The following is a 72,089-nucleotide window of genomic DNA, read 5'->3' on the forward strand; positions in this document are numbered from 1 at the left end:
AGCACTTTTTTGATCTAACATTTCTAACTTTAATAATTTTTTGTTTTGCGTATTCTACTGTGGACGCTCTAAGATATTGATCATACAAATATCCCCACAAAGAGAATATATAATAATTTTATTGAAACATTATCATACATTTATTGTTGGGAAAAATATAGTATGATCGGATAATTCCGTATACAACTCCCATTACATATGATAAACTGATTACATATTAAAAAAAGAACTGAAACAAATGATGGTGAAAACCAAACTAAGTCTTGTAAATAGTATCCTTAAAATAGATTAATCGTCTCACTGAAGGATGTTGGAGGTTGACTGGTGTTGTCTTCCAGAATTGAATAACTAAACCACAATAGTCACAAAACCACCGAAAGCCGTGGCGAATTGAATTTTGTCTGCCCCCACTCTCTCTCACAAGAATAATATCAGAAAATAGCTTGGAGAACTCGTGAACCGGTGAAAAAATAGAAAACGAGATGCCCAATTTATACACATCAGGTAACCTTTGAGCTACACACCAGGATTGAATACAAAAAAAACTGCTGATAATGAATTTCAGCCATAAAACCTCTTTCATGGGGTACTAAACATGGGTAATAAGTAGACACACTTCGTTCAGCTTAGGTTCTTATTTTCTACTATTTTACAAATTTATCATTCTTTCATAATACATCATGTTTAATTCAAAAAATAAATACTATTTTAATTAATAGAACACACCCAGATTATAGGTCCAGATTTGTTGGAGTGTTGTACCAACATTGAGACTTATCGGTTGTTGAGGAGACCCCCTCCGCATGCCTTGATTTCATTCACCAAATTGTGAAAAGTTTCCAACATTTATTAGGTATAATTAGAATATTGGTGGATATTAATATAATTTTAAAATCACGTGGGGCCCGCAGATGTCTGTGAATGCACAAGACCTGGAGAGTATCCACTTGAATGAATCGATGTATTTGGACAGAAGACGTTATGTATTATTTTCCGTTTGAAAAAAAAAGAAAAAGAAAGAGAGAAGACGATATGTATTACTATGAGAGTCGGCCCTAAGCTAAGCCTAAATCAAGTGTTGCGGTCGTTTTAGACCTTAAAAAAATTTCAATTGTAAGGGTCTGATGCAGACTTGATTGCATGTGCATACATGGATCAACATGAGAGACAAAGGGCAAAGTAGTAATAAGATTTCAATGGATTTTTCTAGAATTGGAATATTCTTGAAATCCTCTAAATCTTCATATATTGTCCATGATAAGAAGAATCTGATTTGCTAGTATCTTTTATTTCCATGATAAGAAGGATTTGATTTGCTAGTATCTTTTAATTATGAAGTTTCTTCTTTCTAGTAATTGTTTTGTTTGGCTAGGAAGTATTACCTTTTTCTTAATTTCCTAATATGTTTAGGTTTTAGTAGCCTATAAATAAACACTGTAAGCCTTAGGGCAAATCAGTTGATTAATACAAATTTGAGCTTTGCTTGAGAAGAGAGAGTATCTCTTGTTCTTTAGGTTGTTCTTTATTGTGTGAGTTTATTCTTCGCTTTTACACTGCGTCAGTTGGTATCAGAGCATAGGCTCGCTTCCTGATCCATCACCAATGCCGCCAAAAGGAGGAGGTCGAGGTGCTGGTGGTCGACATGGCGCTGCCGACGAGGCGTATGAGCCAATTATGCCGCGCTTGAAGCTCAACTAGAGGCCCGCTTAGCACAACTCTTTGACGACAAGTTCAACGCCTTGACAGAGCAACTTGTCGCTTTGACTGTTGTTAGAGGAGCACCTCAACACCAAAATCCCCATTCACGTCGAGTGAATGCGGAGAGTGGTGACGATGTCGAGTGTGAAGATGGTGACAACCCGTTTGTTGTGCTCCGGCCACAAAGGAAAGAGCTTGCTGTGGTTCCAGATACATACAAGCGTTGAGAGTCGGGCTTCAAGCTTGACATACCAGAATTCATGGGTTGCTCACAGCTCGATGAGTTTTTGGATTGGGTTGCGGCTGTGGAGGAAATTTTGGAGTTCAAAGAGGTACCTTTGGACAAACGAGTTTCTTTGGTTGCAACAAAGTTTCAAGGGCGTGCCGCTGCATGGTGGCAACAGCTTAAACAAACCCATGAGCGACAGGGAAAAGAGAAGATTCGTTCATGGGAAAAGTTGCTGAAACATATGCGGGCATCTTTCTTGCCCCATAACTACACAAGATCGTTGTACCAGCAATTGCAGAACTTGCGGCAGGGCTCAAAGTCAGTGGATGATTTATACCCAGGAGTTTTACCAACTCTTGGCTTGCAATGACCTATCAGAATCGCAAGATCAGTTGGTTTCACGGTATATTGGGGGCATGAGAGAACAATTTCAGGATGCTTTGAACTTTTACGACCCCGTTTTTGTTTCAGAAGCACATCAAAAGGCCTTGACATTGGAGAAGCAAGCTGGCCGGAAGAGCGGATTCCAGTTTGGCAACATTACCGGTAGCCGTCCCATCCCTCTAGTGAACAATCAAACCACTATTGGGAAGCCTCTTGCGACTGGCCAAGCAAACCGTGCACCAATAAACAGCAACACAGCACGCTGTTTTAAGTGCGGTGAACCGAGTCATAGGATGGCAGATTGCAAAAGAAACGAACGGTTCGGAAAGGGACTGTTTGTGGATGCCGGAGATAATGAGAGCAAGCAGCACAGTACGATGAGGATGGGGTCGAAGAAGAGTTTGTGCAAGGAGATTATGGGCCTTTACTGGTAATTCAAAGGGCATGTTTCACCCCTCGAAAGGCCAGTGAGGATGATTGGCTTCGAAATAACATCTTCCAATCAACTTGTACAATTGGCAGTAAGGTATGTTGCCTTGTCATCGATTTTGGAAGTTGTGAGAATGTGGTTTCAGAAGAGGCTGTTCGCAAATTAGGGCTAGCAACGGAGAAGCATCCAAGCCCTTATAAGTTGTCATGGCTTATGAAAGGGAATGAGGTAACTGTTTCTAAGCGTTGTTTAGTTTCATTTTCAATTGGCTCCAAGTACAAGGATAATGCATGGTGTGATGTTATTGCAATGGATGCTTGTCACCTTTTATTGGGAAGGCCCTGGCAGTATGACAGGAATGCTTTACACGAGGGAAAGAAGAACACATACAGCTTCATGTTTGGTAGTACAAAAATAGTCCTTGTTCCAAGTAAAGAAGTTGATCTTAAACCTACTAAAGGGGAGGGTTCCAACCTTTTGGCGAGGAAGTTTATGGAAGATGCAGCAGATTCAAGACTTGTCTATGTTCTGATTTGCAAGGAGTGTGCAACAAATAGCCCGATTCCAAAATCAGTTAGACCGTTGGTTGAGGAGTTTTGGGATGTGTTTCCCGATGATTTGCCTGAAGAGTTGCCACCTCTGCGTGATGTACAACATCAGATTGACTTGGTTTCAGGTTCGAATTTACCTAATCGGCCACATTATCGAATGAGTCCGAAGGAGCATAAGGAGCTTCGACGACAAGTCGAAGCATTGTTATTAAAGGGCCATATCAGGGAGAGTCTCAGCCCGTGTGCAGTGCCTGCATTGCTCACGCCGAAGAAGGATGGTACATGGCGTATGTGCGTGGACAACCGTGCAATCAATAAGATAACGGTGCGGTACCGGTTTCCAATACCCCGACTCGATGATCTGTTGGATCAGCTTAGCAGGGCAAAGGTGTTTAGTAAGCTGGACCTCAAAAGCGGGTATCATCAGATTCGAATTCGTCCAGGCGACGAGTGGAAGACAGCTTTCAAGACTCATGAGGGCTTATATGAGTGGCTGGTCATGCCATTTGGATTGTCCAACGCGCCGAGCACTTTCATGAGGGTTATGAACCAGATTTTCAGGCCTTTGATTGGTCAGTTTGTTGTGGTCTATTTCGATGATATCCTTGTCTATAGCGCTAACATAGAAAAGCACCTACATCATTTGCGAGAGGTCTTTACAATATTGCGCCGAGATATGTTCTTTGCTGCCATGCCTAAATGCTCTTTCATGATTGATAGTGTCTTATTTTTGGGGTATGTGGTGTCAAAAGATGGGTTGTCCGTGGATAGGTCCAAAGTAGAAGTTGTCAAGAATTGGCCCATCCCAACTAGTGTTCATGAAGTTCGGAGTTTTCATGGACTTGTATACTTTTACCACCGTTTTATTCCAAATTTCAGTACTATTATGGCACCAATAACTGATTGCATGAAATTGGGAGGGTTTGAATGGACGGATGCAGCAACACTAGCCTTCGAAAGGATTAAGCAGAAATTGATTACAGCCCCGGTGCTTACCTTACCGGATTTCTCCCAGCCATTTGAGTTGCATTGTGATGCATCTAAAGTGGGGATAGGAGCTGTTTTGAGCCAACATGGTAAACCGGTAGCTTACTTCTGTAACGCCCCCAGCAGACCACTGCCCCAGAACCCTGATTTCGATCCACAAGCCACACCACATGGCCCAAAAGCTTAAGCACAAGGTACTAGTAGTTGCCCACAAGGCTTGTTATATGCCCAAGATCATCCATGTAGACTTCCAATGTGGGACGGGGTGTTACAATCTCCCCAACTTTATAGCCTCGCGCCCTCACGAGGGGTTGAGCACTATAATCACCATTATAAATCAAACCAACAACCAAATCAAACCAAACTCCATGGGCCCACACGGTCGTGTACATGAATGGCTCTGATACCACCTGTAACGCCCCCAGCAGACCACTGCCCCAGAACCCTTATTTCGATCCACAAGTCATACCACATGGCCCAAAAGCTTAAGCACAAGGTATTAGTAGTTGCCCACAAGGTTTGTTATATGCCCAAGATCATCCATGTAGACTTCCAATGTGGGACGGGGTGTTACAACTTCAGCGAGAAGTTGGGTGACTCAAAGTTAAATTACAGCACGTATGATATTGAGTTCTTTGCCATTGTTCGAGCTCTTAAGCATTGGAGTTCATACTTGGCATACAATGAGTTCATCCTGTATTCTGACCATGATGCTTTGAAGCATATTAATAGTCAGGAGAAGCTCTCTTCAAGGCATGCTGCATGGGCCGCATATATTCAGCAATTCACCTTTGTTATAAAGCATAAGTCTGGTGCTTTAAACAAGGTAACCGATGCTCTAAGTCGGCGAACACATCTCTTGGTCACCATGCGAGCTAAGGTATTGGATTTTGATTTGTTTCGTGAATTATTGCCTAGTGATCCTTATTTTGGGCCGATTATGAAAGATGTAGAGGCTGGAAATCGAGCAGATTATCAGATGCATGATGGATTTCTATTCAAAGGCAATCAGTTGTGTGTGCCGGCAAGTAGTTTACGCCTCAAAATCATAAAGGAGTTGCATGAGGAGGGACACGTTGGGAGAGACAAGACGGTTCAGCTTGTAGGAGACTCTTACTATTGGCCTACAATGCGCAAAGAGATTACAAGGTTTGTTGAGGGTTGCCAGGTTTGTCAAGTTTCCAAAGGAACGGCGACCAATGTAGGCTTATACATGTCACTGCCTGTACCGAATCAGCCATGGGCCAACATTAGTATGGATTTTATCCTAGGATTGCCAAGAACGCAGAAAAGAAATGATTCTATCTTTGTTGTGGTGGATCGGTTCTAAAAAATGGCACACTTTATTGCCTGAAAGAAGACTACAGATGCTGTTAATGTCGCCCAACTCTATTTCCGTGAGGTTTATCGTTTGCATGGGCTGCCCAAATCTATTGTCTCCGATAGGGACACACGATTCCTTAGTCACTTTTGGCGCTGTCTGTGGAAGTTGGCCAACACAAAACTTGATTTCAGCACTGCGTATCATCCGCAAACTGACGGTCAGACCGAGGTGGTTAATCGCTCTGTGGGTAATCTGCTTTGTAGCCTTGTGGGTGATCATCTAAAGTCTTGGGACCAACGGTTGTATCAAGCTGAGTTCGCCTACAATCGCTCAGTCAATCGCAGCTTTGGGTTTAGTCCCTTCTTTGTTACATATGGGTTTAATCCTCGAGCGCCCCTTGACTTGGCTCCTGTTCCGGATTTGAAGCGTCCCAATGGTAAAGCGGAGGATCTGATTTCAGGTTTGTAAGCGGTTCACAAGATGATTGTGCAACACTTCGAAGAATCTTCTGCAAAGTATAAGCAAGCTGCCGACAAAAAGTGTAACACCCATCTCGGGATATTTAGAGTTTCAATTTAATTTTGAGGTTTGGGGTTTAATTTGTATTTGTTGGATTCTATGAGGGGCCTTGGTGTGATTTACATGGAGAATTGTTATTGGTTTGGAGTATAAGTTGAGAGGAGAGGTGACCACATAGGATTTCTTCCTAAGTGACTAAATAGCCATCAGATTCTTCCCAATTCTGCCGACTCCCAATTCTGCCGACATAGCGAGAGAGAGAGGGGGAGAGAAAGGGAGGAGGAGGTCACGGCTAAGGGGAGGGAGGAAGGAGAGGTCCGGTTTCGACGATCCAACTCGGTGACAAGTAAGTTCTTGTACTCTAGAAGTGTAATCCATGTTTAATTTCATGTTTGTGTGGCTAGATTCTCCATGGATTGAGTTTTGAAAGGAAATCGACAAAGTTCATGTTTTGGGTCAAATTCGTGGGTTTTGGTAATCTGTCTTTTGGGGGCCCTTTTGCTAGGAATCAATTTTTGGTGTCTTCATAACTGTCAAAGTACGTTTCAATACGAAGATTTCGGTACCAAGATCATGCAAAACCGATAATCACACAATTAGTTATGAATCTTTGAATACTGGCTGTTTGCTGGATGTGCGATTCTGTGCGTGGCTGTCTTCTTTTAACTTTCTGGGCATGATGAACATTTTGGGTGGCTTTGGGTCTTTTATAGGAGCTGCATATTTAAGTTAAGAAGAGATTGGCGTTGGAATCAAGTAATTTGGTTTAGTATACAATTTTTGGTGAATTTCTAAAGCAGGGTTGGTTGACTGGGGCGAAAATGGTTGCAAATCGGTTTTTCTTTTGATTGTTGGGTTAACCTCCTCTCGTTTCTGAACCTGGGATTTTAACTGAGTGCAGGGCTTGTAGTGGTGCAACTTTTGGTGTTGGTTTCAATACTTTTGGGTTTAAGATGAAAGAGTTATGATTTTTCAATCAATTTTACTTATTCCCGCGTAGAATCTGACAGCACCGACGGACTTTGGTATAATGGCCATAACTCCTAGCTCGGGACTCGAAATGACACACCGTTTGTTTTGTTAGAAACTAGACACATAGAGCTTTCCAACGATACGTCCCATGCATCATGGGTATGTCCGAGCGATAACAGATTTGCATTTAAAGTTGACCTAAATTCTGCCTTTGCACCAGTTTTTACTGTTATGTTGAAGCTATAATCGTAAGGCCGTAGTTAGGTTACCCGAACTCTGTTTTTGATGTATGACCTATGGATTCAAAGAAGAAGAAGTCTACTTTTCAATGGTTTAAGTGTCGCCCTGGAATTCATGTTGTTTAATTAGATATGGCCAAAATAAGACAGGCTGGTTGTGGTTGTCGTTCCTGTTTTGGGAGTTTTGTTGCGTTGGTCTGTTTGGTTGAGATTGTACAGTTGTGGGTCTTTATATTTGATATTTTTGGGTGTGTTGGAGTACCTTGGAGTATGGAAAAGATGTGTGAGGTCTCCCGGGTACGTGGGTACTCCCGGACACCTCTAGAGATTTTGGTGACTTTGTGTAATGTTTGCCCCATTAGCTAGTGTAGAAGGCATGTTATGATTTGTTAGTCTAGCTTTTGGTTTAACATTCCTAGATGTTCATATGCTAATATGGGTTAACTTGTGGCTAGGTAACGAGCCGGTCTTTTAGGAGGTGCCGAAACCGTAAGTTTGGCATACTCCAGTCGAATGAAAGGTGAGTGTGTCTGATATGGTTCTTCTCAATAAGATATTGCTATGGTGGTATGTATATATCTTGCTAATGGTATTTTAGCTTTCAATATGATTATCGATATGTAAATAATGCGGTGGAGGTGATTATATATCAATGATATCATGCTAATCGAGGTTTAGCTATTGATATGGATATATGTGGTCGAAATTGTATATCATGCTATATATTGTTTAGCTAATGGTATGCATGCTTGTTGTATGTTGATTGTACCCGCGAAAGGATTGTGGAGTGAGTCACACCATATCGTGGGCCATGTCGTCTAATTAACGGTGAATGGGAGTGTGGTGTGCGGGACACAATTCCTTGGGTACATGGGATGTGGCAGACGTGCCACTGTATGTTGGTGTTTATACATGTGGTTATACGATTGAGTACCTATGTTGAGTTTTGTGTGATTTACATTCATGCCGTTATTGTTATGTGGTTGTTTATTGAATAATATTGCTATGTTTGGAGAATGTGGTGGTTATGATTATTGATATTCTTTTGGGTATCGTGACATTTTATTGAGCATTTCTATATCTCACACACTCTGGTTTTCCTTTTTGGACTGCCAGGTAGCAGGTGGCTTAGAGTGGGTCCACTACTGGTCAACGCTTTGGAGAGTGCTAGACTAGCGTCGGGTGATGTCTTTGGTTAGATTGTTGCGTAGCTGATTCGTCTAGAAGCTAACCTAAAAGTTATGTAATTAATTGGAGAGAGGGATATTTATTATAACTTGAGAGTTGAGGTTTTGGGCGTTGACTTGGTTGTATTTTAAGTGAGAAGTCTTCCGCTAATTTGTATTCTGATTGGTTGTAGAGTGTGGTGTGGTCTATTGTGTGGAATGCCACGTGGCCGCGCTGACTCGGGCCCACTCTGGGTGCCGTTTGCGGGGCGGGGCGTGACAGCTTGGTATCAGAGCTAGTACTTTCTAGACTCTGTGTTGAGAGTTGGTTGGGGGTTGGTAGTGGACCATAGGAGTTGAGTTTGTCGAGTAGCGGTTAGGGATTTAACTAACGTGTGAGTTATATCCATAACCATTGTGTTTGATGTTGATTGTTGAAACAGGTTTTTTCTGATAAACGGATTTGAATCATACGGTATGTGTTGAGGATGTTATATTTGGTGACGGTGTGGGATGAACAACGGATGTAGTTGACAATGTGTTGTAGTTGTGGCACAATTCACATGAATGCAGGGTTTTGATATGGCTCGATTCATGGGGTAGCAGATGGTTGTGGTTCATTGGCAGTTTGCACAGGGTTCAGGTACGTGTTTGCTTGAAAGGTTTAAAGTGATTTTCCTTGTACGGTTTGAGTGGGGTTAGTATCCCTTTCATTGCAGGAGGATGTGTGAGATTTGTGGTACTAGAACTAAATGTTTTGAGCATAGTGTCGGCGGTATCGTAGGTGGTGGTGTCGGGGGGGTTTTGACAAGAGTTGTATCTGTTGGGGTTGTTTGATGATTATGGGGTGATCATGTTTGTGGAAATTTTTGTGTTAAGGTTTATTTAGGGTAGTGATGTGCTTGTGGCATATGATTTGGGTTGAGGGGAGAATGATTTAAGGTTGTGTGGTGTGTGAGTCCTATGACAGTGCGAGTAGTTGATGAGGTGAATACGTGGATGTTATAAGTTTTGGAGAGCTTAGTTTTAGTGGATTTTAAGTTGTTGAGCTTGTATGAGAGAATAACATAATAGTTTGGAGTTTTGTGGGAATGGTTTTGTTCATTCCGTGAACTGGAATATGGTTATGATAGTCTATGAGGGGATAGTTGTGGGTGAGTGTTTCTATGTTGTGGTTATCAGTGTGGATGAGTTAAGAGGGAAATAGATTAAATGTGTTGTTAAGGTTATAGTCTGGTGGGAGGTAAGGTTTGGGAAGCAGAGCGTGAGCTAGTAAGCGGTTGGTAAGTGGTTGTGTAACATTGACACGTTAGTGTTTAAATTATGGATTAAAAGATTATTCTGTTGGTGAGTGTCCTATTGGAACTTTGGATTTTGTGGAAAGTTTATCATTTCAATGTGAACTAGTGGTTTTACTTAGGTTGTAGTGGGTTAGTTAACGAGGTCAACACATCTTTTACCAGTTGAGGTTACTTATACTACGGATAAGTGTGCAAAATTGTATATTGATGGTATTGTTTGGTGCACAGGGTGCATGTGTACTGCGGAGTTGAGTATAACAACGGTTACTAGGGTTGGAGGTTGGTGAGAGGCAGAGAGATGGTGAGGGTGATGGTGATGGCAGTGAAGGTGATAGTGGTAATGACGAGGATGATTGTGAGGATAGTGAGAATGGTAGTGATAGTGCTGAGGAGAGTAAGGAGCAAAGGTTTCAAGTTTAGTGAGAGTTAGAGTTTTGAGAAATCCAAAGAGGGTTCAGAGGAGACGAGATAGGAGTACAGGCAGTGGTTAGTGGCGGTGAATGTCGATACGTTCGTTGTGGTCGATGGAGCAATTGGTCAGAGAGGGTTCGGGGTGTTGAAAAGTATACAGGGTTACTGTGTGGCGAGTTTGGGCACAAAGCGGCACAGTGTTCAAGGGTGCAGGAGCCGGCGATGGATTCGTTCGAATAGGTGCCAGGTATTTTTAAGTTTTGTTAATGAGTTGTGGGTAGAGTAATTTTTGAGGATTCTTGTGTGTGGGGTTGGGATAACTTATGGGTGAGTTGGGTGTGCATTTTCGTTTAAGATACTGTGCTTGTGTGAGGAGTTGTTGAGAATTTTCGTGCCCTTGTGTAAAGGTAAAGTGTGAGGGAATGGAGAGAATATAAATGTATCTTGATGATAGGATACCATGCTAGAGTGTGAGTGAGTGTTTTGTGTATATCTATGTGGATAATATATATATCTTGTTGAGTAGAGGATGTATATGTATGCGTAGTGTGTGTGTGTGTCCTTAAGTGTTACGCCAAGATTTTTGGACTTGTTTGAAATCCAGTTGGAACCGCGTCTGCGCAACGTAGTTTCCGGCGGGAGGTCTAACATTGTCTCTAGATTGGGTGGTGGCTCTTTGGGACGGTGTTGTGTGTAGGTGGGGTATTTATGTTTTAATTTTATGGGTACCGTGTTGTGTGCTAGTTGTTGTCGAGAGAAGTGATTGATAGGGCTGGTGCGAATTATGAATTGTCCTTGCTAAGGAAGTTACTGGTGTTGGGATATGTTGAGCTTTAACGAGAGTTGGAGATTTGTTTTTGGTGGTGTTATTGAGTTTGAGGTTGGGTGTTGTGTGGTTACTGAGTAATTTTGAGTGTATGCATGTTTGAGGTTATTTTCTTTGAGGTAAGATTTGGGTAGAGGTTGGATTTATTCTTTTTGAAGTTTGGTTTTTGTCTACAGGTGGATGAGTTGTGTAAGTTGGTGAAGGTGTTTGTTTTGAGGATGGTGTTGGTAACATTGTGAGGTTGGTTGTTGTTGATTTTGTGGCGAGTGCTATTTCGGGGACGAAATATTCCAAGTGGGGGAGAGTTGTAACACCCATCTCGGGATATTTAGAGTTTCAATTTAATTTTGAGGTTTGGGGTTTAATTTGTATTTGTTGGATTCTATGAGGGGCCTTGGTGTGATTTACATGGAGAATTGTTATTGGTTTGGAGTATAAGTTGAGAGGAGAGGTGACCACATAGGATTTCTTCCTAAGTGACTAAATAGCCATCAGATTCTTCCCAATTCTGCCGACTCCCAATTCTGCCGACATAGCGAGAGAGAGAGGGGGAGAGAAAGGGAGGAGGAGGTCACGGCTAAGGGGAGGGAGGAAGGAGAGGTCCGGTTTCGACGATCCAACTCGGTGACAAGTAAGTTCTTGTACTCTAGAAGTGTAATCCATGTTTAATTTCATGTTTGTGTGGCTAGATTCTCCATGGATTGAGTTTTGAAAGGAAATCGACAAAGTTCATGTTTTGGGTCAAATTCGTGGGTTTTGGTAATCTGTCTTTTGGGGGCCCTTTTGCTAGGAATCAATTTTTGGTGTCTTCATAACTGTCAAAGTACGTTTCAATACGAAGATTTCGGTACCAAGATCATGCAAAACCGATAATCACACAATTAGTTATGAATCTTTGAATACTGGCTGTTTGCTGGATGTGCGATTCTGTGCGTGGCTGTCTTCTTTTAACTTTCTGGGCATGATGAACATTTTGGGTGGCTTTGGGTCTTTTATAGGAGCTGCATATTTAAGTTAAGAAGAGATTGGCGTTGGAATCAAGTAATTTGGTTTAGTATACAATTTTTGGTGAATTTCTAAAGCAGGGTTGGTTGACTGGGGCGAAAATGGTTGCAAATCGGTTTTTCTTTTGATTGTTGGGTTAACCTCCTCTCGTTTCTGAACCTGGGATTTTAACTGAGTGCAGGGCTTGTAGTGGTGCAACTTTTGGTGTTGGTTTCAATACTTTTGGGTTTAAGATGAAAGAGTTATGATTTTTCAATCAATTTTACTTATTCCCGCGTAGAATCTGACAGCACCGACGGACTTTGGTATAATGGCCATAACTCCTAGCTCGGGACTCGAAATGACACACCGTTTGTTTTGTTAGAAACTAGACACATAGAGCTTTCCAACGATACGTCCCATGCATCATGGGTATGTCCGAGCGATAACAGATTTGCATTTAAAGTTGACCTAAATTCTGCCTTTGCACCAGTTTTTACTGTTATGTTGAAGCTATAATCGTAAGGCCGTAGTTAGGTTACCCGAACTCTGTTTTTGATGTATGACCTATGGATTCAAAGAAGAAGAAGTCTACTTTTCAATGGTTTAAGTGTCGCCCTGGAATTCATGTTGTTTAATTAGATATGGCCAAAATAAGACAGGCTGGTTGTGGTTGTCGTTCCTGTTTTGGGAGTTTTGTTGCGTTGGTCTGTTTGGTTGAGATTGTACAGTTGTGGGTCTTTATATTTGATATTTTTGGGTGTGTTGGAGTACCTTGGAGTATGGAAAAGATGTGTGAGGTCTCCCGGGTACGTGGGTACTCCCGGACACCTCTAGAGATTTTGGTGACTTTGTGTAATGTTTGCCCCATTAGCTAGTGTAGAAGGCATGTTATGATTTGTTAGTCTAGCTTTTGGTTTAACATTCCTAGATGTTCATATGCTAATATGGGTTAACTTGTGGCTAGGTAACGAGCCGGTCTTTTAGGAGGTGCCGAAACCGTAAGTTTGGCATACTCCAGTCGAATGAAAGGTGAGTGTGTCTGATATGGTTCTTCTCAATAAGATATTGCTATGGTGGTATGTATATATCTTGCTAATGGTATTTTAGCTTTCAATATGATTATCGATATGTAAATAATGCGGTGGAGGTGATTATATATCAATGATATCATGCTAATCGAGGTTTAGCTATTGATATGGATATATGTGGTCGAAATTGTATATCATGCTATATATTGTTTAGCTAATGGTATGCATGCTTGTTGTATGTTGATTGTACCCGCGAAAGGATTGTGGAGTGAGTCACACCATATCGTGGGCCATGTCGTCTAATTAACGGTGAATGGGAGTGTGGTGTGCGGGACACAATTCCTTGGGTACATGGGATGTGGCAGACGTGCCACTGTATGTTGGTGTTTATACATGTGGTTATACGATTGAGTACCTATGTTGAGTTTTGTGTGATTTACATTCATGCCGTTATTGTTATGTGGTTGTTTATTGAATAATATTGCTATGTTTGGAGAATGTGGTGGTTATGATTATTGATATTCTTTTGGGTATCGTGACATTTTATTGAGCATTTCTATATCTCACACACTCTGGTTTTCCTTTTTGGACTGCCAGGTAGCAGGTGGCTTAGAGTGGGTCCACTACTGGTCAACGCTTTGGAGAGTGCTAGACTAGCGTCGGGTGATGTCTTTGGTTAGATTGTTGCGTAGCTGATTCGTCTAGAAGCTAACCTAAAAGTTATGTAATTAATTGGAGAGAGGGATATTTATTATAACTTGAGAGTTGAGGTTTTGGGCGTTGACTTGGTTGTATTTTAAGTGAGAAGTCTTCCGCTAATTTGTATTCTGATTGGTTGTAGAGTGTGGTGTGGTCTATTGTGTGGAATGCCACGTGGCCGCGCTGACTCGGGCCCACTCTGGGTGCCGTTTGCGGGGCGGGGCGTGACAAAAAGCGTCGTGTCGTGGAATTTGAAGTGGGTGACTTTGTGTGGGCTGTTTTGACAAAGGATCGCTTCCCAGCGGGTGAGTACAACAAGCTTGTAGCTCGGAAGATTGGACCATTGGAGATCCTTGAGAAAATTAACCCCAATGCATACAAGTTGAAGCTTCCAAGTCAGATCCGCACTTCTGCTACGTTCAATGTCAAACATCTCATTCCATACCGAGGTGATAGTTTCGATGAGGAGTCTGCGAATTCGAGGGCAAATTCTCTACAACTTGGAGAGGATGATGCAGACTTGATTGCATGTGCATACATGGATCAGCATGAGAGACAAAGGGCAAAGTAGTAATAAGATCTCAGTGGATTTTTCTAAAATTGGAATATTCTTGAAATCCTCTGAATCTTCATATATTGTCCATGATAAGAAGGATCTGATTTGCTAGTATCTTTTATTTCCATGATAGGAAGGATTTGATTTGGTAGTATCTTTTAATTAGGAAGTTTCTTCTTTCTAGTAATTGTTTTGTTTGGCTAGGAAGTATTACCTTTTTTTTAATTTCCTAATATGTTTAGGTTCTAGTAGCCTATAAATAAACACTGTAAGCCTTAGGGCAAATCAGTTGATTAATAAAAATTTGAGCTTTGCTTGAGAAGAGAGAGTATCTCTAGTTTTTTAGGTTGTTCTTTATTGTGTGAGTTTATTCTTCGCTTTTACGCTGCGTCAGGGTCCCTCTTATTTTTTTTATCTTTTAATATAGTCCAACAAAAGATGTCATATTTTTAATTTTCGCTTTAAGCCCCAAAAAGTAAGGGCCGACTCTGATTACCATATATAATTAGTAGGACACGCAAATTTATTCTTAATATTGATCATTGGGACAGTTCCGGAAACACCTATAAAAACATCTAAAAAAATATTTCAAATCTCAATCTCATAGTTTCCGATTAAGTTTTTATAATCCGAATCGTTCAATGTGTGCAGATTGTGATTTTAAGGTTGCCCGCAAGAAATTAGCAAAAAATATGACCAGAAAGTGTTTGTTTTGAGCAGTTTTTAATTGAATCGTTCATCAAATCTGAGCTAAAAACTGCTCAGATTAAGCACTTTCCAGTCCTTTTTTTTTTGCTGATTTTTCGCGGATCCCTTTAAATCACGTTCTAATCACATTGAACTGCTCAAATCATCAAAATTTGATTGAAAACTATGAGATATTTTTATAGGTATCCCCGGAACCACCTGATCATCCTACTTCGTTAATTTTTTTTAGAGTAATATTTGTCAGTGCCTACCCATATGCCACTAGAACATGGCATCAAGCTTTCATCAGTTTCTAAAAGAGTTGGGACCGTCTAATTTTGTCCAATTTCTAGTAGTTCTTTTTGGGCTAAGGTTTTACAATCAAAACTGTTGGGTTTGAGAGTTTATTGAGACCGTCAATCATGCCAAATTACAATGATCGACTTTCAATCAAGGCATAATTGCTACAGATTTATTTTAATATACATGAGTTTGATCCGGTGTGACCAAAATTACTTATAAGAGCATCAATACTCATAAATGTCATTTTGCTATTGTCACCTAAAAAGGTTAGCCCTAATAAATAGCATTCTGTCAATACATTTTGTCATATCGTGTGCCAAATTTTGATATTTACAAGAAATCTTATCATTTTACTCAAAGTGATGGTTACAATGTGGATACTCTAAATATGTGTAATCCATAATTTTCATCATATTTGTCTATACCGAATTAATAATAATTTTTTGTGTTAAAAAATAGTACTGTAGTATAGTTTTTAACACATTTATTGTCTCAACGAAATCTAAACTATGAACAAATTCTATAGTCAAAAATAGTAGTTCTATAAACTAAAGAAAATGATATTGGCATTCCAAAAATTGATGCAGGTACTCCAAAAATAAAAGAAAATGACTTTGAAATTACATTGATTTTAGAGTGTCTGCATTAATTTTTGAAGTGCCAATATCATTTCGCTAAACCAAAAGTAAATTTCATTTCACAAATAAACAAACTCAACGATTCCTCCCTTCGGATTCGTCTTTCCAACAGAACCAGACACCTCTCCTCTGCATCCCCACGCTCCTCTTGCTTGTACCGTACAAAGATCCTTTCTCACTTCGAGACAGTGCCACGTGGACTCCACCACTCCTGCATGTCTCATGACTCTCATCCGACGCGGCATACGCTCCCTCGGACTTTTGGAATGTTATGGTGCATCCTATGCTACAGCATGCTCCGATCCGGTCGTCTATTTTGAGCCCAGATTTTAATTTGAATAATGAACGATTTAAAATGTGTGCTAGCTCAAATAAAAGTTTGAGCCGTCCGTGCTAAAATGTACGACCTGATCGGCCACACTACACCTTGTAGTGCGGAGATACAGTATCCCCAAATTCCGCTCGCTCATGAACCACGCTCCAGAAAACAATTCATATCATTGTTGTGAGTTTGAAAAAGACCCACAAATGTTCCAAATTGAACCCGACTCAAAGGAGAGTAAAAATAAGCCTTTGTCCTTAATCAAAAAAAAATTCATATTTGTTAATTTTTTTTTCAATTTTTTTCAGAATTATTGCTTATTCATGAGGATTATTGTTTATTCATGAGGAAACAAATTTAAAAAATAAAAAATTAAGATTAAAATTCAATTTTTTTAATAAAGACGAAAATAAATCAATTTTTTCGTTTTCATCCAAAAAAAATTAGGTTTCAAATCGTAATTCTTTACTTTTTATATTCTTCTCATCATAAAGAATCATTAATTTGACAAAAAATTAACAAATACAAAAACAAAATTGAATAAAAATGAAAAAATAAGTCAAATAAACAACCCCTAAGACTGCACATTAGCTTGGTCCCTCGCTAACGCCCTTTTTATAAACGGTTTTGCTCTCCACCACTGCTCTCTCTCTCTCTCTCTCTCTCTCTCTCTCTCTCTCTCCGTACAATGGCAGATATCAGCAACAGAAAGCTAATCGTCGAAGTCTGCAACGCCAAAAACCTAATGCCGAAAGACGGCCAAGGAACGGCCAGCACATACGCGATAGTCGATTTCGACGGCCAAAGGCGACGGACCAAGACCATATTCCGAGACCTCAACCCTCGGTGGGACGAGAAGCTCGAGTTCTCGGTCCTCGACGCCGAGTCCTTGGCCGCCAAAACCCTCGAGCTCAATCTCTACAACGACAAGAAGACCACGGGTAAGCGGAGCACTTTTCTAGGCAAAGTCAAGATCAACGGAACCTCTTTTTCCACATCTGAAACAACTGATCTCGTTTACTATCCGCTTGAGAAGCGGAGCGTTTTCTCTCAGATCAAAGGCGAGATCGGTCTCAAGGTTTGGTTGGAGGAGGATAAGATTCCGCAGCCGCCGGAGGAGCAGAAATCGTCTGAAGCTGCTCCACCACCTCCGCCTGCCGCTGCGGAGGAAAAACAACCGGAGAAGGAAGAAAACAGAGCGAATGAGGAGAAGAAGGAAGTGGAGAAATCAGGAGAAGAAAACAAGCCGCCGGAGGATTCGAAAACGGAGGAGCCTCCGGCGCCGGCGGTGGTTCAAGCGGAGGAGGAAAAGGCGGTGGTGGCAAGAAAATGTCCTACTTTAGGCTCGAGCGAGTCGGAACCCCGGTACCATGGCGGTGGTGGCGGCGGCGATAGGAGGCGGAGGAGCGCGTACGATCTCGTCGACCGGATGTCGTTCCTCTTCGTGCGGGTGGTGAAGTTCAAGCAGTCGAAGCCGGAGCCCAATTCGCTGGCGCACGCGAAGCTGGTGATCGGTACACACAGTATCAAAACCAAGAGCAAGGCGGAGAACAAAGAGTGGGACCAAGTCTTCGCGTTTGAAAAGGAAGGGTTGAACTCTGCTTCGCTGGAAGTGTCCGTTTGGATCGACAAGAAAAAAGGCGCAACGGATGATAATTCTACGGAGAGTAGTAATATGGGGAACGTAACGTTTGATTTAACGGAGGTCCCGAAGCGGGTCCCACCGGACAGCCCTCTAGCACCGCAGTGGTACACTCTCGACGGCAAGGATTCGCAGGGAAATGACGTCATGCTCGCCGTTTGGATCGGGACGCAGGCGGACGAGGCGTTTCAGGAGGCGTGGCAATCGGATTCCGGCGGGTTTATACCGGAGACCCGAGCCAAGGTTTATCTCTCTCCGAAGCTGTGGTATTTGAGGCTAACGGTTATCCAGACCCAGGATCTGCAGTTAGGCTCGGGCGCTACCGAGCCTAAGTTTAAAAACCCCGAGCTTTACGTAAGAGCACAGCTGGGGGCGCAGCTTTTTAAGACCAGCCGAGCCATGGTCGACTCGTCGAGCTTTTCGTCCAATCCGACGTGGAATGAGGATCTAATATTTGTGGCAGCCGAGCCGTTTGAGCCGTTTTTGGTTGTGACGGTGGAGGATGTAACTAATGGACGCGCCTTGGGCCATGCCAAGATCCACGTGGCAAGTGTTGATAGGAGGACGGATGACACATCAGAGGTGAGGTCCAGGTGGTTCAATTTGGTTGGTGATGAGAATAAGCCGTACGGCGGGAGGATACACGTGAGAGTGTGCTTGGAGGGTGGGTATCACGTGCTTGACGAGGCTGCTCACGTGACAAGCGATATGAGGGCAACGGCAAAACAGTTAGCAAAAGCTCCAATTGGATTGCTAGAAGTGGGTATTCGTGGGGCCACCAATTTGCTTCCTGTGAAAACGAAAGACGGTACTCGTGGGACCACGGATGCTTACGTGGTGGCGAAGTATGGGCCCAAGTGGGTTCGCACCCGTACGATTCTCGATCGGTTTAATCCCCAATGGAATGAACAGTATGCATGGGATGTCTACGATCCCTGCACCGTGCTCACCATTGGGGTGTTTAATAATGTAAGGTACAAGCACGATGAGGCTGGGAAGCAAGAGAAGGATGCAAGGATTGGGAAATTACGTGTAAAGTTGTCAACGCTCGATGTGAATCGAGTGTACACGGATTCATATTCGCTTACGGTGTTGCTTCCCGGAGGGGCCAAGAAGATGGGAGAGATTGAGATTGCTTTGAGGTTCACATGCTCGTCGTGGCTTAGTCTTATCCAGGCATACGCTAGCCCGATGCTACCTAGAATGCACTACGTGTGCCCGTTGGGCCTCGCGCAACAAGATATCTTGCGTCATGCGGCAATGCGCATAGTGACAGCTCGATTGGCCCGGTCCGAACCGGCACTAGGTCATGAGGTGGTTCAGTTTATGCTAGACTCGGACACGCATGTGTGGAGCATGAGGCGGAGCAAGTCCAATTGGTTCAGAATCGTGAGTTGCTTGTCCAAGGCCGCCGCTTTCGCAAAGTGGCTCGATGAGATACGAGGCTGGGTGCACCCACCCATTACAGTTATGGTCCATGTGTTACTCGCGGCTATTGTGTTCTTCCCACACCTAGTATTGTCCACAATGTTCATGTACGCATTCTTGATCATAGGATTGAGATTTCGTCATCGTCAACGGGTTTCACTCCATATGGATTCGAGATTATCCTACATCGATGCCGTAGGATCCGACGAGCTCGATGAGGAGTTTGATGGGTTTCCGAGCACACGATCGCCCGACCAAGTTCGTATTAGGTACGATCGCTTGCGGGCCCTAGCTGGTAGGGCCCAAATGCTTTTGGGGGATGTGGCAGCACAAGGGGAAAGATTGGAGGCTTTGTTCAATTGGAAGGACCCTAGGGCAACTGGGATATTCGTGGTGGTGTGTCTATTGGCCTCACTGGTGTTCTACGTAGTGCCATTCAAGGCCTTTGTGTTGGGGTCCGGATTCTACTACCTCCGCCACCCAAGGTTTAGAGATGACATGCCGCCAGTGACCATAAACTTTTTTCGGCGACTTCCTTCGTCGTCACATCAAATTCTCTAAGACAATAAACTGGGCATTTGGTTACTCTTCAACTAAAGTTGTAATTAGTTGGGGCTTGTTTTCTTAAATTATTTCGTTAGCATTTGATTTAAAATAATGAGGTACTGATTAACGGTGGGATTGGAAAGTTGTTTTCATGTATTAAATTTGATTTGAACATAAAGTTCAATGCAACAAAGGGTAATGTGCTATGAAGTAACCGTTGGGTTAGGGCATTCATGTATTGAATTTGAACACAAAGCACAATGACACAAACTTGAGAAAAAAGAGTAATGTGCTATGAAGTGACCGTTGGATGTTGCTCACCAAAAAGCAACAGTCTCTCTCCACTGAGCAGATCCAGTTTTTAAATTCATGTTCAGCTGTGGTTTGTACATGAAAAATTTGTACTTAATGTGGAATCGAAGGATTAACAGAAAAAGAAGTAAAGAATCATTCTACTCTCTCATAATACCACTGCCCATGTTATGGTGGTTCTCCCGATTGTAGAGGCTGCGCCAACCGAAGAAAGGGGCTGAGTAGTAGGTGTTCATTCGGGAGCACATTGATTGTCCACACGCAGCGAAAGAGTATCTCCATTAGGGAAAAAAAAAAAAAAAACCCAGATATGGTGGGTCACTGTGAGATCACAATTTCAACTTATGGAAGAAGAGAAAAAGATAGCATATGTGGATAGTAGTTGGATGTTGACCAAGATTTCCTTGGAAGGTATCATGGAGCAAACAGCTTAATTTATTTGCATGACCAAAACAAAAGGTGTAAAATTCAATTTGCAGAGTCATACTTTCTCTATTTCCCAATATTACACTGGTGAGTAAAGGGGACAACACAACATTGAGAAGAAACACTAATCCATAACCCCAAAATGGCAACTGCCCCGTTCATCTCATGTCTTTCAAATGATTGATCAACTTTTCTGGAAGCTGAAATATAACCAGAGCGCTGAGGCACTCAGCAGCTTTCTATTGTAAAGTATCAACATTATTATAAATGATTGCTATTAATAAAGTTTATAGAACCATCGTCTTTCCAAATATCTATATTGGACCTACCATAATGTGTAATTAGTCACTTCCTGTTCCAAGAACAAGCTGGGAAATCCCCAGAAAGTGCAATGCAAAACAATCCAGCTCCTCAAAAGTCAATCGCAGCGCATATATGACCTAGAACAGAGAGATTGAAAAACAACTCGTCATGAGATGATCAAATAAATGGTTACGTTTCGGTTGTAGGTTTCTGAATCGGTTTCCAAATTTGTTTCACAGAATCCTTTAAAAAAGCTACTTAAAAAAAAAAAAAAAAAAACCCTCATGATTTGCAGTACAACCATTATTTAGCAGAAATATTTTCAAGAATCCGGAAAATGTTGTTTGGATGTTTTCACAAAAGATAGGTGTTCTTTCCCAAAACAAATCCAACAAACAAGTTTCTAAAACCCTCAACCACACAAGTTGTCATCTCTAAAGGCTGTATTTGATCAAGGATTGGTGACTAAGGATTGGCGACAAACAAGTTTGATCGTCGAGCTTTCCGATTATACTTGCGTTGTTTCCCTTACCCAAATCCTTGATCCAAATTTAAAACCTATTAGAAAAGATTGAACCATCTGAAAATTATAAAATGAAGGATATTCTACTTACTATTTGTGCTTTCCGTCGTGAAACTGAGCATTTTTTGATGACTTGAATGTTTCCAAAAACTGTATAGCCATTTGTACTTCTTGCTTCTGCCTTGACTTGTCCCATTTGTGTTCAACAGCCAGTATCTGGATTATGCGGGGCAATGCCCGGCCTGCTGCATCAGTGTCAAGGAAAGCAAGGCGAGATCTCCTCGCAATGAAATCTATGGCCGATTCACAGTACTCATGGCGAGCACAGTATGCAACCTCGGCTTCTAGAAAGGGGTATCCATGGGCAAGTCGCTTCCCCAAATTTTCATTCTACAAATACTCAGAAAAATTATATAGTCAATTGGGAGGAGATTCATAGTCCAAAGATATTGGATTCGTCAACTGAAATGAGCCAACTCAATGGATGCACATGGCATTTTCATTGGTCCAGTGGCATTTTGCAAATGCTAATCTAAATTCAGTTACAAGAGCTCACTTCTGTTATATGTTGGTGCTTAAGGAGACATCTCTCGTTGTACAATAAAGTTACATAATAGAAAATGATCCATTTTACTAGAACCCCAAACAGCCAGTATAATTGTCATTGCATAATGATAAGAAACATTGAAGCTAAATAGATTATATATGATTTTCTCAAAACAGTTCTAAGAAATTCACCTGAACTTAACAAAAATTCACATAAGCTTGAATTGGTATTCTTCAAATGCAAAACCAGAAAAGATAACGAGACAGAGCCAAGATGATGTTTGCTAATCCACAAAGACTTACACTTTGCTCGGTTGCACTTTTTGAACCTGACTTTTTTTAAATTTGGGCTGCAATTTTTTTGTTCCCAACTACTCATTAACTCTCCTTTCCTAACCCCAAAAGCTATCTCTACACTGACAATGGAATCTCTCTCACACCCACACCCACCCCGAGAGAGCTCTGTTGTCGACGTATTCAGGGCTTGGAAAAAGAGTAATCGACTAATCTCTGATGTCGATCAAGTAGTAGTTTAGGTTATAAAGGTTTAATTACATTATAACCCAAATATTTTGAGAAGCATATTAACCCCCAAAAATTAAAAACATTTCAGATTGACCCCCGGCTTGTCCCCCGCGTGTCCCTATCAAAAACTAATAAAAATTAAGGGACACGCCACGTGGCGTGTTCAATACGTATTTGGGCGTGTCCCTATGTCCGACACATGGATACGACCATTTGAAGTGTCGGTGCTTCATAGGTTATATCTGTCTTTGTTGATTTTGAATATGTGTAACTATACGGTAAATTAATTCGATCTGAATGTGTAACTGACCATAATCTTCTTTGATTTTTCTAATAATGTACTAAAAGTCACTAGGCTCTAGTCTGGAGGTCGGCCACCTTCGAGCTTCGAGGACTAGTAATTAGCGCATAGCAATTAGTAATCGGCACATAGCAATTAGTCGGATCTAGTCGGATAGGCCCTGCCAGCAATTAATCGCCGATTAATTCCGATTTTTAGAACACTACTTCCTATTTATTGAAGTTTGTTTGAGAAAAAAATAGACATGTAGAACCAACTCAAATGTGCAAACAAAAGTTTAACTTCAACTATTCATATCATGAATAAATTGCAGAAGAAAATACAGTCAACAACTACAAGACTTAACAGGGACGAAGAGAATGTTATAAATATGGAATGAAGTTCATAGCAATTGTGTCAAACCTGAGCAATGGCAGCTACTCGTTCAGCCAAAGTACCATACGCATGGGACAAATGCTTTGCTGTAGCAGTGTCCATTACTCCCGGAACAACTTTACCACCATATGTCTTCTTCATGCGGACATATTGTTGGGCAAGCACTGTAAAAGATGCAGGGTCCCATCCTTCCCCACCAACAAGACATAGATTGTATGTCAAACATTTGTTGCCAGGGCTCAGCTTTCCGGACTTTATAGCTGCATCAACTGCATCTTCTGCCATGCTTACTCATACAGAAAATAAAAAGCTTCGTGAGGATAGACTGACACGCCAAAGATGCCTCCATGCTAAGGTTGATTACACTTCTCTTCTTTTTGTATAACCAAACTGGATCTAAATCAGAAAATTCACGACTTCCTCCTTAATTTTGATTAACAACACAGTGACAAATTGGGCAAAGGGATTGGTTAAACTCACTAAGTCCCCATTTGTCAATCCAGATTAAAGCATTGGATTGGATTATTAGTCTAAGGGACCACATATCGTACATGCGGATACAAACTGTCTGCGGAGATGTGGTGGTTTACATTAATTCCCTCACTATTACTTACCTTATGGGGATTATACATCCCTTCAGTATTAATCAAGTTCAATAAACAGGGACTAACATGACAGTACAAAAGCATCACATATCCCACCCTTTTCCTCATTTGCCAAAAAGTAATGCAAATGCAACATGTTATAGAAAACCCAGACCAGCAGAGGTAAAATTTACCTTCTATATGTAGTCCACTTTCCACCAGTGATTGTGACTAAACCCGGGTAGTCTTCACACACCACATGATCCCTGGAAATGCTCTCAGTGTTCTTTGCTCTAGGATCCATTGCCAATGGTCGGATACCACTCCAAGCAGAGAGAACATCTACACGCCGTACCTAAATTGTCCTGGTAAATTTTTAGTATTCTATAAGAGTGGAATAATTGAAGAAAAAAAGAAGACACCAAGGCTGAACAACTTCAAGTGCTGTGGTCCATTATCAGAAGACATCTGCCGGAGTTAAAACAGAAGTGCATACACTTTGCAAGCACACTGCATATAAAATTAGCCCAAAAAAGGACATAAACTTCTAACCAACAAAAAGATAAACTTCCTAGTGTCTGGCCCAACTACATTTAGAGCATGATACCAAAGAGACAACCAGATAATAAGGTACATCTACAGACTTTGTATTTCATGGTTCCACAGAGATATGAATACCATATTAAAGTACTGAGATAACCAGATATAGATGGTTAGAAGTTCCACAAAAAAAAAAAGCCCTCAAAATTACTTTCCCAACACAAACATTGTATAACATGCATACCCAGAATAGGAATCTAAAAGTAGCAAAATGCACAAACCTTAACATTAAGGTAGTCACATATGGCATCCAGTATAAATTGAATCTCATCCTCATGTGGTTCTGGAAGCATTGTAATGTTGGTGTTTGAATCTGTGGTGCCAGCAACTGTTCTGCCCAGCCACGGCAGCATAAAGACAACACGGCCATCTTTTGTTTTGGGAACAATTAAGCCCATTCCCTCAGGAGAATAGTAATCAGGTAGCACGATATGTACACCACTGCTTGGACAGATCATTGGTTTTGCATCATTGTTAGCCATTTTCCTCAAAGAATCACAAAATGGCCCAGCCGCATTCACGACAACTTTTGCATAAGTATCAAACTCTTTCCCTACATAATTTGACAAGCAACAAGGACTGTTTTAGACATAATTAATCATATCAACCGCCCCTACTTATACCATAATTCTCTGCATGAACTGAAAACCATGGGACATACAATTGACAACAGCCAATGAGGGAGAGAAACATCAAGTAAAGAAGCAAGAGGAACAAAATTAAGGCTTTGTATGGAACTCTTGGAAAAGAAAAGAAAGGAAAACTTAAGAAAAATTCCATTAAATTATTTGGTTTGGAGAGAAAGAGGATAGAAAATAACATATTCAAGTTTTGTGCACAGTAAAATTTTCCCGCTATTTTCCTCACTTTCTTCTCTCTCATTTTCCTTAGGTTCCAAACACAGCGTAAGGGAAAGAGAGGGTAACAAATGGACCATTTTAGGACAGAAAGAGAAACTGTTTATTTTCCTCTCTTTTAATTTTTTCTCCAAATAAGTCAATGCCCAATCCCTTTGACGCCTCCCAAAAAAGTCCAATACTAAATGCAACACACCTCTCTTGAACACACAGAAGAGGGGTGTCAATATCCTCTAACCCCACCCGATTTCCCCATGTTCCCCCAGCTTTGGAACTTCAGTCCTGAACCCATGTGCTGTGATTTTCCTTTGATGATCCAGAATCCCGGATAAGCAGGAAACCAAAAGTTTTGACATATCAACAATGAGAATGAACTTGTGAGCATATAGAGGGGCTCTTTTTGGCGTGCAAACAAGATGAATTAAATTACACTATTCCAAGTCCACCCTTCTAGAGAAAGAGGTTGAAGGCAAAGGAATGCAAAGAACAAGAAGAAAGCTACCAAAGGTAAAGCTGACTGCTTGAGCGAAACTTGCTTGGCAAGCATAAAGCAATAATGGTGACCTATCCCATAAAAACACTTGCCCTAACCTGTCAGACTGTCTCGAACACGAGCTCCCGTTATCCGCTCGCTTCCTTCATCTTTTAGAAAGGATATGACTTCAGCATGGTTAAGCACTGCTGCACCTGCTAATGCAGCCGTGCACGCTAAACCAACATTGAGTCTGGAGTCATTCATTTGACCATCGTAATAAACCACTGTGCCCTTCAAGGTTTTATCTCGACCCTTCCTTGCAAGAGTTGGGAAGAGTTCAACAGACTCTTGAGCAGAATAATATCTTGACAGGTGCAGCAGCCGTGGTCCTGCGACCAGATCATATAGTTTCAAGCCCATCCAGAAGTACACTACCTCAAACCATTCAAAACATGGTGTCATGCATGGCAAAGCATGACATAGGTGTGGAGCATTCTCAATAACCTGTTTACGCTCCTCAAGGGCATGGAATACGAGCTTCAATTGTCCGTAGTCGAAATTAAACACTGCTTTCTCCAAGTACCGAACTCCTAAAATATCGGTATAAATGAGTACAAAAAAATAAGGAGGAAGAATATTGATAACATTAAAGAATGCTTTGAACAACAATAAAACAAATACAAGAACATTTTGATAAAAACTAAGATGCGGAATAAATACTAATAAGCAGACATTCATAATTCATTCTGTTATAGATAACCTAACCTCTGACAATTTGAAAGGGAAAGAAGTCAATGTTATATTAATGCCTTAAAGAAAATCATTTGATGAACCAGTTCAAATTATGTTAAAAAAAATAATGAGTGAAATCTGCATGTACAAAACAAAACATACGAGATATAGGGTTCAAAGTAGTAGTTGTTAAGGATCAATTTGGCATTGCCATACCATTACTTATCTATGTATCGGCCTATACAGTCCGACATCCGCCGATAGATAGTAATATAACTGATAGCGATAAATATACCAAGGTGACTCCTGTAGATAATAGATGCTATAAAAAGATTTCTCCCTGGGCAATTTGACCAGGAAAACCATGAGCTCGTTTACAGAAGGAAGGCTCCAATCCAGAATCTCAGACTTTTGGAGACATGGTCCAAAGCCACATGTTCATGATGCTCATAGTTAGTGCAGCTTATTTAGTCATGAAAATTTTATTCGATACGCTAATATTGCTCAATTTTCTCACTTCAAAAGTTACTAGGCTTTAGTAAGAAATCTTGAGCCTCAAGTTGATACCATAGTGGCAAGTTACAGTTTTATAAACCTATTAATTGTTAGAAGGGTTTCAAGAAGCCATTGAAGCAGCACATATTACTAATAAATCACGGAGAATGAGCAAAATAGAGTAGAGAATAGAGATCACTTTACTTCTACAATACAAATAACTCCGTCTGCTTGCTCTACTTCTCCACATCATCGTCATCGGGAGAATGTCTAGAAATGATTTAAAGGTCAATCCATAATCCTACTTTTCTCCCTCAATTCAAACTCCCAATAGTCATTTCCTTCCCATCCCTTTTTTATCTCCAAATTTATTTAAAATAACGAGCATTGTAAAGTTTCCCCTTTGGTAACCATAACTTTTTGCCCATTGCATATTCAGTAAAATACTGATCCATTCCAGTCTACATCAGTTGCTCTAATTCACGGTTACCATGGCAAGTATGTAATTTTTCTTTCCAAACAAAGCAGAGAAAAACACCAAATTTGGTGACTACAATTACACTACGTTGGAGTACGAAATCCACATTTCACCAGATTCTTTGATTTTCCAATTAACTATCTAGCGCTACGAACTTTTTGAGGACTTCCTAATACAGGTATAGCTTCTTGAGATGGAAATATCTTTAGGCTGCACATAACTGGTCTGGTTCAATGTGTTTACTTCTAGTCATGCATGAACTCCGGCACAACAATAAATTCACTAAAAAATGGTACTTGTCATGTTGCAAGAAACCGTAAAAACCAATAACACTTACTACTAGGGGTGTGCAAAAAAACCGAGACCCGACGAACCCGACCCGACCCCGAAGGGTTTCGGGCGGGGCCGAACACGTGGTTCGGTCGGGTACGGGTTCCAAAAAAAACAGTTTTCGGTTCGGGGTGCTGTTTTTTCTTACCCGACCCGACCCGACCAAAAAGCAAAGGAATTCATATAGTTTACTTCGGTTTTGGTCGGACCCGACCAACCCGACCATAACCCGACCCGACCCGACCAAAAAAATCGGTCACACGGACGAGTATCCCCCCTCCTTCGGTTCGGGTCCCGAAAAAGTGATAACCGACTGGTCGGGTTGGGTTCGGGTTCGGGGCCGAACCCGACCCGCCCGACCCGTGCCCACCCCTACTTACCACTACAGAACCCATAATCAAATGCATATATGAATGCAACAAATGGTATAATATTTGGTCAAAGAACCATGCCAATCCCACAGTATCTAAAAAATAGACTTGCAAACTACGTATGCATAATACATCATAAAATTCATTTCATGTAATCCTAATAAAATCAACTGACAACAAATTAACGTCAATCTTTGTGTAGGGCTGCAAACGAATAGAGCTGCTCTCGAGCGGCTCATAGCTCAGCTCGTTAGTGGCTCGTTTAAGCTCGGCTCGGAAGTTAAGCGAACGAGCTCAAGCCGGTTTTTTCAGCTCTTTTTGTAAACTAGCCGAGCTCAAACTGGGATAAGCTCGGCTCAAGTCGGCTCATGAGCCAGTGCACCACCGCCCCATGATCGCCGATCTCACCACCCCAAATCAATGCACCCGGCGAATCTTCCTCCTCCTTTGTCTGCACGGGTAATTTCTCTCTCCTCTTTTTCTCTCAAAAATGGATGTGAAATTTGATGGAATGATGGAATTAGGTGTTTGTTTTTATTGAATGTGAAATCAGGATTACAAAAAATGATTTTGGAACGTTTTAACGAGCTCAAGCCCGAGCCAAGCTGGCTCGTTCATATACTATTGAGTTCAGCCGAGCCGAGCTCGAGCCTTTTCCGGCTCGATTCAAGCTCGAGCCTCCCTATAAATGACCGAGACGAGCTTGAACACGTTAAGGCTCGGCTCAGCTCGTTTGCAGCCCTATCTTTGTGTTGACTATTCTTCTACTCCCTCTGTCCCAAATTGGACGTCAATTTTTTATATCCGTGCTAATTTCAACTCCTTATATCTTTCAATATGAATCTCAAAAAATATGCAATATGGATCTTGTTTGATAGTTCTCACTTCTCGATTAATTCTATTATACAAAATTTTCAAACTCATAAAAAACATTATAGATTGAAAGATATAAGCAATGAAAAATGACACGGATTTCAAAATTTGTCATTCTTTTTGGGACGGAGGGAGTATTTTTTTTTGGTGCAATGTAGACTATTCTTCATGTCTGAAGAACTTGAAAAAAAGAGCAATCTTCTAAGCATAATAATATATCCAATGGCAAGAGCACATATAATCAGGTATAGATACTTAAGATCTTAAAATGTCCAAAAATCCAGGAAGGCATTCATAACTAACATGACCTAGCATCAATGACCTCACATTTAGAGCTTCACCAATAGTATGCTATCAATAATTGCAATATATGTATTTAAGCATGAAGTTCTTACTTTTATCTCCAATGAAACAGCTACAAATTACAATACTTACCCACCGGCTACATTTATACCTTTCACCAAATTTGGCAAAAATATTACCGAATGCTAAAATTTAGCAGACCATTTGTTCTTCATCCTCATAATGGGACCCGCATAAAGCAATTCAAGCTGGCATTTTCCAAGAAAAATAGTAGAACCAATATTGGTACCATTGGAGCCACCTTGCTTTTAGCTTATGAAACACCGACACACTTTAGGCATCGCCTTATCGCTGGGGACGCGTGACACGCCGGGGACATGGCGGGATACACATAGGAACGAATGCTTTGGTAAATTTTAAAATCTTTTTCTGGGGTAAATACTTAATACTTATAACTTCAAAAGTACTGCACCAGAAATATAACATGTATGTGTATTGCATATAGGCATATTACTATCATGAGTTGATTAACGCATTCGAAACAAGCCATAACCTAAATATTTAGTGGTTATATAATGTAGGCATGCATATCTAAAAAAATTATCCAAATAAAAACTTCTGTATCCCTGTTATGTCCATGTCCCCATTATTTTAGAATTACCATGTCTGAGTCCCATTTTATGAGAATTGCGTGTAAAAAAAAAAAGGTGACTCAGACATGGTAACTGAAAAAGAATTCCCATTTTCTGAGAATCGTGTGTCCCGTTCATCTGCTGTGGTCCATTTCCACTTAGGTCAAACATTTCAAACCTTCTAGAGGTTTTTCTGGTCGGTAACTGCAGGTTCCCGGTATCAGTCAAGGTGCACACAAGCTAACCCGGATATCCGGTTATAAAAAAAAAATTGCCCTTGTCCTTGTTACATAGTTTACGGCACTTGGACATTATGCTCAAATAAAGCCATATCTAGTAGTACCATTGGACATGCTTTTGCAAGTAAACACGATCTTCATCACAACCCAAAGCCCTAACCACAATATCCATATCAGCATATATATATATAGACCAAGTAGTCTACACACTCGGAAGAATTACCTCCATGAAGTAGTTTAGTTGATCGTGAAGAGGTCCCAGACGAGAAGTCCTCTCTCTCGACGAGTCCCACGCGTAGGCCTCTCGTCGCGGCGTCGAGTGCGACGCCGCATCCGGTGGCCCCACCGCCGACGACGAGAATGTCGAGCGGATTGGCGGGGCTGGCGCCAATCAAGGCCGACTCCTGGACTGCCCTCGGGGGGACGACGGCGTAGGGGTCGCCAATCTTGCTCCGGAAGGACTCCAGGGCGGGCCCACCACCGCCGCCGCGGTCGTTGGCGGAGACGGAGGGGTCGCGGAGAAAGGCGTAAGTGCCGCCGGACGCGACGGCGACAGCGGCGGCTTTGGTGGCGCGGAGGCGAATGAAGTGGGCCATGGGGGGTGGGGGTGGGGGGGAGAGACAGATGATGGGTCGAAAGATGTTCGTTTTAGTGAGAGAACAAGGTCTTTTTGCGTTGGGAATCGGAATGTCTAGTGGAGGAGGGGAAATGACGGTAATGCCACTGCGTTGCAAAAAGGTAAGACACCGTTTGGTTGGCTAGCTGGTGCATTTATTTGGGTTCACCGCCGAAAAATCAAATGCCAAAATTTGATTTCAAATTCTCGTATGGGGTGGATGTACTCAAATAGTCACGAGAGACATGACAATGTTGTAAAAGCAAGAGGTTGAAAATATGTGAAAGCTTTTTTTTTTTCCCTTTTTATAAGCGGACTAGTAATTGTCCGTGCCTGAAGGTACGGCACAACACGTTTAAAACACAATTAAAAGGAATTAACCTTTTCTACCGTTGACCTCCCCCGCCAAGAAAGCCGTCCTCTCTGAAAAGTCTTTTTTTCATATAAGGTTCAAGAGTTTATATTAAGATAATTGTATTTAAGAAAAATATTAAAATTTACAACAACAAATGAATATAATTTCTTATTGCTCATGAACCAAATATAGAATGTAAATTGTATTTAAGAAAAATATTAAAGTTTACAACAACAAATGAATATAATTTCTTATTGCTCATGAACCAAATATAGAATGTAGAATCAAATGAGATTTCCGATCGAATTCCAGGCAACCAGCAATTAACCAAGTCAATTCCATTCGTTCAACAACTAAACCAAACAAACAAACAAACAAAAAAAATTAAAAAAATTAAAAATTCTACTATTTTTTTGTTTGTTTGTTTGACAAAAGATGAACAAACAAAAATAATAGCAGAATAAAACGATCAAATAGATAGCATATGAAAATCCTCATTATTTTCTTTCCGGAGATAGATGGCATATGAAAATCCTCATTATTTTCTTTTTGGTGGGAGGTTCTAGCTAAAACATTCAAAGTACTTTTTTGAAGATTCACTCCAATCCCCATTCTTTGATGCTAGTAATAGCCTGCGCCTAAAGCACAATGCAACACATGCCATCCAAACCCGGCTTAAACTTATCCTTCCTTTCCATTGGTCTTTTCAACCAAAAAACTGCAGTTCTATCCAAATTTGTTTTTCAAAAAATATCACATTTACCAATTTCAAAGATAAACTCCCAATCGAATGTCTACTGAAACATATAGGAGTAAAAAAGAGAATTAAATGAGGTAATGAAGAGAGCGATTGTTGTCTGACATAAGAAAAGTGAACACCAATCTTCTTTATAAAACATTAGTCCTTCTATGGAGGAAAAATAGTGACTGGGATATAAATAGAACTCCGTATACATATAAGCTCATCGTTGTCTGAAGTTGGTGAATTCCTAGGCCTCGTAGATGGGCTCTCAATTGAAGTGCTAGCGACAAAATTGTTGGCCACCCTTGCTGGCTATGAATTCTGTAATCTGTAACGAAAAAAAAAGAACACACCCTCTTTCTGTCATGCTTTCTTCAAGATTAATCCTTTGAACGTGAGCAATTGGAAAATTGAATAACATCATTCCCTCAATACTACTACTTTCTAGAGGGGCTGCTCAATGCTATGACTTTAAGAACCTAAAGAATATTACAATCATGAGAATTTCTATCTCTCACAAATTCATGCGAAGTGTGAACTATGTATAGAAAAACATAGTTGTGCATTGGATCACTCATGAAGCTATCAAAAGAAAGCTAGAAAATTTGCATGATGCTACCAAAAGAAAGCTAGAAAATACCTGCGATTTGCCAAAACGCTCACAATTTCCTAGCAATCTTTGGCCCAATTGTACAATGCTTTGTTTTTCTTTCTTGTTTTCAACGTGCATGTTGGTCCAATGTCACTTTTGATAACATATTACCAGCTTGAGCCTAAAGTAGGAGAATGAAAAAGCACACATTAAAATTGGAAAAAAATTTAAATTACAAACACATAATGCATTTAAAAAACTAAACTGTTTGCATGACATTGTTTTAGATTAGACTCAAAAAAGACAGGTGTAGTTTAGAGATGCTTTCATAGTTTGTCATTCTGACTCCGGATAATTTTTAAAACTACCAAAAGAAAGGCAAATGATACCCTTGAATTTTGATTTTCATTCTCCACATGGATGACATTGTGATCCCGCTCATCACGGATTACTATTCCAATATTTTTTATCTCGAAGAGGTTGAATCTCAATATACAAAGTCAATTGTTAATAAAATAATCAGAAGATGACATGTCTATTTGATTCTAAAGAAGTTTAGAGAAATGAAATAGTCATACCCATTCATTTTCATTTCCCATGGCATAAGTTGCCTTCTCTTTCCCTCTATTTGACATTTGTTTTGCCTAAACTGATTCTTATTTCCGTTCGTCCTATAAAAGTAAGGTATGGTGTATTGTCAAAATTCACAAAAGAAAATAGTGAATATATATGTATGGAACTGATGGACATCTTTTTTTTTTGTCAATAAATTGATGGACTTACCTCATTGCTACGGATGACATTGACATTTTGCTCATCACATACACTTTTTTCCCTTTGTAGAGGAGGTCAATGCTGCATAGAATTAATAGAGAGACTTGAAAGAGGTCGAACCTTAACTTTTCTATAAAAACTATACAAAAATTCAAAAAATCATACCGGTGCATTTTCCTTTTCCTTGGCAGAAGTTCGTGTAAATTTTTTCTTCTTGGGCCATTGAGCCTTCTTTTTCACAATAGATGTAAGAGGCAGAAAAAAGAACAATATTTTCAAAATCAGACCAATATAACACCACCATGTTAAGCTTTTACACATATCCAAATAGTATCTCAAAATAAACAGAATAAATTCAAACTACTTAAACAAAGTATCTCAAGACCCATTTAGAAACCCATGCCAACGGCAAATCGTTCAAAAGCCAATCGTACACGTGATCAGGAAATACTACAATCTCTAGTATAGTGGGATACTACACTAATGGTTATTGTCGACGTCGCCAACAAAACTGAACAAATGCCAATCGTACCTGTCCCGTGATCAGGTAAAAAAAAAATAGTTTACTCACAACCTCAACCTAATGCTTTCTTATCTTCTTTTCTCTTCTTCACGCAAACAATTGTACCCGTGATCAGGTAAAAAAAAACTCATAATTATATAGTAGAAGTCAATTGAGGTTATCATAGGATCCAAAAAAGCAATTCCAGCCGTTGTGAACATTGGAGACACTTAAGATTGTGTAAGATTTATTTGAGTTATTGTCATCTTTTACTCAAAATTCGATTTGTTTAAATGTTATTTGGGAATAGATAGGTTAGGCCTTATGTACCTGGTTCCTGTACTTCTTAGTAAAATGCTTTCACAACAATTGAATGGAGGAAAATCCTGATTTGGAGTATGTAAAAATCCTGCTTTGAAAAAAAGGGCACACACCAACCTATCTGTTTTCATCGATATTCAAAATTGAAATGAGAACACGAATGCCTATTGTGCTTAAATTAAAATAGAAAGCTTTGATATTCCAAGACATGGAAAAAAAAAAAAAAAGAACCGGATAAAGAATTCACAGTGAGTAGAGAACAAAGAACTAATTTTCTAAACAACTAATTTTTCAATTCACAGCCGCCACAACCGTTTGTTCAAAAAAAGAGAGAACAAAGAGTCATACCTGTGGAAAGAGAACTGGAGAGAGAGCGAGAGTCAGGGAGACAGGAAAGAGAACCGGAAAGAAAATGATTAGGGAGAGAGAGCGACATTCGTTCACCCAAAATTCGACTTAGCCAAAATTTTGTTCAAAATTGGCTATTTTGAACAAATTAATCATTACCAAAATTCGTTCACCCAAAGGCAAATAAATCTTTACCAAAATTCGTAGTCCATTCAAAGGCAAATAAATCATTACCAAAATTTGTTCACCCAATCAACGCCGCCAATCAACGGCATTATTGCATGTGATTATATTATCTTACCCGATTTATAGCATGTCATTGTATTTTCCAATAGCATGTCATTATATTCTCACCCAATCAACGCCAATCAATGGCAATTTCAGAAATCATTACCAAAAATCTCGTATAAATCAGTCTTTGTATGACCGTAATTATAGTCCATAATCTTCCCGTAATGAGCTACTCCAGTCCGCCCAATCATTACCAAAAATTCGACTGAAACCATATTGAGCAACTCTTAACCATCAGATGAAATCAATCTGAGTCATCTAATGCCAATGGTTGAATGAAGGGTGGAGATTTGTGCAGAGAAATGTGTCCTAAATTCAACAGCCAAGATTTATGCAGGAAAAATGTGTGGGCCACCACACCGTCGTGAATTGTATTATAGAGTATTATAGATACTACTTCGTTTTAAGGAAACAACGTAATTATCAACTTTAAAAAACAAAGAATGTTTTCTTTTAGTATATGAATCAAAAAAGGTTTGTTTCGTTTTTGAATGTTAAAAAATCAACCTAAAAGGAAATTATTGAGTTGGATGTAGGAAAATTAAATAGGAAAACCTTCTTAAGGAAACAACGTAAAAGCAATTAATTGAAAGGATTTATCGGTCATAAGGTTAGGAGAGTTTATATTAGGAAGTACTCTCTCGATCAAACGGCTACAACTAACATGAAATATTGATCGGACGGTTGTAGAGGATGCTGGATTTATATGTATAGACAAAAACCGCTCTGTTTTATAATATAGATGTTCGCATCAATTAGTTCGCGCTTTGACTAATTTTGAGACCCTGAAATTAATGATTGGACATACCCTGCATTAATGTGTTTTTCCTCCATGGAGAAATAGACCCATAGGCTTGGTCATGTGGCGATTTTCACTCTATGGCTTATGTGTTTTAATGGCTTCTCTCATTTTCGTGCATTAATGTTGGTTTGTAGGTGGATAGAATTCTAATCTTTGGTCTAAAACTATAGTTGCTTCTTTGATTGTGTATAGTCAAATATTCTTTTGCACACACAATGCTTAGAATCATGGGACTCTAACAGCTCGTTTGGATGCATGGAATTCACGAGAGAAGAAAAGAAATTGAGGGAATAATTATTCTCTCCCTTGTTTGGATGGCCAAAAGGGTGAGAAATGGTGAGAGAAAGAGGGGGAGGGGGAGATTCATGAACCCCTTAAAACCCCTATTTCGTTTCTCGCCAAAGTTGGCGTGATTCTGTGAGAAAGAGAACACGGGCTACCATTCTATGATAAGTTTTTAGTTTTACCCCTGCTACGCCGCTCCCTCGCCACCGCTGCACCACCACTTTGTGTCCTTAACCCACCATAATCGTCGCAACCCACCTCTCTCAAATCGCCATTAGAGTTTTGAAATGTGAAAGCTGCGGTAGAGAGAAAGAAGGGACAATATTTTTTTTTATTACACCATAAATCAAAGCTTGAAGGAAATACAGATTTCATAAAATGATATAGGAAAGAACCAAAACTACATAGACTTCGACACAGGCACCCCCTGCATAAGCAAGTTCGATGAAATGCCTAGATTAGGAACCAATATAAGTCTAGGTAGTAGAGAATCCCAACCGGGCTCCCAGCTCAAACCCGAGAAAGCGCATATGAAATCTGGATGGTTTCACGGTCGTTATACCAGCACCCGCCAGTGGACGGACGGTGCACCCATGACTACTAATAACACGATCGAGAAGCCCAAAACAACGAAAAAAAACAGAAAAAATCAGCTAAAAAAAAGCCCAAACTGGGTTACCGCACTGATTCAGCCCATTGAGTCGCACCACTGAGTCGCCGAGTGAGCCCGAGTTAACAGTCTAACCGCTTCCCCGGACAAGAACCGTGCTTTATGGTCGCCGCCGCCGTCGACATCTAGAGGCTTATTCACCCTAAGGGGGCATGAGCCACCTAACTTCAACCTAAGGTTAGATCTGATTAGAAAACGGACCATAGAAGGGGGAGAGGAGTGGTGGGGGAAGAGCGGTGGAGAGGATGGTAGGTAGAAGGGCTGGAGTGGTGCGGGTTAATGGTGGCGGTAGGTGAAGGAAGAGGTTGAGGAGACGGAGGATCCAATCTAGTAGTCGGTTTGGGGTTGAGGAGGGGTGGCTAGCAAGACAAAGAGGCAGGAGGGGAGGTGTGCCAAGGAGGGTTGCGGCCCCACCTCCCCTAGGCTGTGGCCATGGAGGTGAAACGAGGGCTGGAGGTAAAAGGTGAAACGGAGGAAGGCACAAAAATTGGGTCAAAAAATTGAGAAAACTAGGGAAAAAACCTCTAACTAGGTGGGGAGGGGAGGGATGGAACCCTAGGTGAAGAGAGAGCAACCGCTCCTCTTTTTTCCTCACTTCCAAGAAGGGAGAGGTTGGGTTTTGAAGGATTGTGAGTACAAGATCGAGAGGTTGTTTAAAAACCCAGATTCTCTTGCAAACCCAGATCGAGAGGTTGGGGTTTTGAAAGCTGTGTTTGAATGACTCCAGAACTTGCAGACCTAGATCGTCAATCACGACCCAGTTGTGTTTGGGTTAAATTGGTAAAAATACAAATGACACTCTCTTTTCTTTGCTAACCTATATTTTGTCTATCCAAACGACATAGTGAAAGACCACACCCCTTTCTTTTCTTTTCTCACTGACAAGGGAAACCACACCCCTTTCTTTTCTTTTCTCATTAATAAGGGAAACCACACCCATTTCTTTTCTTTTCTTTTCTCACAGAGGTTGCCAAAGGGGCTGTAAGTGTTTGATAAAATGGCTAAATGAGTTTTTTTTTTTTAATTTCCAAACTCACATTCAATGAGTAAACTTGGTGCAATGTTTTCTTGAAACGAATGGATGCAAGACATTAGATAAAATCCACAGTTTTTTGGTGAATTTCAAGATAATAATGTTCGGATGAGGCACTTAATGATATCTAATCGAGCTAATTTTTGATATGTTTGTTGTACTCGACGAGCTTTACGAAGTTAATGATTTCAATATGTGGGGGGCTGAAAAAATCCTTAAATCTCTTCCTCCTTGCTGTTGTACGGTGAAATGGTTGAACGGTGAACTAAGTACCTGAAAATCGAATGGGGGTGTACCTCCGGAAAGACGCTCTGACGAGCAAGTTAGTAAGAGCCCGAAAGGTAGAGAAAAATATGTTTTTAGTGAAGTTTGTAGAAATGAGAGAGATTAGATATATATTACCTTGTGGTATCACCTCTTATTTATAGGCAAGGCTTTGAGTGTTGAATAAGTAGATGATGTCACTTTCGGCTATAAGTAGAAAGCTTCTAGATCATGTCACTTTCAGCCATAAGTAGAAAGCTTCTAGATTCGGCCATAAGTAAAAAGTTTCTAGATGACCCTTTGATTCCCACCTGCAAGTATTATTCCTAAGATCTTTCCCGAGTGATAATATACCTTCCGAACGAAAGTTTTACACCGCTGAACGAGCCAAGGTTTTACCGAGTGGCCATAAATCCCCGAACGTCAATGCACCCCACCGAGCACAAGCACATGCCATCGAGTAAAAGAATGACACAACGAACATTAACCTAATGAAGACATTAAAAGATTGCTAAAGCTTGGCGACGACGCTGGGAGACCTCTGACATTCAGCGGATCAGTGCAGCATCTTCCCATGACTTGTAATGACATTACAGATGAACTAAGACAATTGAACAGTGAGATTACTTGGTGAACTCTCTTTTTGACTCTTTAAACCTTCTGATCTTTCCAAACCATGGATATTTCGGCCCACTACAATATCCCCTCAACTCCTACTTCACACGATCGTGGGGAGGAGGAGTTGAAAAGTGTGGTCGAACGACGATGAACTGATAAGGATTTCCAAAAGCGCCTTATCTGAACGATTTAGTTTGCCGAAAGATACTTCCGACTTTTAAAGCTTCTGCAACCGCCAAGTCGGATAAGGTAAAAATCCAAAGTGAAAACGGGCAAGTTCCATGCGTTGGTAGATCATGTAGACGAAGATGGTGGGGATAATATTTGCTGAACCTGAGACGGAAACCAAGTAAAAGTGCAAAACTTGAAGTGTTAGCGGGTAAAAGTGACGAGCCAAATGGCTTCCGTGTAGAATGCCGACCAGTGTTGCTGACGATGCAACACCGGGTGAAAGTGCTGAACCGATGCTTCCGACAACGAAGCATCGGGTAAAAGTGCTAAACCGATGGCTACGAAAATTTGGTTGAACAAATATGTAACTGATGGCTTCGAGTTTTTCGCCAAACAAATATGTAACCAAAAGCGTAGAGATTATTACCAAACGAGTGAGTAACTGAAGGCGTAGAGGTTATCGCCAAACGAATGAATAACCGATCGGTGAAAGTGCTTGAGCCCGAGGGCTAGTTTATAGGACAAAGAATTGGATTGAATGGATAATGTTTTGCTCGGTGACACATCACATGTCAACCATCACATAGAGAGCTTCAAGCTCGACTACAGTAGGTGGACCAAGTCACTGCAGCCGTGGCGGACCTCAAAGCTCAGCAGCATACTAGCTTCAAGCTCGGCTACAACAATTGTCCCAATGACATGGAGGTCGGAGAAGAAGATGAGTGGGGCTTCCGTTTGAGGATGGTACCGAACGATACACCATCGCCATGCCTCGGTTTATACTCTGGTTTTTTGCTAGTTGTTTTTCTTGTCTAGGAGTGAATCTAAAGTAAAAACGGCATAGCCCCTGCATCGGAAGTCCATGTTAGGAAGCGATCGCGGTGGCAAGTGTGCCGAATGTAATACGTAACCGGTGTTTCCGATAATAAACCAATGGGTAAAAGTGCCAAGCCCAAAGGCGATGGTTTTTCTAGGATAGTCCGCCGAGCTGCCAGGCTAATCAGTGTTACCAACGATGAAACATTGGGTGAAAGTGCCTGAACCATTGCATCGCGAAGGTACGCCTAATGCTAGGGGTGAAAGTGTCTGATAATAACAGATGGCTTTGAGAATTTTGCTGAACGAATATGTAACCGAAGGTTTCGAGGATTTCACCCAAATGAATAAATAACTGAGGGCTTCAAGGATTTTGCCCAAAAGAATAAGTAACCGAGGGCTTCTAGGATTTCGCCCAAACGAATAAGTAATCGAGGGGTAAAATGCCGAACCATAGTGACGAGATGCTACAGGTAGAATCCCGAACCGTAGCGATGTGTAGGTACGCCGAATGCTACGGGTGAAAGTGCCAAACCTTACTAGCCCCGACGCCATTGGTGTTGTAGCCCCATCCACTTTCAGCTTTCAGGCTTCTTTTGAGAACAGCTTCTATTCGCACTTCGGCTTCTTGTTTCTAGCAGTGTTTCGAGCCCCAAATTTTTATAGGATGGGGCTTGAGATGCTCGGTTAAGACCTCCACTTTGTCAAGCTCCCGCTCTTCTTCAGCAACCTTCAAGTCATTGGCTTTATCTTCAAGGCAAGTAGTCAACTCGGCAAAGAAACCGACAAGAGGCTAGCCTTTGATTAAGGACCGAGGCTCTAACCGTAACTTGCGAGGTCTTGTGAGTACTTCAATATTCGGCTTGATGAATATGGCAAGGTGGAGATGACCGTCTTCATCGGCAATCGGAGTAAAGAGGACAGTACTGACATAGCACTTCTTTGTCTAGTGCTGGTCTCCACGGATGCATTCTTTCATGCTAGGCAACCAAACTCGACCAAGGAGGATATTGTAGGGGCTCGGGGAATTGTCCACTACTAGCAGCTACTACAACCATCACTAGGGAGCCAGTGTGCAAGGGAAGGTAATCAAACCAAGAGGCCAAACAGGAGCCCTCGTGAAGCTGATGAGTGGAATTGGTGCAGTCCAGAGTCGTTTCGGGATAAACCCCAAACGCTTGTAAGTTGAGTAGAACATTACCTCGACCGAACCCCTTTGGCCAACCAATACTCATTGATCGATAGATTTATCAATGGTAACGGTGACAGCAAGAGCGTCTGTGCGAGGCGTCTGTATGCCGTTGACGTCTTTAGGGCAACAAGGGGAGGAGAATGATTTTATTCAGTTCCACAACACAGAGAGCTAGGAGCAAGTTTCCTCAGTAGAGTCGCCAATTGTGGGGGGTTGAAAAATCCTTGAACCTCTTCCTCCTTGTTGTTATACGGTGAAAATGGTTGAATGGTGAACTAGGTACTTGAAAATCGAAGGGGGGTGTACCTCCGGGAAGATGCTCCGATGAGCAAGTTAGTAAGAGCCTGAGAGATAGAAAAAAATATGCTTTTAGTGAAGTTTGTAGGAATGAGAGAGATTAGATATATATTATCTTGTGGTATCATCTTTTATTTATAGGCAAGGCTTTGAGTATTGGACAAATAGATGGTGTCGCTTTCGGCTATAAGTAGAAAGCTTCTAGATCATGTCACTTTCGGTCATAAGTAGAAAGCTTCTACATTCGGCCATAAGTAGAAAGTTTTCTAGATTCGACCATAAATAGAAAGTTTCTAGATGACCCTTTGATTCCCACTTGTAAGCATTATTCCTGAGATCTTTCCCGAGTGATAATGTACCTTCCGAATGAAAGCTTTACACCACCGAATGAGCTAAGGTTTTAACGAGCGACTATAAATCTCCGAATGTCAATTCACCCCACCAAGCGCAAGCACATGCTATCGAGTGAAAGAATGACACAATGAACGTTAACCTGATGAAGACACTAGAAGATTGCTTACGCTCGGCGATGACACTTGGAGACCTCTGACGTTCGGCGGATCAGTGCAGCATCTTCCCATGACTTGTAATGACATTACATATGAACTGAGACAATTGAACAGTGAGATCACTTGGTGAACTTTCTTTGTGACTCTTTAAACCTTCTGATCCTTCCGAACCATGGATATTTCGGCCCATTACACAATCATTAAAACGAGACCGGAGCTGTGACAATTTTTCGTGCACAGCACGCTGCCTAGCACTGCCCTCTGGTCCCACTTTTTTTTGATAAAACTGAGATGGTAAATATATTTCATCATGGTTATGTACTCACACAACAACTGTGCACAGATTGCAGTGTGGGGCCCATTCCGGGTCCTACATAAATGATCCAATCCGTTTATTAAATGTAAAACATTTTTTCAAGGGTCCTTGCAAAAATCAGCTCAATCGAATACCTGCAAGTACTCGATCCAATCATCTAACTTTTTATTTAGATTTCAGGATAATGAAAAATTAGATGATTGGATTGAGTATCTATATGTATCAGATTGAGCTGATTTTTAGCAAGAACCCTTGAAAAAATAATTTACATTTAATGAACGGGTTGTATCATTTATGTGGGATCTATATCACAATTTGTGCACAAAAAATCTGTGTGAGTATCTTTTCTGTACGAAAACGTGTAAGGCCCCGTTCCAGAACGAAGAAAAAGTCTTTATTTTTTAAGAAGACAATTTCAAGCTCAAAATTTTTGGGTTTATTGAAATCTAAAAATATGCAATATGGATCTTCGAGATTTTTTATACGATGCAAAAAATTTAAAAAATATTTTTCATTTACATTATTTTTGAGTTTGAAAATGTGAAATAAGCTGTTTATTTCTTAAGAAGGTTTCTGGAACGGGGCCTAATTGTCTCAGTCTTTAATCCCGCTTTATACGTTCCTCGGTTCATGTCATGTGACTGTGATTGAAAATAGAGGTAGGCCGTAGGCTTTGTTAAGAAACCCCTACTCATGCTCTGTCTCACTTCCCACGGTAGAAACCCTCGTCGAATTCCTCTCTCTCTCTATCTCTCTCTCTTTCTCAGTGTGCAACAAAACCCTAGCACCGTCGGGTAGCCATGGCTCAAAACATCTCTCTCCTGTTGCCGCATGACGGGTACCGTCGGGTCGCTATCACTATCGACGACTCCCAACCATCTTCTAAGCCATCAGATATGTTTCGTCCTCCATACTCACTGCTCTCTTTTTGCGTATATGCATGGGCGGACCTACCCTTGGGCAAAGGTAGTCTATTGACCCCACTAAAAGTGGAAATCCCCCAGGGACATACATTAAATTTTGGAAATTTCAGTTGTTTTTGTCCCATAGATTTAGATCCTTTGGTTCTTGCCCCAAAAGGAAATATAATTGCCCCATATATATTTTACACTTTGGTCCTTGTCCGAAAAGTATTATACTTGCCCCAGGTCTTTTTTAACCATTCAGATCTCTTTTCTTGGGTAATTTCGCCAACAATAATACTAGCCTTTTGTGTTAAAAATAGACAAACAAAATGAGAGGGAGGAAGTATTGTTTAATGTTTGCTATCCACGTTACGTTGGTCAATTCTACTTTAGGACTTTGAATTTTGTGTATTAAGTTAAGCCCTATCGTTAATCCAACCTAACTACCTCAGCAAAATTATATTGTGACCCTATTTTGTTAATTAAAAATTAGAATAAATTTAGGTCAAGTTATTCTGTGTGCTATGTTCATTGTTTTGCTCACCAAATATGAAAAATCTTTGGGGTCAATTGTAAGTGAAATTATGTGTAATGGATTGACAAATCGCTTTTTGTTCATGTATTACTCTCTTCGTCACTTTTTAAATGTCCATGCTTGAAAACACAAGCAGTTGTAGGAGTCAACTTTCACATGTACTTTACACTTTTTTCATCAACTTTTCTCTCCCCTTTACGCTTTCTACATCAACTTTTATCTTTACTTTCCAAAATTATCCTTCACTTTATACTTTTCACATCAACTTTTTACCTTCACTTTCCAAAATTATCCTCCACTTTACCCATTAATTTTTCAAAATGGACACTTATTTTGGGACAGCCCAAAATAGAATACTGAAAATTTAAATAGGGACGGAGGGAGTATATATATAGGTATTTTTTTGGTGTAGTATTAATACTGAATTTGTTTATCCTTTATCATGTGTTCATACAAAATTATGAAGTACATGCTATAGATAACTTGATCCCAATGATTATAAATCCTGGGTCCGCCCCTGCGTATATGTATCCATGTGCATATGTACGTAACTTTGTATGCCCTAATCTGTTATCCCTAAATTCAAAGTTGTAAGCCCCTATTTTTTTTTTCATCCCGCATGCTGCATTTTCAATCTTCTCTGGGCTCGCGGGAGATTGCGAGGCCCACGTTGGGTGGGCCAGTGAAGCCCGGGGTTGTTTACCTGAGGCTGTGAATTTGTGGACTGGGAGTGAGCTGTCGGTGACCTCGTTCCATAAGGATCACTACAAAATCTGTATGTGTGTCTCTCCCAATTTATACACATGTACTTTCTTACATATGAATCAAAGTTTATACATGTATATATTCTTACATATGAATCAAAGTTTATACATGCATTTAAAGATCTATAGGTAGATAGATGGGAATGAATGTAAGCCCTATTCTCTAACTTGAATCTGTTGTGCTACGTGATAGATGGATAAATTAGCACTTTAGAGACTTTTGTGAAGGGCATTGCTTGTTTATTTATTTATTTATCAACAATTCATTTCATTAAAGGCCTAAAAATAGGCAAATATAGCGAATCCATCTGAATACAATGAAGAGGGAACTATAGCCAAACCATCCAAAAAACACACATGATAAACAAGAACAAAGAGACCACTAATGCCTAGATTCTAAGCCGAGTCACAGACTCACTACTCACCGCCTCTAAGGGTCGGGTCATGAGGAGCTAGCAATCTATCCATTTAGTCGCCTCGGGATGGCGCAACCCCCAAATCACAGACGAACAATAACAAACCGATGGAAACAGACAAGAAATCAAGCAGACCGGAAGCACAAACACCTTGGACTGACACCAATAAGCTGCCGGCCTACTCCGGTCAAGGGATGACGTCGTTCGCCGACAAAGAGGCACAAACGGGACCTCGGACAAGAGTGAAGGAGATTAAATCTCCGGCAAGCCCCCGCTGCCACGCGGGGCTCCGGGTGAGGAGATCGAAATAGAAATCCACATGGGCTAAAATTCCGATAACACGCGACCACGGCGGCCGATGCCTGCGAACCCAAGTCTGCCTATTCAAGTCCCAGGGCTCTTCAAACCAGACGACACACTCAAGGGCCAAGCCCTGAGCCTTATACTACCGCCGTCAAATCCAGATCAACAGCCGCAGTACCCACCATATCAGTGGGAGGAGGACGCCGACGATCTCCGACGACGGCCAAACCACTAACACAGCACCACCACCACTGAAATCGAGAAAAAACCAGCAGCAGCTAACTAATTATTAACCCACCACCAAACCCACCGGATCTGAAAAAACAGACCGGTACAAATACCGAGCTGGGGAGACCAGCCGATAGAACCGAAAAAAGCAAGGAAAAACCCAACCCCAACACACCCTATTATTACCTCACCGCCGGCCACTATTCACCGGATCTGAGAGGACGAGGCGGAGACCGGTCGAAAACAGGCCCACCGACAGCCGGCCAAAAGCCCGAGCACCGGAAGCATGAATGCCTGGATCTCAACAGCCCACAGCCGAAACAGATCGAGAATAGATACCCCAAGAAAACGAAGAGAAGAAGGAGAGGCGATGGAGAGAGGGGAGGAGGAGGGGGAGGAGGCGGCGGCCCCCCTCCCCCAAAGCTGAAAAAGATTTAGGCGAGTTCTTTTTAGAGAGAGAGAGGAAAGAAAACCCTTATGGAGGGACCTAAGGGCATTGCTTGTTTACTCCCTGTGAGAATTGCTTTCTAGAAAAATTTAATGGAAAGTCTGTCTCTCATATAACTTTCTACAACAGAAAATTTGACTAGCACCATATTTCTTCCAGATTATATAGAGGTGCAGTGCTTTATTGTATATGTTGGCATGTTTTGCTTCTAATTTGACTCAAATTTGAATTGGTTTTTTTGCGTGTAAACTAAGTTATTTTGGAGCCTTCCAAGTGTTTGATAAAATGTGTAAAAGAACAATTATGTTTCATCGGGTAGGCCTTGTATAAACTATGACAGTTTTTTGGGGAAAAAATAAGTATCAATACGTGTTTCCTCTTGCATATAAGTGATCAGCTCTGGTTTTGTTTTGTAGGTTTATGCTGGTCATGAATCCAAGGAATAACCTTTGACCAAAACTACTATGGAATTTGCTTTGTTGCTTTGTGCATCTATCTTCGCTTGGTTTCTTATACAATTGTTCAATATAGGAGATTGTTTAGCATAATTAATCACAGAAGCGGCAGGGGTTCATTGTGGATCAGTGGAAGGGGTTGCCTTTGGTTTTGATTTATTGGTTTCTAGAGTTAGTTATTTTAAGCTGCTTTTGCTGCTGTATCGCAGGGTGTGAAGACGTCTTCAAATTTCGGAGGTTCTTCGAAGTAGGTTTGTGGTGTTGCTGCTGAGTCCAATAAGTCAGCTTTTTGAGTCCAACGAGTCTATTCGGCTATAGCTATGGCTGGCTGGCCTACTATACACTGCTACAGGTTTCTCTATGTGGCAACAGGGATGATGGAGTCGTGGCATCTTAACTGCTAAATCATTTTACGTGTAAGTTGTTTTTTGTGTTCTTTTTGGTTGTTGCTTTAGCTTTTTATTTCTTGTTTCGTTTCTTTTCTATTTTCCCTAGTTTTGGGCCATCTTAGTTGAATAGTCTGTCACTACCGTGGAACCAACTTCATATAAAGGTTCTGTTATTTTTTGTCCTCGACAATTGTTCCAGTTATCATGATAATTGCAGTTGTTTCAGTAGGCATTTTAGCTCATTAAGTGCGGGTTGAGCTGATAAACTCTTGTTCTAAATTATATGGGACAGGGTCTTGCGTGTAAGTTAGCTGTCAATATATGAATGACTGTCAATAACTATTTCCGTTCGAAAAGTTTTGATACATGAATGACTCTCAATATCTACTTCGGTTCGAAAAGTTAATTTCTACTTGTGACTTGTTATTTGTGGGTATGTCACTTAAATGAGCAACATAACACGTTAATTCATATGACTTTCTTATACTGAGTTTTTGATGTTTCGTGTCTTGTGTCCTAATTAGGGCTCTGCCATTTGTTTGAGTGGCATTTCCTGAGACCAAGGCAAATTTGTATAGTCAGAGAAAGTGGGGGGAAGCGACTCAGTGAGTATTAGGATCATCTTGTTTGTCTGTCACCTTCTGATCTCTTCTGGAAGCCGTGAGCTAGTTATGTGAATATTTTCCAATTTCATTCTATTTGATGAGTTTTTCGTGTTTTTGTGTGTATTATCTAGGTAACTACTGAGAATTTCCTGCTTGGATTTTTTCAACCTTTGGCAGAGGTATGTGTATTTTAATTTCAGGCTCTAGAGTCTTTTGTTTAACTGTTTAGTGATGATGTATAATGTACGTACGTAATATTTTTAACTGTTTAGTTATTGAATTCCAGCTTGGTTTTTTTTTCTTTCTAGATTGATGTTGTCTTTTATCGCTTATTATGTTTAATGCAGGCTGTACACAATGAGCAATGCAAATTTTTGGGTTGAAGGAAGCTGGAGTATATATATAGGGTCATTTATTTGTATTTTGTACAACCTTTTAGCAATCTTTTTCTTTTGTACTTTGTAGTCTTTTTTGAAGGCTTTAATGAATCGATTCGGTACTGGGTATGCATTATTAGTACAGTATATGATATTGCTACTGTACTCTTGTATTGGATGCGAAGCGAAATTTATTGGTTAGATTATCTGTTATGGTCTTGTGTCAATGTTGGCATTGAAAAAGATTTCAGGTGGGCTAAATGTGATATTTCAGATGTTGCTTCAGGCATTTTTTCAAGTGCAAAAAAATAAAATAAAAAAAATGCATCTTTCAATCACATTCCTAGACTGTGTGACGGTAAGGGCATTTAACCACGGTTTTTAAAGAAAACCGAGATCTAAAACTAGAGAAGATCATGCCAAATTATTTTTCTCAATTGTAACCATAATAGATCACATGTTTTGATCATGATTGTTGTTTACATTTAACCATAAAACCGAGAAAAAAAAAATCACATAAGATCAAGCCAAATTAGTTTTCATCTCGGTTTTTACCAGATACGATCACGCGTTTCGACCGTGATTGTTGCTATGTTTCAATCACTATTTATAACTGTGATAAAAGAGAGTGACTTACGATCTCAGCCAAATAGACCACGGTTTTGGGAACGTGATTGAAGACTTATAATCATGGCTAATAACTGTGATCTTTTGGTGATATTGTAGCATGCCCTCGTAACAAAATCCCTGGGTTACCTGGTTTTTTAACTTAACAAACCAATATGGAGTATACATTTCGGATCATATAGGACCCCAGGAGAATGCGCTTGTAGACCCACTGTGTTTGTTTTTTGAGAGACATATTTTCATGTACCAAAAAAAAAAATTTAATTTTCATATGATTCATGCCATGTAATTTTTGAAGAAAAAATTCCCCAAACCACACCCCCCTCCCCCATGCCTTAAAAGAGAAAACATAGAGTTCATATATTCATATGTAACACATGAAGGGGCTGTGAAATATGAGAATAATTATGTTCACTCACCTTATTATTCTTACCCAACGAGGGTCATCTCCACTGGCCATGGGTTTGGTACCACCTTGGAGGTGTGAGTTTGATTCCTGGAAAATAGGCCAATCATTTAAGAGGTGAAAGTCCATGTGAATAGCCAAATTGACGCATTCAGTGGTCCCCCCCTCCTAGTTGCTTCTCATTGCTTTCCCTATGTGTTGATTCCATATGGCCGGCCGTAGGTGGATTAGACTCATCCCGTTTGGGCGTGAGAATACTTCCTATGTTGTTAAAAAGAAACTTATCTTATTTTATTTAGGTTGCGTTCTTGTAAACTTATTTGTCCAGAACTCATTTCGGTATTTTTTAGTTTTTGTAACTTTTTGTTTAGTTTGTCATCGTAATTTTGGGGTTAAATCGTTCTTTTGGTTTAGTTTGTCATTGTAATTTGGGGTTAAATCGTTCGTCTCGATGAGATGAATCGGAAATATATGAAAATACGGACTGATGTTGGAAGACAAACAGACAGCTGTTTGATACTTTTTTCGTCTTTAGTGAACTTTTTTTTTTTTTTTGCGTTTTGTAATAACTTAAATTTTTTACTTTTCAGACTCCTCTCGTCGAGATGAATAATTAATGTAAAAAATATAAAGCAAATCTAACAAAAATCCATAAAAGATGAACAAAATACATAAAACGAAGAAAAAAAATTAAGTTTACAAGAACCAACCCTTATTAGTTATATATATATATATGGAAGTACGTTCCACTGCAAAAATAAAGAAAAATGTTCCACTGCTAATTTAACTAGGAGCAGCCTAGACTGTTTCAGTCAATTACTACTGAAGTATAATTTAGCGAGTCTAACGTCAAACGCTCGCTTAAGAGCCAATTGCTTAGGAAAAGTCTCATTAGCTAGCCATTTAACATTTTACCATCACACCCAATCACACACCCACACTCACAATAAGAGTAGAGCCCACATACACTACACACCTAGTGTGTGTGGGCCCCACTCTTGTTGTGAGTGTGGGTGTGTGAATGGGTATGTAAATAGTGTTAGAATTATTGTTTAACATATGTGTACCCAATGGCCTAGGTTTTTGAAATTATCCAAACTACACCTGTACTAGATTTCAACCCATCTCTCTCTCTCTCTCTCTCTCTCTCTCTCTCTCACACACACCCTGAAAAAATGCTGCAAACCCAGAACCTCGAAACCAAATGCACAAATACAAAATCCATCTCTATCTCTCCGAAATTTGCAAACCCACCCGATCTCCACCACAGTCGCCATCCTCCTCCACTCCGTTCGTGCCGGATCTTCGCCGGCGTCATCCTCAAGTAGTCGATTCCATAATGGTAGCTCCACCACCGCTAAATTGACGATGACGGCAGCTGGCTTCTATGAAGATGATGGCGTATTTAGCTTTAGTATGGCTTTTTTTGCTTTTGGATCTGAGAATGAATGGTGTGCAAGAGGGCCGGGGAGATGGGAAAGCAAGAGAGAGAGAGAGACGAAGTCAGAGATAGCGAGCTCCGAAACCTCACTGGACCAAGCTAGCTACAGTAGCTCCCCTTCAAAGTGGAGAGGTTCAAGCTAGGCTGCTGGGTAAGACTTTTGGTGTTTGGGCTAGGTAGTTTGCTGAAAATCCAGCTTTGATTAGGCTGATGGCGATGCTTTAACAAAATCTTAGTTGTGAAATATGCTTTATTGGGTTATAACCACAAATGTGAGGTGGATTGAGAGTTGACATGGTTGGCCATTTGGGTGATGCATGTATTCTATGGTGAATTTTGATGATGGGACTAACCAACTTATTAGGGGACAGTCCCACCTGAAGTCCACCTGAAGTCTGATTTGGAGATGATCAGTGGGTATTTGGAAGAATTTTTCAGTGCCGGGCGGGTACTATGTGGTGTTCGCTCGGCACATCTATGCCGTTCATTGCATTTTTGGACGGTTCGGATTTGAAGAAAGAAAATAATAGAGGAAGTGGTGGGGTGAGAGGAGAGAGAGGGTTTCAATCTGAACCGTTCGAAAGTGTATTGGACGGCTTAGATATGTTGAGCCGCATCACGTGAGATAAACTCACCCGGCACCAAAAAAATTTCTCATTTAATTTATTTGGCAATACCACTGAATCTTTAATTACAAGCTTTTGGACTTCTTGCTTGCTTTCAGTCTTTGGAACCCCTTGATTATATGCCCATCTTTTTCAAAACCTAATCTCTAAACTGTAGTTGGTGACATCCCCTCTAACCTTGTACCAAAACAAATATCATGCAACTTTAATTATGTGAACTCAGATTCAAAGTATTGCACTCCACCATATGACGATACATGTCTATTAAGTTTACTAGCGTTTGTGCCCGTTCGATATACGGAAACAAAATAGTGAAAACTTTTATTAAATATCTCATAAGTTTACTAGCGTTTGTGCCCATTCGATACACGGAGACAAAATAGTGAAAACTTTTATTTAATATCTCATACATCAAATGGGCACAACGTTAGTAATAAATTACTCCAGTTCAAAATTATAAAAAATGTAAGATACACAAAAAAACAAACAAAAACTAAAATGTGCATGTGATTTTTATACTACTATATACACAATTCCCATGCCACTTCCCCAAATCTATCACCCTTCCACACACACACACACACACACACACACACACACTCTCTCTCTCTCTCTCTCTCTCTCTCTCTCTCTCAATTTCTAAAGATAAAAAAAATTAAAATTGTGAGAATTTAGGATTAGGTGTTCGGAATTTGTAGTAGGGTATATAGAAATTACCTTAACTCTATTAGCTAATCTATTAGCCAATAATATATGTACAAATCTCATATATTAGTATAAAATAGTGCAATTCAAAAACATACTCTTTATTCTAAAAAAATTAACTACTATGCAAAATGATAACTTTAAAATAGGCACTATATTTGATAACAATAATTCTTTTTTTTCTTTTTTTTTGAAAGTTCTCGTATTCCATAGTTGACAGTGTTTCGAGAATGGAGGGAGTAAGATTTTATAGTTGTCATAGAAGAGTTCTTATATTTTATGTCAACGTTTACCTGACGTGTTATTAATCTACTAAAACCCTTTTGAAAGGAATTGTAGCACGTAGGTTGGGGTTGACTTTTTTGAAAATATGATTCTTTATGATGACATTATGAGATTTTCTATCATAGTCTTAATTAAATTCGAAAAAATATTATTCAATTTAATTGAATTTTGCAATGTAGTTTAATACGGAGTATTTTTTAAGCTATGTTCGTAATTCTATACGCTAACTTGAAAAAATATAAAGTGGAGTAGTTGTTGCCATGAATGCGAAATTAACATATTTAGACTATCAACAATAGACATGGGAAGAGAACGTAGAGTATAATACGTACACCAATAGATTCTTCTTTCTCTCTTTCTTTCTTTTTTTTTTTTCAATTTTTTTCATTATGATTGTGAGCTTTATTTGAAGTAATTTGTTAGATGTTTAAATATAAATTACCTGAATTGATGGGTTGTAATTGGATTACGACTAGTGTTTCAATTGGTTTTGAGTTGAGTGTTCAATTCTTTTTGGATTAGATGTTCAAGACTATTAGAATTGGGTGTTCATTGATATTTGAGTTGGGTATTCAAGAAATGCTAGACCATAAATTATATATGTATTCTATGCATTTTTTTTTCTTGGGTGTCTATGTGACCTAGTTTTTTCCTATTAATGTGGCCCACTAGCCTTCACATTTTGTACATGTGGGACTCTACTATCAGATAAGCCAATGAAGTGTATGGTTCATTACGACAACTAACTAGAATTATAGATGAAGGAAAACTCTTAATAATAAAAGAGACCTTGATGGACTATGTGTTTTTTAATAATTATCTCTAGGGCCCTCTTCTCTCATCTATAAAGGTAGAATACTCACCCCCTTATTTACGATTTTTTCATCAATTAAAGTACTGTGGTATTCTAGAAAAGAGAGAAAAATGTGAGCCAAGAATTAAGGTATTTCTAATTAAGGGGTTTATTCTCTCTAATTTTGATGGTCAACAAAAGTACGTCAATTTATTGTTCTTGAGATGCGTTGAATTCAAGATCCTTATTATATCTGTTTTCCGCATAATAGATTAAATACAAATATAGATTTACATCCAACACTACATGTACAGTCGCCATCCAACCATTTGCGCGTTAAATTCAAGATCCTTATTATATCTGTTTTTCGCATAATAGATTAAATACAGATATAGATTTACATCCAACACTACATGTACAGTTGCCATCCAACCATTTGCTCCTTCCCATCGTGGACTTATACTATCATTTTTCATCGTCGCCACGTTTTCTTCTGTCCCTTCCCTGTTGTCGTTTAGCCCGTCGGTTACTCTCTTGGGTGTTTTCGGTTTGTCCTAACGGCTAGGTGTGGCGGCGGCAGGTGGAGACGAGGATGCGTCGTCTCCCACCGATTGCAACTCTTTGGGGTAATCGATTCATGCCTAATGGTAAGTGGAGACCTTGCGACTAGCGATCAGCGCGGCTGTGCTTGGTTATTCTATAGATCGGGTGTTTGGTGGTCTGTTGTGGGTGGCGTCGAGGCGGTGTTCTGCGGTGTCGTGTGGAAGCTTGAGTGCGTTGTTCTCTACCATTTGTGAGGATCAAAGTGGTGATTTCTCAGCGAGTTTCATTAGGGGTCAAGCATCTCGTGGGGTTTGTGGCGTTTGTGGATTGTCGGTTTCGATGGCGGGTGGTGGTTGGTGCACGACCAGTCAGTTAATGTCATTGGAGGTGGCAGATGCTGGTGGTGGTGGCGGTGGAGGCGGCTGTTCTCAGTGGTGGCGGTGTTCAGGGTAACTTTTGTTTGGGTTTGGTTCTTGGGCTGGGCTCTTCCCGTTGGCTGGTTGAGCTTAATCCCATTTAGGTGTTTTGGCCAGGCTTGGCCCACCGGCTGCTTTCATTCAATATTTGATCGAATTTCCCTCCTATTTTTTCTATTCTATTTACTTTTTATCGCGTTTATAATAAAATTTTCTCGCCTATCAAATAAAAAAAAAAGGGAATGACTTCGGTGTCTCCGGTTATTTTGGGGACACCGTAACTTTTGGCATAACAAAACCATTATGAATATAACCAAAATCCATTACAAGCATAACAGAACCATAGCAAAACATAACCAAAACCATAGCAAGGCATAACTTGTTTGTTATGCCTTAGTTGGGTTTGGTTACGCCTTGGTTGGTTTTTTAGATATTCCTTGGTTATGTTTTGTTTGGGTTCTGTTATGCTTGTAATAGGTTTTAGTTATACTCATAATGGTAAAGTTATGCCAAAAATTACGGTGTCCCCAAAATGACCGGGGACACTATAGCATCATCCAAAAAAAAAACTTTCCAGATTCTTTGATATATATACATAATGAAGTTTGTAAAACATTGCTCAGAAAGACATTTCGATGACGATTTTCCAAAACTAAAATTGTTGGAGAACACCATACTACCCAATTTTGAGTACGTTGTTTTCGAATTCTTGAAAACACTCTTTACTCACAGAATAAAGGACGACAAGTGAAAAGCATGAGTATCTTCATTAATTTATACAGAGCAATTCTTGAAGAGATAGAAGAATCCATCCACCCATTAGAAAAGCCTAAGTTGTCTCCATTAATTGGAGTCGTTCCAGCACATTAACATGGTGACACAACGGCGAAATATGAAGAATCTCGCCCTCTGCTCTTTCACCAGCCGATTGCATCTCCGGCCAAAGGATCTGCACGTTTTCCGCACGCGCCAGTTGCAGAAGCTGCTCTTAGTACTGCTAATTCTCTTTTTCCTCATCACCCGTATTCCCTAATCTGCTTCGGAGAGTAGATCACTTACTGGAAACTGAATATATATATGGAGAGAGAGAGAGAGAGAGAGAGAGAGAGAGAGAGAGAGAGAGAGAGAGAGAGAGAGAATTAGTCTAGAAGAGTTAATGGAGAAAGGGTCTCTGGGGCTTATATAGTACTGCAAGACACGAAATAGGAGATCATAGATTTTATGGACAAAATTAAGACAGCGATTAATGAGTTTTCCGCAAAAAGTTGAAGGAAGGAGGACATTATTTACCCACCCCTTATCCTATAAAATTTTACTCTCTACTTAAAATTAAGTGGATTATATTGATAGTTTGGCTTACTTGGAGGCTCAAGGGTCAATTTATGGTGCAATAATTACCGATTACGTTGTATAGTTATAGTTTACACTTGACCTATATATTGCATGTCTAAGGGGTCGACGCACGTAAACAATTGTTGGGTTTAACGTAAATTTTGATTCAACTACAAAGTATTTCCTCTGTCCCAAATTTCTAGTAGTAATTTAGATCTCGACATGCACGTGATTCTTAGATTACTTATATTTTTCAATCTATATTGTCTTCTATAGTTTTGAAAACTTTGTTTTGTAGAAAAAAATAAATTTTATCATATAAGAATCATATTGCATATAGAAACATTACACATTTTTTATACAAGAAAACAAACTCCAAAGCCTTCCATAACCACAAATTCACCATCTTTTTCTACCAAATTGGATTTGGGTTTGGGGCTTTCTTTGTTTTATTTGGGTATTGGACTGAACTTTATTGTATTATCTGTTGTAAACCATGGTAGACCTTTAGGTGTTTTGGGCTTTGCTCTTATGGTGTATTGTCCAACTATTTGTTGGATTCCTTTTCCCTTTTCCCATTTTTAATAAAATTCATCTTTTGCCAAAAAAAATTTAAAAAATTGGAGAATATAAAGTAATTCAATTTTTGAGAAGAGAAGCTGTAAAGCCCTCAACCCTCAAGTCAAAGCCCATAAAATTCACCGCCATCTTTGCAAAAAACGAAGAAGATCTCGTCGTCTATTTGAGAACAAGCATCAAGCCCTCAACTAAACTCATGAAGAAAGGAATCGGAGGATAGTTTCTTTTAGTAGAAATTCATTAGAGATTGTACTCATATAATGCAAATTAATACTCCTATATATAAAATATTCCTTGCAAATTTTTCTGTCTTTAATTTTGGACATCACATTAATTTCGAAGTGATCATATTCACATTAATTTCGAAGTGATCATATTCACATACTGGAGCTTGCTCCACATATTGTAGAGACTGCCAGTCCAGAATCTACAATTGTATGTAATGATAATGTTGAGGAGTGTTGTAGGCGGGTACGTACACTAGGGTGTATACCTTTTTAAACCACGTATGGAAGAATACTAATTGTTCCAATTTTATATCGGATGTCCCCAAATACATACTGTGTTGAATCATAGAGAATTTTATAGCCACAAGATACAGTGGGATAACACGAAGTTTTGTGAGAAAAGAAAAGAACATGATTTACCATCAAATGTGATCACCATTTTGTCGTGAGAAATGGTAAGAAATACAGTAAGAAGCAAAGCAGCCCTTGTATGGAAGAATACTCTGTAGAAGATTGAATAAGGTGTCTTTCAGGAATCAAAACACTGAAGGTTACAAAGGTATTAGATCAATACTAGGGTGAGTGAGAGTTTCTGCATTGGTCATATGCTTTTTGCTAATGATGTTGGAAATGCCGTTGATTTCCACTTATACCTTCTGCTGCTAAGTTTGGTGCTCCTACTCTGGTGGTGCTAGCTTGTCATCTGGAATCCTAATGTTCTTGCTGCAGCGTCTTTGTTGGATCCTGCTCCTATTGCTGTTGTTCTTTAATTTGTACTGCTGAGCAGTCATTTATTCCTTATGTTGTGACGTATAGTTGTTGTCATGCTCATGTTGTTGCAGTGAAGATGGATATGCTCCTTTCTGCAGTGTTTCTAGTTCTTGTAGTGAGGTATTTTTGTCGATCCTTAGTTGCTGTTGTTCTTTGTTCAGAAGATGTGAGAGATGGTTCATGTTGCTGCTTATTGGTGCAATTTCTTAATGCAAACTTTTTAAGTCAAGTCAATTCAAATTATTACGACTTTTGATTACTTAGTTTTTTGTCGCATACAATATTGGTTTACAAGAAGGCGGAGCAGACCAAGACCGCTACAGCTACACTGGTTGAAGGTCCGCTACCCAAAGGATCCCAAGTGCATGCGGTTGTTTCTGTTTGTGTATCTCTTACAATTTCTCATCTCTTTTAAGTTTTATCCATCCAAATAAGTAATAACATTTTGTTTCTTTTCTGTTTGTCAAACTTAATTTTACATTGCTCATCTAAGTCACCCAGACTTGGTTAATATATTTTAGAGGTTACTCCACTTATTACCTATTGGTTTTAGGTTGGAACCCTCCAAAAAATATAACTGTTTTTTTTTTTTTAATCAAACTCACAATTCAAACGAAAGGTTAGTGTGTGTTCATATATGCACGCTTTGGTTTATGACTACATACACAACCTGCGGTTTGTTTTTGTACCGCCAAAAATAGTCTTATGCAGTTTGGATCTGTTGAAATGATGGGTCAAATCCAATTTAAAATTGGACCGAAAAGTTAAGAAATGTTTGTCTTGAGCTGCTCTTTTTTTTTTTTTTTTTTGTGTGTGCCCCACTCCCCCTTTTTTTCAATCACTGTTTCTCTGGAGCTTGATACATCAAAATCCCATTAAACATTACTTCCTTCCACATGACACCATTATAGGAGTATTTATTTTTGCCTTTGTATTAGTACCTTTCAGCATCTAATGTTAAATGTTGTGTGGTGTAGCTGTTAGATACCCACATGCAATTGATGAAGGCCCAATCCATGCACTGACAATTTGATCCAGTGGGCCTAATCTGAGCTGTAACTGTTCCACATATCGAAATTTATTTGAATCGATCATTTCATGGCAACTACCCTATGATTCAAATCCATGATTGCTAGGACTAGCAATGGATCGGATTACAGCTAATTAATTACCTTCCAGTCTAGAAAAGGAGCTTTTTGTTCCCGTTAAGGATAAAAGCGGAAATTTAATTACCGCAAGATCTGGTTATAAGTCAAAATTATCCTTTTGCCCCCGTTGGAGCACTTCTAACTTCTGAGCCAATCCGCCTTCCCTCCCACTTTTGCTTCTACAAATTCCCGCCAAACCAAATCCTAACCTCCACTCTCTTCCTATCCAAACAAATTGTGCTACTACCACACACAATTACACAAACTCTCTCATACATCAAACATGGGGCCCACACACACTGGGTGCAGTGTAAAATGTAGCTATCAAACCTACTTAATTACTTATTACTTAATTCATTCAATTTTAATTGTTGAATATGGGTTATCAAACAACCCCTAAATTAAACGACGAAATATCTTTAAATCAAGTACAAAACTAAATTTAAAACATAGAATTTATGACATTAATTCTTCAAGATTTTCCACTTCATCTAGTTGATCTCTAAGAGACATTTTAGATGTGTAACTCACCTAATTTTGTGTGTTAATGTATCCCTATCAATACTTGATTTTTCCGTGTGTGTGTATATATATAGATAGATATAGATCCGGTCCGGTATGATTATTTCGGATTAGATGGTGAAAAAATGGCCCAAACCGATTTTATCAGTTTGGCAAAACCTCAAATTGGACTTAACTACGCGTTTACCTTTAGAAACCAAACCAAATCACTGGTTTGGTCCGATTTTTGGTTTTTGGTTCGGTTTACTGGTTTTTATTAATTTTCACCCCTACTTGTATGCTTAACTTTTGAATAAATTAAATGAAATAAACCGGATCGGATCGGATATACGAATATGAATTTGAATTGACTTAAATGGGTTTGCAAAAACTAGATACGGATTGGATTTTTTTTTTGGAATATGAGCCTGTAAAATTCGGATTGAGTCTGGTCCATTGATTTTTTTTTTGGCCAATATTGCATATATCAATGAGGGTTAGCGGAAAAGTTAATAGGTTCGTCAACAGAAGATTCAGAAGATGTCTATAACCTTGAACCCCAAACGCCTTTGATGAGATTCAAACCTTGGTCCATTGATTGGCTCGGTGATCGTCAGTATAAATGAAAAGAAAGGAGTTTACTGAAGGAAAAGAAGAAAATATATGCGCAGAGATCGTGACATAGAAGCTAGAGCCATGTCAAGTGCTCTATGGCCTATGCTATGAGCATTGTGATTTGTGATAAATAGAACAGCCTCTTTCCTAGGGGGAAGGTCAAGTTTCTCAGCCTCTTAGAAGCAGAAGGGCTACAAATAGGGTATAACTAACTATCTAAGTTCGTGGGCTTTTTTTTCCGAGGGTCAATGGTGTCTGCGTCAGCTTTCGCGCATCTCGACTATTCCCCTTTTCAGTTCAGTCAAAGACAGGTCATTTATTTTAGAAATATGAGATTTACAAGAAATTTCTTTCTTGCAGTCTGGCCCTAAGAGAGATTGCGAAGTTTTGAATTTAGAATGTTTGGGTTTATAGTCCCTTCCAATATATATATTTTTTTTTGGGTACTTCGGAAAATAGCTCCTTCCTTTTGACACTTGAGCTACCTAGAGTTATCTAGGTTTATACTTGCTTAATTAGGAGCATTGAGCCCCCGTTTTTAAGTGTGCTTTCCTAAATTAAATCGTGTGTAGATTTGGCACCCAATCTATGAGCTAGCTCCAACCTTTATAATCTCTCACTTATTTTTTCCCCTGGGGTTTGCATTGTAATTAATTTGGTCTTTGAATTTGATTACCGTTAGATATTTCTGATAGTTAAGCATGCAAACAGAAACAAGTAAAGTATTAGTATTTTCGAAATAACTTTCTTTTTTCTGGCATTAATGTACCGACACCTTGTTCGATGACTTACCTGAAATACGATGATAATCGAGGGTAATTTCTATAATTCGAATACTCGAATGAATAAACATATGAAATAGTATATCTTTTAAACGTGTTTATTACATTTGACTAGTATTCTTGTTTTTCTCACACACATATATGGTTCACTCATAAAATATAAAAATGACAAATTAAAAATAATAAAACATGAAGACTTATGTCTTCATTTCCACACATAACAAAGGTATATATTGAGCACCATCCAAAAACAATTCCTCAAGGTCTAGGGTTATCTTGACCGCTGGAGGAACACAAGTTTGAACCGGACGTGTGATAATTGATGTACCGGCTAGGCGCAGAAGAGCGTCGAAACCCTTTAGGTAAGCAACTCTTGACGTCCGATCCACTTCCAAAGTAGTCGTGTTGTCCCGCGCCTCCTACGGGCTTGAAGGCCGCATAGTCTTGTGGCTTCGACACCAGGGGCCTCGTGGCGGTAACAAATCTAGAAATGGCGGTTGGCGGTGGGGTTAGGAGGAGGAGAAGGTGGAGAATGGCCTTGAATAGGAGGAGAGTTGTGCTAGACATTTGAGAAGGCTTTTATTTTTTCTAGCTTTTGGTTTAGTCGTGGAGGGATGGTACAATGGTTTGTCGATGAAGGGCTTAAATAGGCTCGTGAGGCCCATAAGTTGTACAATAGTTGTCAAGACCAGCTCATACATAGTTAGCAAAAGGGATTCCCTAGTGTTTATTGACTTCGATCTAGTGGTTGAGTTTAGTTGCTTTTCAAGCTTTACTTTGACTATGCAAGTGAGGATGCCCGTGCACTTCATTACTGTTTGATTTTTCTTTGTTTCAAAGTTGAATTCCTTTACAACTCCTTAATTAATTCGTGATCAATTTTGCCAAAATGTAAATTAATATATGTTTTCCACAAGGTTTGTGACGGTATGTACATTGGTACTATCATCATAAAAAAAGAATTTTTTAGTAACCCAAAATCGGTTCCATCAATTGCAATCTTGTGTCGCGTATATATGTTGTTGCACCGTAAACCCAGAACCCTTTATTACAACCATTTTGCAAAAGAATTTTGCTTGCAAGGAGCGTGACCTAATGGATTTTGCTCTAAGAAAGAATCAAACTAGAGATCAATTGTCCTGAATTGATTACAATGGTTTCTGAATTGAATTCTTGTGGAGCATGAAGGCCTCTCCTATTAATGAATATATATAGTGGACAATCCCTCCTTTTTTTTGTTCTACATATTTTTTTTCAGATACTATCTAGAAATTTCGAAGTGTTATTTCATGTGTGAGAGAGAGGCACATGTAAGCTCAATTTGCCAAGGCAGTCTCCGGTAGTATTCCACAAAACATGGTTCTAGTCGTTTTATCCTTAATTATCGAAGTCTCAAGTTAATTAGAATTTCGTTGTTCGGGTGGCTGAATCAAGTGCGCACGCCACAAGAGTACGTAGACTCCAACCTAGTCAAGTGAAGACCATTGTCCGTATGACAAGTGGAGCAATACCATTGGGCCACTTGGGGCTAGTAGTTTACCTGATCTGCCAACCCATCCTAGATGCACGTGTTTAGATTGTGCCACGTGCCACTGTTAAATCACATATATCTAGCAAATCCATGCAATTTCAACCATATTCAAGATCTCAACCATAATGCATGCATAACGAAATTTCCCAGAAGATATGAAGGCTTCTATATGGTACAGACTAGTACGGACATCGTGCACAGATGGCTTTACGGGTCACATGGAGATGATTTGACTCGCTTATTTTATTTGAAATACTTTTGTTTGGGTTCCCATGAAAAATCAGTATTTCTGTATTTGATATAATACATGACAAGTGAGATATACTCTAATATTGAGACATAGTGCACCTAACTTTGTTATGTTCTCTACTAATACAGTGATGAGTCATCACGTGATATCTTTTTATCCAGACCCACCACAATTCATTCTCATTTTTATTGAATAATTCTTAACTTTGTCATTCAATGTTTTTACTTTTCAAATTAGGGTCCTTCCGTTGACAACTTAGAGCTGTCAATAAGTTAAGAAAAAGACAAAAAAAAAAAAAAAAACAGACTCCAATGCATCTTTTACGCTTTTTAATACATATTCACATACTTATATGTTTTTCACACATTTCAATATACTTTTTAAATCTTAATGACAGCCCACTGAATTGTTTTTAGCATTTCCATTTATACTAATGACAGCCCACTGCACAAACCATAGGCTAATATAACGACGAAAAAAAAAACCATACTATAGGGTGTTTTGGCCTAAATAAACAATTGGGATTACTTTTTTATGCTTATTAAAATTTTTCTGCATTTGTTAGTTTTCAGCAATTCTTTTTTTTTTTTTTTTGTAGATTATTGGTTCATCTCAACGAGAGAAATTTAAAAAGTATTTTCTCCTTCCCAAAATGTTTGTCTAGTCCGCAAAATGTAGACTTAAAAAAAATTCATAGTCCTATCTTTTTTCTTAAATTAAACGAACTCATATCTAGTAAATAGTTGAATTTTTATTGAAATTTTCTTTGCAAAAGATGTGTTATTTTTAAGTTCTCGTTTGGCAGACTGAACAAATATTTTGGGACGGAGTTAGTAACAAATTATGACAAAAATCTTTAAAATGTTTAGAAAAGGAAAAAAATAATGCAAAATATACTGACTTTTTGGATTATTTTTTCCTTATTCAAAAAAAATATTGTTAGGTTCATATTTCTTTACTTTCTAGATTCCTATTGTCGAAACGAATCAATAATTCACAAAAATTTAAAGCAACACTAATAAAAGTGAATTTTTTTGAAGAAGGACAAAATAACGTGGCTGCTCAATTATGAAGTCAAAATTCCCCTTCTCTACAATTTTCAAATATTTTTTGTTTTTAGCATTTCCCTTGCATTAAATATGGGAAGAGGAATCTTGTTTACAATGAAAAACGGGAGTTGTGGTGTACATGAGCCAACAAACAAGGACTTATAGATCGATGGTGGGCATATTTTATTTTAGGAAAATAATTTTAACACTTAATTATTTATGATGGCACTAAAAAATTTGTTTTATAGTATAAAAATTATACATAGCAAGACATACTAAAAGATAAATTTGAAGTGCCCTCATAAAAAAATAAAGTGTCAAAATTATTTTCCTTTATTTAACCCCGAAACGATGATGCATGAAGGCCCACCTGTTCTTCGTAGTACACAGCTCCGTCGAGTCTTACTCAAATGGGGTGGGGTAAGTATACCTTTCTACAAATGTGTTGTGATGAATTGATGTTCAAATTTAGAGAGGTTCAACACTTGGAGACTGTCACCTCTCTGGGACAAATGGACAAACCACATTGCGCCACGTCGAGTACTGTTATCCATCCCTCCGATCTTACATGTTTATGTTCAGATTGGGGAAAATGACGGCCCATGACGTGTTTTGATAATTAATATCTGTTAAGGACATGCTAAGAACAATTGTTAATGCTGAAAATGTTCTTAGCGAGTATTAATTATCAAAACACGTCATTGACCGTCATTTTCCCTAAAAAGAGCTACTCCTACCTGTTGTGGCTTAAAAAGAAACACAACATGGGAGAAATGAAAGGTTCCCCTTGAAACACGTTTGGAGGAAGGAGTACTTTTTTCTTCATACAATTCCTTCTGGCCTGGGAAACAGTTTTTAGTCATTCTACGAGCTTTTCGATTTTGTTCGTAAAAACAACTATACGAATGCCGGTGTTTTTGAAATATTAGAATTAAGATACATATTGTCATTTCTAGAAATAGCGGAAAGTAAAATCTGAGAAACGAAATGAAAATGATGAAAAGTATCCTCGAATAGGAACTTCCTTCTTCTTCTTTTTGGGTAATACAAGGATTCCCGGATCAACTTGCACGCAGCTTCACACTAAATCCTATGCCCCTCCTCCCAATTGGGGAAACAAAAATTGCTAAGAAAGAACTTATCATATTCAATTCTTTAATTAATTTTCTAAAACATATACAACTGTAAAGCTATTTTGAAGCACAGTACAGGGCAGGCCAATGAAATAATTTCTACCATTGTTTGTTGACCTAATCATTTCATTGTATACGTATAGATACACATGTGACTCTGTAAATCAGCTCCAATGCGAGTGAGATTTGTTATGGTGGTTGAGATATTGCATAGTGGCAATTAATAACATGAAAGTATTTTACGTGTACAATCTTTTTAAGCCACAAAACTTTGGATGCTTGAATTTGGACCTGCCCAAACCAAATGATCCGATTATCAAAACCTATCCAATTTTTTTTTTCTGCCAGAAAGCCCAATATATCAAGATTGGGCCCGGGCCGTTCATCTCAACCTGCCCATCTTATGACCCTTGCTTCATGGCCCTACTTACAAGAAACCGTTTGACAAGTAATAGTAAAATGTTATTCTCCACGAGGTTCTGAATACAGTACCGTTTACGGTGCCATTTTTCTTATTGCTATGTTAAAGTACCCGGGCCACTGTAATTTTAGGTATCATTTTGGATTAGAAGAAATAAATGGTATGGAATATATGTATGCTTAGAAAACTCAAAAAAATTCAACCAACATGAAAAATATACTAGAAACGGTAGTACTAATGATTATAAAGCTCATATATTAAGAATAAAAGAAAATTATAGAATGTTTAGTGTAAAAGACTTTAATTGTGCAATTATCTTCTCAAAAAACAAAAAGGAAAAGAAAATCGAATATGATATACGTATCGACCACCTCCCACCGAAATCGCACCGACGGCCGCCGGTGGGTACACAAAAAAGAGGTGCTCAGATCAAGCACTCTACACACCTCGGATGCCGTTGATTTCCGCTTTGGGCCCCTCGGTTTTTTTTTTAGAATTTTTGGATGGCTCGGATCGGCCGTCCGGTGGCCGGAGACGGCCTGCCGGTGGCCATCGGTATGATTTCGGTGGGAGGTAGTCGGCACGGCTAGCATCACTCAAAGAAAATATAGATTGACCTGTACTGACCCGTTTTTTTTTTAACCAGAACGAAATTGGACAGGTAATTAAAGTACCGATGTTACACAAAAATGGTACATAATGGCTAGTATGGAATGGTATTCGCAACCTTGATTCTCCTGGCCCATGTAGAAGCCCGTGTCACATACAAGAGAGATAAATTATTCATCCTTTAAGCAAGGACGGGCCGAAGGACAGATGAAATTGTATAAGTTTGCCCTAGTGTTGTGAATTCCCTACCATACTGGCCATAAAACAGTACACATACCTTGGTGTTTCGTACAGGCCAAAATACCGGCCAGTACCAGGCGTACCAGCCTGTACTGGACAATATCAAGTTTGTACCGGGATATCGGCTAGTACACAAAAACTATTTTTTGCTTAAAAAATGCTTGAATGTTAAGATAATTCAACATAACTTGGAGTCTATAATATGTTAATCATCTTAATTTGTTATTAGGACTAATTTTAAGGTATATCAAAGTGTTAGACTTTATTTTATACCTCTACTTTGAGTTTTTTTTTTTTGGGAGGTTTTTTGTACATATATTAAAACTATATAAAATATATGTTATGGTCAATCCGGAACGGTACCGAGATATACACAGGTATCTGTACGTAGCGTTCCAGTAGAGAAAATGGTACACTTACCGGTACAGAATTGATAACGTTGGTTTGCCCTACCAACGTTTACAAAAAATAACAAAAAAACCCGCTCATCTAAGGATTTTTTGAACAAGTCAATAATCGTCCATCTTAGATTGTCTACATTATTTAAGTAGTTCAATATTTTACCTTTTAGAAGGAACATGGATGAACAAATAGCTAGTATGAATCTGTAATTATGTGTGACTATATATTTATAATTGTAACTACAATTAATTTTTGGATACTGTGTTTTTGAATTTGTATTGAGAGAAATTGATATCACCTTTCATATGTACAAAAAAAAAAAAAAAAACTTTAATGTTTGAATCATGTGTCCCTCCTTGCCTCTATGTGTGTGGATCTCACAAACTATATATATTGCTAGAGAGCAGAGCAATGTTACCGAAGCTTATTTTCACAAGATGGTCCATACTTATACGGGTTAGAAAAATGAAAGAATGGTACATAGAAAATAATTTATGTAATAGTGATGTGATTTAATCCTAAATTCGTAATGGCCACATAAGCATTAACGGTACTTGTGAGTTGGCCTTAATTTTTTTTTTTTTTTTGACAAGTCATTATGGTACTGCTAGATGAAATATTAAGTGTTTGTTTGTAATGTCGACCTTGGGCGGTGTTTGTTTGTAATGTTAAGTGTTTGTTTATTTGTAAGAGTCAGAGTTCAGAGTGGAATTAGGTTTCCCGGACATAGAATTCAAGACATACAAACTGTGGCATTTTGGTGGAGTACTGTTGAGGGGTTGTGATGATAGTGTACGTGGGTGAATTGAAGTGTTCGGATTGGTGCTGAGGGGTAGTTAGAGAGCAATTTCTAAATGCATATACATGTGTATATGTGTAAAAATGGTGGAGGTTGATTAGTGTGATTGACCAAGGTGGTTATGGAGTTGTTTTTGTGATGATGGGAGAGTGTGGGATGTGATTTTGAGTGTAAATTCATATAGGGGCTTAAGTGGTGTGGGAGAATGGGTAATAGGGCTTGTATTTGGCGCGCATATATATATATATATATATATATATATACATATATATATATATATATATATATATATATATGTGTGTGTGTGTGTGTGTGTGTGTGTGTGTAGTCAAAAAGGGGTGGGGATCTGAAGGTTAAGGAAGTGATTAGTGGAGAATGGAGATGGTGATCACGAGGGTAGTGGAATGTTATGGTTGGCCCAAGCTAAGATCAAATCCTGATTTTTTTCCCTTGATATGGATGAAAGGCCACATTAAGGCTCCGTTTGTTTCAAAGTACAATATTTTTCGGTATAAAATATTTTACACGTAAAATGATTTCAGTGGAAAAGAAAATTTTGATTTCTATTTTACGGTGTTTGGTTGGTAATTAAAAATAAATCTTTGAAAGAAACAAAGCTGCAAGTAAAAGGGATTTTAATTATGTGAAGTTTTTTTTGCATTGATGTGGTGTTAACAGCTATGTTTTGTATGCGCGCGCGAGAGAGAAAGAGAGCAAATCAAGGAAAAAACTCAATTGGATAAGGTACCACCCAAAAAATAGGTAAAATGATTTACTGAAAAATATTTTACAGTCAAACAAATAGAGCCTAAGATTGTGTAGAAGGGTTGGGTCCACTCGGGGTCGATGCTTGGGCCAACGCTTGTCAATATTACCAACGCCGACGCATTAATCTTCTACTAACTAATTGAACAATTTTGATGTGAAAACATTTTATTTTTCTAATTCTAATTTTGAATCTCAATAACATTTAACAAAATTCATAAATCAAAATCTATTAATTATCCTTGTGAAAATTGCAGTCTTTAAAACAATAGTTTGTTGCAGACCATTAAATATGATAACAACCGACTAAAAAAAGCTAATGATCACATGAATCGGTAAATTAAAGTGATACTTATATATATAAACCTATATAAAATCCTTGGTCACTGCAGTATTTTTGTGTGGGTGGTCAACTAATTTTTGGAATTGGACTTCACAAAAATAAAGATCGAAGCAGGAAGAAACAAAGGTCTTTTAAGAATATTATTAGGGAAAATGACAGTCAATGACGTGTTTTGATAATTAATACCCGCCAAGAACATTTTCAGTATTAACAAATATTTTTAGCTTGTCTTTGGTTTATTACTAGATTACAATGGTGATGTTGTGTTTAGACCTAATTCACCATAGTTGATTGGGTTGATCGATTTCAAAAGCTCCAAAATGGAACATAAGTTCCTTATTGGGCTCGGGATGGTAAGTGGCACAAACAATGGGCCTGTGCTGTGATAAATGTAATGGGCTTTTACCCGTGAAGTCCCCTCAAAATTACAACATTAAGCTTCTTCTTTTCTTTTCTTTTTTTAAAACTTTAGAGGTACTTTCATTTATATGAAAATCATACATCAGGAATGGGTAGCCACCCTCAAGAAGGGTGGAAAGTAATAGATTTTTACCTCTAATTACAGAAAAGTGAAACTTAATTCTCATTAGAAGAGATGAAATACTTAATTACCACTAGGTCTATTTTTACAAAAATACATTTACTATTAATGGAAGTATCACCCTAGAATTTTAGGGTTTAGGGTTTACAATACCCCAGGGTCTAGGTTTAGGTTTCATAGAGTCCTAGGATTTAGGTTTGGCACTTTCATAGAGGTTTTAGAGTGCACTTTCCTATCATAGAGTTTTAACGGTTTGGGTACTTTCATAGGGTACCCAAGGGGTTTAGGCATTTTTATAGGGTATTCTTGGGTTTAGGCACTTTCATAGAGTACCTTAGTGTTTAGGCACTTTCAGGGTTTAGACACTTTCATAGGGTTTCAGTGTTTCATTAATTAGAGGAGACCCAGTGAGAATTACTTTTTATTTTCTGGATCTAGAGGTAAAAAGCCCGAAAAGTAATTACAAAGGAGACCTAAATTTACAAACGAACATTCAGGATCTTGCACAGACAAGACTCATCTCCAATCTTGAAAAGTCATCAAGACGACACAGAAAACCCACCTCAACAACACCCACAAGGAGTGAGAGAAAGTCCCACGTAAGGAAAGAAAACCAACAAAAAAACAGCAAACAAAAACTAAAGTAAAACCTACGAGCAAACAATAGATCCACACCCCTAATTAAATCTAGCCGCCCAAAAACACCAATCAAGACCCTCGGTACTGCCACCACCGTTGCCACAAGGGCGGCTGAGACACAACAAAGACCATGAAACAGAACCTTGATCACCACAACAACCCCACCCCACCCCACCGCACAGCACCACCAACTCCTACCTCCGTCCCAAGAAATTATGCCCTCGTTAGGGTGCGAACCCATGCGACGCCTAGAATGACAAGAACGAGACCGACCTAACAACGTTGATGGAGCCTCCCCAGGGAAACCCTAAGCTCCGAAACTCTTAGAGAGTGAGAAGAAAAAGTTTGTAGGGGGGGGGGGGGGCTCCCCAGAGAAACCCTAAGCACCGAAACTCTTAGAGAGTGAGAAGAAAAAGTTTGTGCACATTAATTTTGGTGGAGTGATCTAGATATTTATATTTTCAGAGTCATTTTATTCACATGAGCTCTACAAAAGAATGAGAGGTCCACGTGTATCAAAGGGTTCCAAAGACATTTGCTCGGATTCGTGCACCAACATATGTGTGTACAATGGAGTATTGTTCTTAAAATTTACACCCGAGAATCAAATTTGTAGTGTAATCAAGTACAGCTTATGTGCACTAATTAATGTTAATCAACCCACGGTTCCCAATTAATACAGCAGTAGTGATAAACCCAAAACCAGTCCAACAAGGCATGGAATAAGGAACTCGTTTTTAGTCCTCAATTTCGAAAAAGGCTTCGCTTAATTAATCTGTATAGTGCTATTTAGGTTGATTAACCAAGAAAAAGTGGAGTACTACTTTACCAGCTAAATTGCTTTAATCCAAAATGTTCAGAGGTTATGTGGACTTTAGTTCACGTCAGATTGGTGCAATCCACCACACCAGCTTCATAGGATCCCTGACAGGTAATAAACGACTGTCAAACCAACTATAACCATATACACATGGATTATATATGGCCGACAAAATCACAAATAAGCCTTCTCGGATAAGACCGCAAGCGACCACAAATCGAAGATCATGGGATTCGAAATCACAGTCATCTCCATGGGTAAGTGCGTCATAATTAAGGAACTCACGATTTTTGTTTAAGTTGATAAATGTTGAGGCTAAAAGATGAGGGAAAAAGTAACAAATGAAAACAAATAAAAACTTGTGAATAGTTCATCTCCTACTTATGTTTTTTGTTTTTGAACGTTTTAGATTTTTTATTATTATTTTTATCTATGGCGCTGTGTACCATCAGAATTGTTTGTTTGGCAATCCAGATCTTATCTCCACTGTGTGGCATCCGAGTCGTTCATTACGGGATTTTAAATTTGGACCGTTAAATTACCGAATGGACGGCTCGGATGGTGTGTTGTGCACCCCCTGCACAACACCCATCCTGTTTCCATGTTTAAACACCATATGCATCACCGTATGAGTGGATCAAAAAAAAAAAAACAACACATATCCACATTACAAAGGCAAATTAAAGGCCTTAAGCCAGCTGGCCTATTTTTTTTTTTTTGGGGGTGGGGAGGTCCAACGACAGGAGAAATATACGTGATATTACATCAACAATTATGTAAGAGTCTGCAACAATTGGACAAAACATTATAAACTACGATCCAAAAACTAGCTCTATAACAAAAACAATATTAACAGTCAAAGAAAAAGGTTTCCAGAAAAAATATAAAGGTCCGCGGGATTGAATTAATTCCGTAACAGTTGACTGAGAGTAAACAAGGATGGCCAACTGTACATTCAGCCAACTGGCCATTAATAATCTACTGGAGTACTAATCTTTGAAATACTCTAAATCTAGGATTGTGGAATCCAACGCATGCAGGTGTATCCAAGTGGTACTAGGTTGTTTTGTTTGCCATGGGTCGGGCATACACACACACACACACACATATATATATATATATATATATATATATATATATATATATATATAATTCAGTACCCCACTCTTAATAAACAAATACTTTAGATATTTTGAACATTAGATTTATACAGAATGACTCTATCTACGTACAAATAAGCTCCTATTTTAATTTTATGGTGCAAGGACCACCACAAAATAAGGCCTCCAACAAATTCACTACAAGTGTCCTAGTTTTTGTTCATAGTCAAATATTGTCAAACGCATCGTATCTCTCTCTCTCTCTCTTTTATAGGCAAGGCAACGCGGGATGACATCCGAACAGCAACCCGACCCGCGATAATCATATGTCATTCGAGACCTAAACAAGTGAAGTAATTCCAAACCCTACATGTACAACGCGGTTGCCCACTCAATCTCTATTTACCACTATATTCCTTTATCCATTATTACAATTTGTTTAATTTAAATCCCTCTATCAACCGGTAAATTAATTTAAATCCCTATATAATACTAATAATGTTCAATCTGTACTTAGGCATTATTAAAAGAGATTGGTTCATACTTAACCGTCATTTCTTTTGTTTTTGCCAACTGAAAAGCTGGAAATACCATTTCTTTAATCTGGTGACATTATTCGTTCACACTAGTTTGCTTTTTAAGTAGTACTACTTAATTATTATTTAGGCATTTTCAGATAAGGTAGCTTTAACTTAATTATTGTAATTAAGAAATTGGAAACAAAAAGTGGGGATGCATATGCCTCCCTGAGATGAGTTCACAAAAGGAGATCATAGGTTCTCTTATGTTATCTAGGCTTGTAAGTACTAGAAAGGCTCTAACTCTAATAAATCGAATCGCTCTAATTATGATAATTCGAATCGTTTCCTTTTTAAAAAATTTTGGTAAGTTATACATGCAATAAATTAATTTCTTTTATATTTCAAAACCACAATTACTTAACACGACTTACGGAAAAATAGACTCGAGGCAAGATTTTGGACATAAACTTGTGATTGATACACAAATGTTATGAGACAATCGAATTTCTTTCTTTCTTTCTTTCTTTTTTTAATTCACACACAATGAATAGATAGATGCTTGAAAAGTAAACAATTTGAACCATCAAATAAGGGCTTTTGGTGGAATTCAGATACCCAGACAACACCACCAGTATACAAATCACTAAAGTGATGAATTTGTTTTGTTCAATTTTGTATATATATTTCAAATAACAAAGCTATATACCCTGTCAAAATTAAATGCTATTTGAATTTGTACGAACAAAAAGTTTAGAACCACAAATACACAAACACTCACACACAAACATGTGGGCCCCACACACATAGAGGAGGTGTTGTTAGTGTGGCCCCCCATGCTTTGTGAGTGTGTGTGTAAGTGTTGCAACGCGGGGAGCCTATTATGCAGTATGGTACCTGCTGTGCACAATCTCAGCCCTCCATTTGTATTTTGAATGGTCTGAATTTAAATAAAACTTTTTCGGGGAAGATTTTAAGTTTTATTTAAATCCGGACTGTCCAAAACACAAACGGACGGCTGAGATTGTTCATGATGGGCTTGTTGGGTAGGGGCACAGCATCCCTGTCATGCATCATCTCAACCGTCCGTTTGTTTTGGACGGTCCGAATTTAAAAAAAAAAAAAAACTTTTTGGAGAAGATATAAATTTAGACTGTCGAAAACATAGACGGCTGGTTGAAATAGTGCACAACACCTGTTGTGCACCATACTACATCGAAAGTGTTGTGTGTTTGTTTGTGATGGTAGACTTGTTTGTTTGTACGAATGATAAGATTGCCTCAATTCAACAATTGCGTAAGTTGTTTCTCTAGATAGACACGGATTATTGCTAGTGTAAATCTACATATCTACTCCAGATAACTTTACAGATTTAAATCCCGACACCTACATCTATCTGACCTTACATTTGAGAACTAAGTAATTTTAGAGGTCATGTTTACAACTGTTTATTGGAGAATCTCAAGGTGCAACTATTTTCCTTAATATTAGGATTTAAGTACACATCTCGGGATATCTACGATGACATAATCAAAATTGAATAACCATAGTTGCCACATCAGCTTTTGGTTATCCATTTAAAAGACTGTTAAGCTTAATAATATTGAGGTCTCGTATCAATAATAATATTGAGGTCCACAATAGTTCATAATCAAAAATTCATTTCTAATAGAGAGAGATAGAGAGAATTTAAAATAAATGTAAGTGGGTGGTTCCATTGGTAGTGATGGGAGGAGAGAGAAAGAGAGAGAAAGAGAGAGAAAGGAAAGAGAGTGTATATTCCCTATTAAATTTGATTATCCAAAGATAAAATGTTGCTAATTTTAGTTATCCGAAGACCAAAATTTGGCTATTGGTTAAGAGATTGCTAAGTTTGATTATACCATTGTGAGCCATATTTTGGACAAAAATTGTTAACTTTAAAAATCTTTGTTTTGATTATGTCATTGTGGATTTACAACACAACTTTAGCTCTTTAAGAGCAAGTTTATCAGCTTCTCTACTTGCTGCTCTTAAGGTAAAATAGAGGGTTTCAACAAG

At 39.2% G+C, this 72,089-nt stretch overlaps 2 protein-coding genes and 3 long non-coding RNA genes across 7 annotated transcripts; 4 read left to right on the forward strand and 1 right to left on the reverse strand.

Annotated features, from left to right (window-relative positions):
- The first annotated feature begins 4,872 nt into the window (after window positions 1-4,872).
- LOC131318677 (uncharacterized) lies at window positions 4,873-14,629 on the forward strand. The gene is made up of 2 exons (XR_009197777.1): window positions 4,873-6,144; window positions 13,987-14,629. It is a non-coding gene; the product is annotated as an uncharacterized LOC131318677 (long non-coding RNA).
- LOC131318676 (uncharacterized) lies at window positions 6,348-13,871 on the forward strand. The gene is made up of 3 exons (XR_009197776.1): window positions 6,348-6,468; window positions 7,789-13,100; window positions 13,650-13,871. It is a non-coding gene; the product is annotated as an uncharacterized LOC131318676 (long non-coding RNA).
- A 2,251-nt stretch (window positions 14,630-16,880) lies between the features above and the next one.
- On the forward strand, window positions 16,881-20,039 carry LOC131318678 (multiple C2 domain and transmembrane region protein 14). The gene has a single exon (XM_058348605.1). The coding sequence runs from the start codon at window positions 16,946-16,948 to the stop codon at window positions 19,886-19,888; it is 2,943 nt and encodes a 980-aa protein (XP_058204588.1). The 5' UTR covers window positions 16,881-16,945; the 3' UTR covers window positions 19,889-20,039.
- Window positions 20,040-20,604: 565 nt separating this feature from the next.
- Window positions 20,605-30,823, reverse strand: LOC131318679 (glycerol-3-phosphate dehydrogenase SDP6, mitochondrial-like). Of its 2 annotated transcripts, none has more exons than XM_058348607.1 (7): window positions 30,377-30,823; window positions 25,817-26,290; window positions 24,590-24,921; window positions 23,963-24,123; window positions 23,212-23,470; window positions 21,525-21,827; window positions 20,605-21,051 (listed from the first exon to the last, which is right to left on the reverse strand). In XM_058348607.1, exons 1-6 carry the CDS (start codon window positions 30,747-30,749, stop codon window positions 21,528-21,530), a joined length of 1,899 nt encoding a protein of 632 aa, XP_058204590.1. In that variant the 5' UTR covers window positions 30,750-30,823; the 3' UTR covers window positions 20,605-21,051; window positions 21,525-21,527. The 2 variants fall into 2 exon arrangements, with proteins under 2 accessions (XP_058204590.1, XP_058204589.1); XM_058348606.1 differs by having other exon boundaries at window positions 21,529-21,827; window positions 30,377-30,822.
- Window positions 30,824-43,631: 12,808 nt separating this feature from the next.
- On the forward strand, window positions 43,632-47,222 carry LOC131318680 (uncharacterized). 2 transcript variants are annotated; one of them, XR_009197779.1, is made up of 4 exons: window positions 43,632-43,882; window positions 45,798-46,715; window positions 46,847-46,894; window positions 47,063-47,222. It is a non-coding gene; the product is annotated as an uncharacterized LOC131318680 (long non-coding RNA). The 2 variants fall into 2 exon arrangements; XR_009197778.1 differs by lacking the exon at window positions 43,632-43,882 and having other exon boundaries at window positions 45,314-46,715.
- Window positions 47,223-72,089: the final 24,867 nt, after the last annotated feature.

The sequence above is a fragment of the Rhododendron vialii genome, chromosome 3a (genome assembly GCF_030253575.1).
Source record: "Rhododendron vialii isolate Sample 1 chromosome 3a, ASM3025357v1".
In the NCBI taxonomy this organism is placed as follows: domain Eukaryota; kingdom Viridiplantae; phylum Streptophyta; class Magnoliopsida; order Ericales; family Ericaceae; genus Rhododendron; species Rhododendron vialii.

Coding starts and splice junctions, on each gene's coding strand:
- LOC131318679 (XM_058348607.1), bottom strand. CDS start 30,749: ATGGCCCACTTCATTCGCCTCCGCGCCACCAAAGCCGCCGCTGTCGCC. Junction 24,124..24,589: donor GTGACTACCTTAATGTTAAG/GTTTGTGCATTT, acceptor AGGACAATTTAG/GTACGGCGTGTAGATGTTCT. Junction 21,828..23,211: donor GAGTAGCTGCCATTGCTCAG/GTTTGACACAAT, acceptor GAGTATTTGTAG/AATGAAAATTTGGGGAAGCG.
- LOC131318678 (XM_058348605.1), top strand. CDS start 16,946: ATGGCAGATATCAGCAACAGAAAGCTAATCGTCGAAGTCTGCAACGCC.